General features: G+C 48.0%; 1 protein-coding gene across 6 annotated transcripts; it reads left to right on the top strand.

Moving 5' to 3' along the window:
• Positions 1-3,600: 3,600 nt before the first annotated feature.
• On the top strand, positions 3,601-37,923 carry SLC16A1 (solute carrier family 16 member 1). Of its 6 annotated transcripts, none has more exons than XM_045014775.1 (6): positions 3,630-3,673; positions 11,430-11,485; positions 24,037-24,294; positions 31,706-31,849; positions 32,365-33,237; positions 34,058-37,923. In XM_045014775.1, exons 3-6 carry the CDS (start codon positions 24,078-24,080, stop codon positions 34,351-34,353), a joined length of 1,530 nt encoding a protein of 509 aa, XP_044870710.1. In that variant the 5' UTR covers positions 3,630-3,673; positions 11,430-11,485; positions 24,037-24,077; the 3' UTR covers positions 34,354-37,923. The 6 variants fall into 6 exon arrangements, with proteins under 6 accessions (XP_044870713.1, XP_044870710.1, XP_044870711.1 ...); XM_045014776.1 differs by lacking the exon at positions 3,630-3,673 and adding an exon at positions 8,873-8,941; XM_045014778.1 differs by lacking the exon at positions 11,430-11,485 and having other exon boundaries at positions 3,601-3,673.
• The last annotated feature ends 23,025 nt before the right edge of the window (positions 37,924-60,948 follow it).

Genomic DNA, 60,948 nt, shown 5'->3' with positions numbered 1-60,948 from the left:
ACAAAAGCACTGGACTCCTAAGTGCCTGGATACTACGGTGATACACTGATTAGAAATGCCATGGATTAGCTCAAATTGGGATCCCTAGTAGGGAGGAATGGATCAAAGTCACAGAATTTATATGCAAGCTAACTGGGGCTCTGTTTTAAGGAAGAGTGGTGTGGTGCTTCAGAGTGCCATGCACTTATCCCCTCTTGTTGGGTGGAGACAGAACTTAGTATTAACAGCTATGGCCCCCATCTTGAATGATCAAGAAATTATCAGCTGCTAAGGAAAAACAGAGTGACGTAGAAAAGTTTGAAAATTCTGTTTTTCCAGCACCTCAGAGCAAAAGGTGGGAACAGACTCATACAATACAACACACTGATACAATAAAAGAGCTCAAAGGTACAGCACAACCGAGTCTCTGAAAACGGATGCATAGAGGCAAAGCTTTCTTGCTTTTCAATGTATGTTATATTGGTTTTAGTTTCCTTGTAAATAAAGACAAACCCCAGACAACATGTCTGAGGTGCATTTGGAGCACAATGGGATAATCTAATAACTTGATTATCTAATCTTTCATGTAGAGAAAAAACGGCAGAACAACACGATTGCCTCACTTGTTGCTTATTCATGACATTTTATTTTGTCTCTTTCCCATTTCCCTCAGTTTTTCTAATTAGACAATAAGCAGAGACCTGGTCTTTTGTAGGTAATACACAACTTAAAAAAAATACTCGTATGTTGCATGGAAATTTAACAGACATTTGAAGTGCCTCATGGCTAGCTAAAGTGTCATATGCCAGTAAACACATTAACATTAACACTCATGCCTCATATAACAGGGAATGAGGTATGCTGATTCTGATGAAATAATGGAAGCATTAATCTTCCTTTATTCTAAGTATACAAGCCCGATCTGGTCCATTTCTGTGCATGGGGCAAATCCAAAAAATACATGAAGTGCTTTATTTGCTGACAGGTAATATTTATGCATTCATAAGAGGCTGCTATTAAACTATTAAAATCAAAGAGTCCTTAAAGCCTTTTGTTCAAACAAGCCACTGGCACACTCCCCACTGCTTAGAGTCATCTCTTGAAAGGTGCCTGGTGGCAAATTACCAGATAGGAGTTCATTGCCCCCCAGTAGAAGACCAAACCTGGAAGCCCCCAAATGAGCAATAGAGGCCCTTGTTTGAAGGTGGGAGGATGATTCCATGAAATGTGCTGTAACCAAAGGTTCAAACACCAACAGGGCTGGCTTGGCTCCTCATTCTATCACACAGCTAAAATGATTAGGGCTGGACAGGAACATTTGACTAAAATGTGTTTCCATTAGAAAATGTCAATTTGTTGAAACTGAAACATTTCACAGAAATATATCAGTTTTGACAAAACTTTTGCTGTGAAATGTTTCTAAGGTCCATAATAGAATTCCTGGTCAAAGCAAGAGAGAAGAGAGACCCCTGAATAGTCAATCGCTCAGTGGCTCTGAGACCAGGCAGAACAACTGGGGTCTCCCACATCCCCAGGGTATACCCTAACCCAGTGGCTCTCAATCTTTCCAGTCTGGAGTGTGATTTGTCTTGTGTACCCCAACTTTCACCTCAATGAAAAACTACATGCTTACAAAATCAGACATAAAAATACAAAATCGTCACAGCACACAGTTACTGACAAATTGCTTGTTTTCTCATTTTTACCATGTAATTATAAAATAAATCAATTGGAATATAAATATTGTATTTACATTTCAGTGTATAGTTTCTAGAGCAGTATAAACAAGTCATTGTCTGTATGAAATTTTAGTTTGCTGGTGCTTTTTATGTAGCCTGTTGTAAAACTAGGCAAATATCTTGATGAGTTGATGTACCCCCTGGGAGATCTCTGTGTTCCCCTAGGGCAGGGGTTGGCAACCTTTCACAAGTGGTGTGCCGAGTCTTCATTTATTCACTCTAATTCAGTGGTTCCCAAACTTTAACAACATGTGAACCCCTTTCACTAAAATGTCAAGTCTCGTGAACCCCCTCCTGAAAATGAATATTTCCAGGCGATTTTCTTCTTTACTTGAGTATAAATTATAAAAGTAGTGATCTTGGAAATATAAAATTTGTTTTTATGACATGCTTATTATACACTATTTATTATTAATTATTATTTATCATGACATTTTTAGTACATTGTGAACACGGCAACACTCTTCCAAGATCTCACTTTCATAGCTTGTATCACTTTGAATAAGCCTGTTACAAGACAAGGCTCCTATTTTTCATCAAGGAGTGTCAGATATGAAACAACATGAAGGTATTTAAGAAGCCAACTCAAAGCGTTCCTCCTACATAAGCATTCAGGTCTTGAGCAGTTCAGGCAAACAATGTACTTTAAAACAAAGCTTAAACTTATCATAATTTTTAAAACAATACTAGCTGCCTATTTAATTTTTAAAACAGCAAAAAATTTCCACCTCCCTTTCCATTTCTTATAAGGAGTCTTGAAGTTGAAATCTCCTCAGTGTAATAGATATGCTTGCTTTGATCTGCTTAGCTCTTGGAAGTCCAGGGGCTCCAGGCTGCTGGCCCCGTGCTGCCCGGGGTCCCTAGGAACAGCTCTGTCCACCATTAGGAAATTTTTTTCCCTGAGAACCCCCTGTAACATTTCACGAACCCCCAGTTTGGGAACCACTGCTCTAATTTAAGGTGTCGCGTGCCAGTAATACATTTAAATGTTTTTAGACGGTCTCTTTCTATAAGTCTATAATATATAACTAAACTATTGTTGTATGTAAAGTAAATAAGGTTTTTAAAATGTTTAAGAAGCTTCATTTAAAATTAAATTAAAATGCAGAGCTCCCCAAACCAGTGGTCAGGACCCAGGCAGTGTGAGTGCCACTGAAAATCAGCTCGCGTGCCGCCTTTGGCACACGTGCCATAAGTTGCCTACCCCTGCCCTAAGGGTACACATACCCACACTTGAGACCTGCTGCCCTAATCATAGGGCTGTTAGCGAGCTCCGGTGGGGCTCTTTTGTGTGTGAGGTTGTCTTACAAAAATTGTCAGAAGGTTTCTGTTTTCATGCCACATCAGAATGAAAAACAAATGTCAAAATCTCTAAACTTTTCACCAAACAGAAACGCTGTTTCGCTGCTAGCCCCAGACACGGGCCCTGTGCCCGGCCACGTGGTGCCACTCTCTGTGTCTGGCTCTGAAGAGGCTGCTCTGTAAGAGAGGGGGTCTGCCGGGGGGGTCCTCAGCCATGGCCCCCCCGCATAGCCAGCTGGGGGCCCGGCAGAACCCCTGGCCTACAGGTGTGCGGGCCACAAAGCCAGGGGGACACTTGAACAGCCCCTGAACTCTTCCCGTTGACTTATTCTCGTTGTTGGCCTTTTAAATTATGTTTTTCTGGCGTCTGGACCTTGGCTCTGTCAAGAAATTTGGATCTTGACCAAAAAGGATCGAACCCCCCCCCGCTGTGAGTGGGCAGCTCCCCCTTGGCCCCCTCCCCAGGCCCGACCCCCGAGAGCGCTGCCCCCCCCTGAGGGCAGCCCCAGCTCCGCCCCGCGCCGCGCCGCGCCACCGGGCTGGCCCCGCCTCCCGCAGGGGATCCCGGTCGGGCTCTTAAGGAGCCGGGGCGGGCGCGAGCCGGCTGAGAGCAGATCCGCTGGCGGAGAGCGCGGGCCGCGCGGTGTGCACAGGTAGGGCCGCGGGGTCGCTCCCCACGTGGCGGGCTCGGGACCGGCCTGAGGCCAGGGGGTGGGGGGGAGCGTGAGATGGGTTGGGCGGGCTGGAGACGGGGAGGCGGCAGGACGGGGGTGGGAAGGGGTTATAAGTACTGGGGTTGGGGGCAGGATGGGATGAGGGGGGTTATAGGGGCAGGATGGGATGGGGGGGGTCACAGGGATGGGGGGAGGGGAGCCTGATGGGGGGGTGAGTCACAGGAGACTTAGAGGGGCTGGGTGTGGGGATGGCTGTGGAAGCCTGATGTGGGGCTGGGGAGTGGGGGCTGTGGGTTTCTGGCTAGGTAAGAGCTCACTGGTGGGGCATCCATGCTCAGGCCGGCTGAGGGCCCCTATCTCGGATGCTTGCTTTCTGGGGCCTCAGTTTGCTCTGGTCCCAGGTCAGGGGGCACAGGAGCTCACAGGGCTTGTGGAGTGGGACATGGGGCCCTTAGCTGCTAAGGCATCAGTTGGAAGGGGATTTGGCTGGTGTGGGAGTGAGTTAATAGGAGGCTTTGTTGCCTCCAAAGGTATTGATTCCATTACAGCCCCATGCTGCGGGGACGGGCTGTGTCTGGGAGGAATGGGAGACAGCGGGAAGGTTGCCCTGATGCTTCCCATGCTGTACCTCTTTGCTACATATGGGCAAAACCGGAGGATTTCTATGTAAGGGCTATTAATCTAGTGCACTGTACTATCATCAAAATGTTTTAATATAGATGGCTTAATTGGCAGTGGATGACTCTCTTCTTAACTTTGGCACAGATGTGCTCACTGGAATGAAAAGCATAAAGTACAGTTTCAGCACTTGATACATGACAAAGTTTATAGGAGGCAAACCTCACTTTTCGGGTGCATTGCTGGTGTTCCTCTAGGAAAGAACTTGTGATTCCAAGCTGCAAAGCAATAATAGCTTCAAAATCACCAATCTGGCTCTTTTTAGAACAGGTTTTTGATCCCTGTAAGGGATGTGCTCTGGGTTGAGTCAAATAAAATTTCTCCATTTACTTTTGGAAAGGATTTGTCTAGTGCCTCTTCAGTTCTGTAACTGTCTGAGCCTTGGAGATACTGATATTTCCTGCTTAGACAGCATTCCGCTGAAATCCTATACACTGTGTTGCTTTCTTCAGTAATAAGTGTGGTCCAGCAGTTAATTCATAAAACAGAGTTCTGGGTTCTCCTCTTGGATCGACCACTGACTTGCTGTGGGACTGTAGGCAAGTTGCTTAACCTCTGTTTGCCTCATTTCCCCCCCCCATCAATTTGGGGATACTACTTGCCTATATCACAGAGGTACTAAGGCTTAATTTTCATAAAATCCTTTCAAATCCTCTGAAAACTACTACAGAAGTCAAATGACTTGTCACTTAAACAGGACCCTTGTTCTTTAGGTGCTAGCTTACCCCTGGAGGCCTGAACTCCTAATTCCATCTAGTAAGGATATCCATTTTTTTTAAAGGGGAAGAGAAACAGGAAAAAATGATACATCTGTGGAATCGTCTCTCCCTATGATAGAGCAGTGGATGTTTCGGCTCTTGATTTGTCTACTGTACCCAATTTGCTAATCCTGTTTCTCTCTTAAATTCATTTTTAAATCTGCTGGATATTTTTGGAGGCTCAGCGCACTTACATCCTGAGGCATTTAGCCCTGGTCTACACACAGCCCCGGGGTCGAACTAGGGTACGCGAATTCAGCTACGTGAATAACGTAGCTGAATTCGAACTACCCTAGTTCGAATGACTTACCCGTCCAGACACCGCGGAAGCGAACTCCGCGGCTCCAAGGTCGACTCCGCCAACTCCTCCTGCCGCGGTGGAGTACCGGAGTCGACCGCGGCGCTTCCGGAGTTCGAACTATCGCGTCTAGATCAGACGCGATAGTTCGAACTCCGAGAAGTCGAACTCGCCGCGTCGACCCGCGTGGTAAGTATAAACGTACCCTTAGTGTGTTATGTTTTGCTTGTCCCTGATTTCTTCCCTTCTTTCATACTAAGAAAATCTTTGAAACTTTTAAAAATACAAGGTTTCCTACCTTAATTTTTTTCTGCCATCCTAACTTAGGCCTAAACTTCGGTTGATATAGGTACAATGTTCAAGGGTGTGCACAATTCACACCACTGATTCTGTAGCTATGGAGACCTAACCACTGGTGTAGGTGCACCTACATCAATGGAAGTATGCTTCCACCAACCTAGTTACTGTTTTGGGGACTGGAAGGGAGAAGCCCTTATTATACAAATATCTGCAACAGCAAGAAAGGGGGATAGCTGGCTGGCCACTTCCTGTGAGCAGGAGAGAGAGAGAGAGTGTGTGTGCCCGTGTCCGACCCTGCGTGGTAGTCCTGGTACAGCCTTGGAGTCTATGGTGTGACGGATGTCAATGCTAAAACTTGCCTCACTCTACTACTGATATTGTGCTAGGATCACAAGCTTAGACTGGTTAAATTCATGATCTTTAGTGGTGGCTGTTGGTACATATCATAGTGGGGTCTCTGCTTGTTTCTCTCTGTACTTCCCCTTTCACTCCTACTGATGAGGTGCAGGACTAGTGTCCACCCATCCTTACTACAGTGACAGCCTTGAAACAGGACAAGTGAAGGGACTGCTTGAATGTGTATACTAGAGGGTTCTTAGGAAATGAAGGGAGCGAATGAAACATTTCTAAGAATTTCATTTAGAGGAAGTTAAAGGTGCTGTTGAACTTCTGCAGTTTTTATCAGTAATACCCTGAAATGCAGAGTACATCCTGCTTCTTGATCCCTTGCGTTTAACCATGTGCTTGTATCTGCTCTATTAATATAATACTGCAATATAAGGCAATTACTGTTTTGTTGTCTAGATGGCACAAGACCTTGTTCTGGAAGGGCACTTCAGCTGTTCATGTTCTTGTCAATCTGTGAGTTGTTGGGAGCAATGCTTGACACTGTCCTCTCATGACTGATGCAATCCAGGGACCAGCACTGCAGTCATAAGTAGTAAAATGTGGCATACTTTGCTTAGTGGCTAATGCTGTGTGCCTATCTGTAGGGAGAGTACAGGGACTCAACAGTGCACACATTGCCAATAGCCTCCTTGATTCCCTGTACCAAAAGAAGGAAAATATTGCTGGTTTACCTTTTCTGGGGAATTGCCTTGCTAGCTTAATTTAAACAATCTTACTGAAACTAACATATCACAGCAGCTTTTCTGCTTATGCGAGTCTCTGGTCTGAGAGCTCAATCCCTCCAAATAAAATTCCAACTGGAACCTAAACTGACCAGGCTTGTCAAGTGTGAGGCCTTTTAGTGAGTTGTATCTTAATATCTTGTATACAGAATGAATGGAGCCCTTTTAGTCTACTTGCTGTCACACCAGCAAAAAGTCACTGATGATTGTCCTAACAAATTGCACTCTGTACCTCATTATGTACTGACATGACCTGTGGAGTAGAGTAGAACTTTCTGTTATTACTGTACAGACATAGCATTTAACTGGTTCTTTGGACTCTCACATGCTTCCTGTGCTAAAATGTATGGCCTGATTTTATTTTTTAAATAGTTTCAGAGCTTCAGGATTTTGCTGAATGGCAGGTGCTCAGTAGTCCTGAAATCAGACCATTGTAGCCTAAATAAAGAGTTTGAACCAGATAAGTACTCACTAAGCAGATCTCAGTGTATGTTTTTAACACAACAGGATATCTGATGTGCATGTGCTATTGCATAGGCTGATTGGTAAGAATTTTTTTTATCCAAGCGAATATAGGCCTTCATTTTCTAAGTGTCCAGCCTGTGAGTCTTAAGTTTCTACATATAGTAAAAAGTAAAGAAAGTGGCTTAAAGCAGGGCTAGTCAACAGGCGGACTGTAGGCCAAATCTGGACCACCAGATGCTTTTGAATGGACCCTGAAATCTTTTTATTTACTTATTATCATTGGGGTTTTTTTCCCTCTGGAGTCTAGACCTTGACTATACTTTGACCAAAAAAATTTGGACCTTGACAAAAAATAATTGACAAACCATGCTTAAAGTGACGTTAACGCAAGTTTTAAAACTTCAGACTTTTGTTGGTTACGCTGTAAGAATTAGTCCATTTTTTGGGTATACTTTTAGCTTGGTAACAAAGTACCGGTACTTCAGAGTAATCTGTTTTTTTTATGACTGACAAATTTCAAGTGTTAGCTAAATGGACAAGACTGAATTGTAAAGATCAAGTCAGAGTTAACTGAATTGTCCTATAAAAATATTGAGCTTTACCATTCTGACCTAATTGCACTTGGGTTTTTTCTTTTAATGCCCTTGTGCCATTTTACAGCCTTGACACTGAAATTGCTAAAAAGTAATAAAAGCTTGCATGGGAGAAGAATACAAAGAGTGGAGACCTATCTGTTTGGTTGTTGACTAGTGTATGAACTGGCTGGCTGGCTTCCAATGGATTACAATAACTCAAAGAACTCCTAAGACATATAAGGCCTGCATTTTTAACAGTCAGAGTAATTAAGCAGTGGAGCAGTTTACCAACAGATTTACTGGTTTCTCCATCACTTACAGTCTTTAAAACGAGATTGGATAGCTCTCTGACAGACATGCTCTAGTTCAGCCACACATTGTTGGACTTGATATAAGGATTATTGGGTGGAATTCTGTGGCCTGTGTTCTGCTCCTCTGGTCTGACCTCCTGCACAGTGATTCACTTCTGGCCTTAATCTGCTGTAGATGGCAAACAGTTCATAAACTTGGAAAAATGTAGATGAGGAACCAGATCTAGGAGCCAAGCTTGAAGTGTAACTCTTTGTAAACTGTACAAGTTCTCTTTAGCTGTCCCATTTTTCAATTCATCTGTGTCTCCTAGGACACTCTTGCTGCTGCTGTATTTTTATTTGTATTGCAGTAGTGCTTATGTGTTGCAGTCATGGACCAGGACCCCATTGTGGGGCACTGTACAAACACAACAAAGGCTGTCCCTGCCCCGGAGAGTTTACAGTCTCAGTACAAGACAAGGGATAGCATGTGGATACAGACAGATAGGGAAGCCCAAGGAACTGCTAGTTCTCATTGCTGTATTAAATCAGTGTCGAGATGGTGTTTATGCAGCTTGTCCTTCCCTAGAGGCAGCAAATCTGCTGGATGACCCCATTCAAGTGTGGAGCTGTTCCACTGAGGTCCAATTGCTGTTTAAATGTTTCTACCATCCTTCTATGCCTTCTCAGGTTTGGTGTGACTGTTCATCTCCTGATGCCAGTTCTAGCTGTTAACTCTGAACACTGATCAAGGTACTTCACAGAAGATGGAAAATAGCTGTTTTTTTTATTTTTGATGATGAGATGCCTGAAATCTCATGAAAGTAAAACATGAATTTTACTTTAATTGCTGCCTCTATGTACCTGAACATGTCTTATATAAGTGTAAGAGTCGCCTGCTCATGCTTAATTACACCTTTTATAAACCAACGAATAAGGCAGTTCAAAGCAGAATGTCTGTCTGTATTTTGTACCTTGTTATTGTAAGACACATGGTATGTGAGGCTACCTACTGTCTGGGCATAGTGGGAAGATGGATGGAAGATATGCCAGTGCCTGTTTTGGTTCTGAATGCATGGTACATGTGATGGGGTGTCTGTAATTTAGATCTCTGACAGCATAAAAGAGGAGAATTCTATTTTGTTCTGTCTCATGCTTGAAAACTAAATAACTGGATAATGACTTAAAAATTAAATCTACAGACCAGTTGCATTGGGCAACTGCATTATATGCTCCCCTGTGCTGCCCTGGACATGACCTCGACCTGTCCTGGTCCCTTAGGTACTGGACTTGTTTTGCTTAGGCCTGGTGGATTCCTGATCCTGGTGGTGAAAGAAGCTTGCTTGCTTATGTCCCATCTTCTGAACTTTGATCTTAAATTTGTGCTGGCTTATCTGGCAGCTAAAGTGGAAAATACCTAGAAACATGTGCAGGACTAAAAACCTGCACAACTTAATGCCACATACTCTTATGTGTATTTTTGAAAAGCTGCATGTGGGCTAAGGAGAGATTCCACTGCAAGTTGAATCCAATTAAACATTGTGGCACTGGTTTTATTGTTGCATTTGCAGCTTTTATGACTTTTTTCTCCTCCTGTCATGAAACCAGTTTATATTGAGTAGTTTTACAAGAAAATGTGGGTCTCTTCCCACCATTGTCAGTGTGTCTCATTTATGAGAGGTACCATTTAGAAGCTGGCGGAGTACAATTATGTAATATTCAGAGATGTTGCGTGCAGGGTTATATTTAACACTTGGAGCTGCTTCTGATCAAACGTTCTCGCATAAGAGACTTTAAAACACTCCCTGATAGTCTAAAGCCTCATCTATGCTACAAGGTTGGGTGAATGGTAAGTCAGCTGGGGTCAACCTATTTGTGCATGTGTCTGCACTAAAATTTGTCTCCCGTTGGTGTAAGTGCCCCGTTACAGCCACACAGTAAAACCATCTCCCTGAGTGGCATGGAGCCACCTACTGAGCTCGAAATGGTGTGAGCGTCGATACTAACAATTTTCCAGCAGTTGCCCTACAATGCCCATTCTCTTACAGTGACCACACTGGTCACTACTGTGAGCTCCACTGCCCAGGGGACAGAGTCTGGAAGCCACCTCCATCCCCTTGAAATTGCCTGTGTATTTTTGAAAGGCCTTTTCCTGGCTGCCCAGCTCGGCAAGCACAGCTAGCGGTACTCCCTTGTTATGTGCAGCTGCCCAATTGACCATGCTGTCTCCGTGCACTAGACATGCTGCTGTCTGGAGTAGGCAGGGGGTGCTAGGTCTCCTTCCCACAGGCCCAGAAGAGGCTGACAAGCACAGCTATGGACCAGCCATAGAAATGTGGATATCTGAGATCAGCCCCAGTGCAGCATGGAAGTGAAGGAACTGCACTAGGCATACTATGAGGCCAGGAGCAAAACAATCTGCTTTTGATTATTTCTGCCCTGCAGAGGTCTGGCTTCATGCTTGTTAAATACAGTAATTAAACAGAAGGCTTCATATAGTTACTTTAGCAAGCTCTGCAGTGTGGACTGGAGACATTCCCCTAATAGTGATATGTGTATGTGTATATATAATTTTTTAGTGGCATGTGTTTAAATCTTGAAGATACTTAACACCTTTTGTCATGTGATTTGATTCCTGTTACTGGCTTGGACAGACTTTAAAGATCATTTAATAGGAAACTTTTTTTCTCTGCAGTTTAACCTTCTAGGGTCTCATGTGACATCTCTGCTATTAGCCCCTCACTTTTTTTTTCCTCTGCTACTTCACCTGCAATATCGTCTACAACCACTAAACTTTTCTATTCGGTGAGCCTGGGTAACCTCAGAGTATGGTCTAATCCACTCCAGTCCCAATTTAGTTAGAAGGCAAATTGGCAATAGGTGACTTCAGGAAAATGCTTGTTAACAGGAAGCATTTTGGCCAAGGAAGTGTTTCCTCTCAATCTTCTGGTTCTCTTAAAATTCTGTTGCAAACCTGCTCTTTTTTCACTCCTCATCAGAAGGTGAAATATTCAAGAACTAGGTAGCTAGAGCGAATGGGATCAACTCTTCACTTGTCTGGAATGAGAGATTGGCAGTTATGGTTCATGTTGATAGTGTTGGTTGTATTTGCTGAGTCACCAAACACTTGACACAGAAAGGGTGCTCATTAGCCATGTCATAGAGTCCTAGGTTTAGAAGGGACCACAGGGGTAATCCAGTCTAACCTACTCCCCTTTTTTTCCCCCCTTTTCCCTACCAGGAGGAGCTGAGTCCATCTCCCTGGTCTGTGAGAATCTTCTGAATCCGCATCACAAGGTGTGTGAGCCAAGGAGTGTTTCCACAGGCAGCAGATGTTCAAATATAAAAAAAGACTCATGTTTTTTGTGATCTGTCTGAGTCACTCCCTGTGCCTCTTACAGTCCCATCACAGGTGGGAATCTATGGCATTCATCTCTGACCCAGAGATTCACTCTCCTCTCACTAGGGCCTGGGGTAGAGTCTGCTCCCACGTTTGACTCATGAGTTCTAGCGTGTTTCCCTAGGACGTCCTTAAGAATTTTATTCCAAGCTTAAACATCCTGCCCTCAACTGTGATTGGAGAGATTTTGCTTTAGCCAACACCCATAGGCTGTTTTAGTAAGGGATGGTATAATGTAGGCAACAGATCAGTAAGGGAATCTGTGCCAATCTAACAGCTGGCACTGCATAAGGATGTGAGGGTGAGTGGGCAGCTCCAGTACTTTCATACAGTTTCGCTCCGATAAGAGTATCTCAGCTTCTGGAGGCTGCTTTTTTGGACTGCAGATAAGAACAGCTGCTATCTGGCCTGCTTTAGGAGTATTGGGTGCTGCCTTTGGGCATTTATCAGTCTATCACCCTGTGGTTTGTGGATTGGAGTGCGTCTCAAGAGATGCTGGCCATTCTTAATACGACTGCCGGCCTGGCTGGGGGTGTGTGTGTGTGTGTCATGGTACTGCCATTTACTTGTGGGACAAACTAAACTGATAGCATGAAACAATGAGCGTTGTCTGCAGCTCTTTCTGTCGGCTGATGTCCTTAAGTTCCCTGAATGCCTGTTGCTGACCTTATCTCATCCCTTGCACAAATACTGTGGCTGGGTAGGTCCTCAATTGCCCATTGTGTAGTGCAGAGCCCTCGTGAGTCTCATATCCCACGTGCGGCTGGGTTAAACCCCCAGCTAGGGGTACGGAGTGGACTTTTGTCCCCCAACCTAATTCTCTAAATCAGCTTAAAACCAGCAAAATTGGTGTCTTATTAGCTTGCAGTGAGCCCTAATTCAGCTCCTTCCTGCCCAGGCAAAGGCTGTTGCATTTGAAGTGATAAACCGCTCCCAACTGGAGGAAAGGCCTGTGACCCGCTCAGGAGCACACCGTCTTGTTGCAAACCAGTAAGGATATATGCTTTCTTAGGGTTCTTCCAGACTAAGCTAATGGCTGGGGGCAGAATTCCCACCTGAATTTGCACTGTGAAACACTACCCCTTGCTCTGTACTGGCTGGCGGATAGGCAGCTATGTAAACTGACCTTGTGATGCAGAAGTGATGTGGGGGCAAGTGCTTTGCATTCTGCTAGAATTGGGGGGGATGTTGTATAATGGATACATTGATTACCAAATCCGGTATTTAACAAGTTACCACAGAGTAGCACTTCCTGTAGCTCACTTATTTCTTGTCTGATCTCAGATGTCACTGTTTTGTAATGGTTGCTATTAGCAGTTACACAATCAGACTTCCCTGAGCAGACGGATAGTAACTCCATTATATTTCACAGCAGTAAGACTTGGCTTTGGTTCTTTAGTAGGCCTCCGTTTCCATTCTCATAGGAGATTCTCTAGCCCTGGGAATGAGTTTGGGTTGCTTTAAATAGGATATCTCCATTAATTTATTTATCTCCTAGAACTGGAAGGGACCTTGAAAGGTCATTGAATCCAGTCCCCTGCCTTCACTAGCAGGACCAAGTACTGATTTTGCCCCAAATCCCTAAGTGGCCCCCTCAAGGATTGAATTCACAACCCTAAGTTTAGCAGGCCAATGCTCAAACCACTCCCTTTGTAAGCCCTGTAACAGAGGAATACATCTGATTGGGTTCTAGCGTGTGGCCTGTAAATTAAGGTGAGAGAGCATTCTGACACTTGTAGTCTCTCTAGGCTACAAGATGAGGTGATTGTAACTGATTCCTTTTATTCAATATGGGGGAATGTGCTATGGGTGCAGGTTTTTCTTGTGTGGGGGGAAAGGGCAGGCTTGGGAGGAGCTGGCATGGTAGAGACTAGCTGTTTATGGATACAGGGAGGGAAACTATCAGATGGGACAGACAACCTCTCCTGCCCTCTCACTGGGGGAGGGCAGCAGAGTGTGTGTGGTGGGGAGGGAGCCTGGGCTGGATCTGGCAGAGGCTGGGTGCACGTGGCTCAAGTTGACATTCTGTGAGAAACTGAAGTGTGATTGAAAAGGAAGGGTAAGGTTTTCAGAAGTGCCCATGTTTCTAATCTGGACATGTTAGAGATGCCTGCTGGCTCCTTTGGAAGAACAGGGGTGCTTTTAAAATGCTGCTCGGGGAGCAGGCAAGAAGCAGATTAAACCAGTTGCATTTTCCATGTGCTCCTCTTCCAAAAGAGGGACTCTTCCTGTCCAGCTCCTGGTGCTGTTCTTAAGGAGCAATTAACACTACACTTTGCTTCTTAGTACAGGGGCAAGGCTCTGATTGGAAAGCAGAGCTAGGCTTGCTGAGATGGCCATGCCTCTGCTAATGCCCATATTTACTGGTGTATTGTACAGCTAACACCTGGCTCTGAAGCGCTAGATGCCATGTGGCTATTGCACAGATTAAGTTAAACTGGAGGCAGCTGGATTGGCTTCTGCAGTAGCAGGAAGAAGCAAAATATTTCCCAAATGCATGAGGACATAATCAGTGGGAAGATAGACAAACATAAATAAAGCCTGATAAAAGCTTCGTACTCAGGAATGTATTTTAGAACGCTGACCATGGCTTTGGTAACAGGTCAATGGCATGCCAGATCTTATGGCCCTGGGGGAAAAATGAACACCACATTTGGCTTTAGTAGGAATAGTAGGTAATCCTTGTTCTAGTGGCTGTGGCTTTTTTCTAGTTTCCTCTGAAGTGTAGACAGTCAGAATTGGGTTATACTTTGCAGTTAGTGCTACAGGAGCCAAGGGGAAACTTTCTAAAACAGCAACAGGAATAATTCCTGACTGCCAGCACCCTCTGACAACTTGAGCCAGTTGCTTCACCTCTCTGTCCCTTCCCTGTCTTGAGCTAGCCTGTGGGTTTAGATTATAATCACTTTGGGGCAGGGACTCTCTTGCTATGTGTTTAGACAGCACCCAGCACACTGAGGCCTTTCTGTTGGCTGGGACCTTCTTGTGCTACTGTACTACCAAAAAACCCCAAACACTTGTGTCCAAACAGTGTAAAGCATGTGAAATTGATGTGAATCTCTACCAGGGAATTCTAGGGAGGGAAATTCCCGTTGATGGGAGCTTTAGTGGAGAAAAAGGCCTGGCAGCTTCTAGCAAGGTGCTACTTTGTGTTAAGCCTTGCTCCAAGCAGTCTTGGCCTCTGTTTCTGAAATGGGGCTGAATGTGGTTTGTCTGAATATGAAGCAGATTGGTGCTCAGAACCAGTTCAGCTGCATACTTATTGTCAGTGACAGGTCACGGGTTAGTCAGACAGCTCAGAGCAGGATAGGGAGTCATGGTAGTAAATCCCTGTCTTGTCTACACTAGGGCTTGTGATGAACTCTGGGAACAAAGTTTTGGGTCCTGCCCACTTGAGGCTCTTTGTTTTGTTTGCAAGTCAGAATGGTGGAAGGCTAGCCCCTCCCCTGCAGCTACACCGCCGTGTGGGCAGTGCTCTGGGTGGTGGGGTTGTGCGCTCCTGCAGAGCAGCACGGCAGCGTGCATTGGATAAGGGGCAGAGGGTAGTCAAGAGATGGGGAAGGAGGGGGTTGGATAAACGTGGGAGTCCCGGGGGGCCTGTTGGGGGCAGGGGTGTGGATAGGGGGCAGGGGATGGGGAACAGGGGGCGTTGGATAAGTGTGAGGTCCCAGGGGGGTGTATCAGGGGGTGGGGGGTGTGGATGAGGGTCTGGGGTGGCGGTCACTGGGTGGGGAATGGGACGGTTAGATAGGGAGTGGGGTGGGAGGTCTTGGGAGGGGGCAGGGGTGTTAGGGATCAGGGGACAGGGAGTGGGAGGGGGTTGGATAAGGGTGGGGGGGTCCTGGGAGGGGGCAGTCAGGGGACAAGGAGCAGGGGGGTTTGGATGGGATGGGAGTTCTGAGGGGGGGCAGTCGGAGGAGCAGATAGGGGGTGGGGGCCAGGCTATTTGGGGAGGCACAGCCTTCCCTACCTGACCCTTCATCCAGTTTTGCAACCCCATTGTGGCCCTCAAGACAAAAGGTTTGCCCACCCTTGCTCTATGGTGATGGCTTCTAATAGTTCAGCAGATGGGGAAGATGAGAGATGCCTGCTTGCAGGATTCTGTATAATCTTATACAGGAAAATTAACAACAACAAACACCCGCCCTGAGCACTCCCTCCTGGTCCTACCTGTGAGAAGGCTACTACTGTGACCTTCATAAAGGGGCATTGTAAGGAGATTTTGCAAAGGGCTTGCTGCAGAAATATTTCATTGCATTTTGCAGTGGTTTCTAAATGAGAGCTTCTGTTTTTGGCTGTGGAATTCTGCCAAGCTGGGCTTTTCAGTATACTGTAATTTACCGCGTGGTAGCAATACACATCCTGGATATTCTGCTTTTATACCTCTAAATAAAACAAAAGGGGTGACTATAGCAGTCGAAGGACCTGGTGCTAGCTACATGAGGGGACTAGATTCCTGCTTGCTTCCAGAGTCCGCAGCCCTGCATGCCAAAAAGGAATTCAGTCTGGCTTATACCAGTATTTGCTACAGGGGAAGGTGGAGTGCAGGGAGGAGAGGTTGCCTGAGGCTAGTCATTCCTGGGATTTGTAAAAGAGTTTACAACAAATACATAGATTCGACACTTGCAGTCGTTACTTGGTCTCATCAGCTGTAATTACTTCAAATGTGGCTACTTTAATGCCTAAACAGAGCAAACTGTAGCTGACTGCTTTGCAGCTGTGAATTTGAGTTCTAAACACGTCTGACACGTAGCAGCTCTTCCCAAACGGAACTGGAAGTGTCATAACTATTACTCGGGTTTGGGGGAAATGTTTCATGTTGAATCAACTCCTAGTTTTAGGTGTGTTTTCCTTTGGCTGAAATTTCTTCCATATGAGGGTAGGAAAGAAAATAGGAAAGATAAAACCTGAAACACAGTTGAGAGAAACCTTTAAAACTGGTCTTCTCAGGGGCTTTTAACGCTTGAGGGGAAAGGTTGTAGCATGCAGAATTGGTAATGTAAATCAGCCCTAATGGTCTTGTCTGGCTCTGTTCTCTAATTTTGCTTGGTGATTTCAGATCTAGTGGAACTCCTACCTCAGTCTAGTGTTAGCAGTGAATGCAATTTGTAATTCTTTTTGCTTAGATTTAAATTGGGGGGGGGGGGGGAGTGGAGAAGAAATAACCTACCGACAAGATCTGTTGCTCATCAAATGTTGCAACTTTAGTCTGTGCTGTGAAGGGGAGAGGGTTTCTGGGGAAGGGCAAACAAATGAATCCAAGTCTGAGTAAGATCAGTCAGCTTAGTAATTTTCCAGACTGGGTGAAAGATTGATCTCTCAGTAGCCTCATTCTCAAACGTTGCACTGGACTAGTCAGAGTCTTGGTATAACAGCAGCTGAAAGGGGAGTTCAGTGAACCTTATGAACGCTCAGTATGACTCTGAAAATAAGAGATGGTTAGAAACTAGTCCATGCAATCTCTGCTGGAAAGTGACATTGTTTAAAAAAAAAATCATACATTTGTTTAGATGCTACTGAAAGTTAAATTTTACAGAAAAAGGTAACAATCCTTATGGACTATCTGCTTTTGGTATTGAGTGTGAAAATGGCCCAAAATGTTGTGATTTTTATGTGGTTGGGACGTTTGTGGTTTACCCTGCACAGGGCCTTCTCTAACGCTCCGGTTGTAAGCGTGTCTTGTCAGCCACGTGCGTGTTCAGTCTGAATAGCACTTGTGTCTGTTGCTAGCCAGTGTGTAGCATCTCATTTTGCTGGAGAAGCAGGCTGCAAATCTGTAAATCCTGAGCTCTTTCCTGAATGTTTGTGTGCTTTAATCTGCATTAAAGCCCCAATTTATGTGACTTTCCCTCTCTATTGAGTGAGCTCAATGGAAGCTGCAGTCACCTGACATACAATGAGAAGAAACACTCCTTTTGGGCTTGGGAGCATAGTTCAACTAATGGGGTTTATTTAGGGGGAATACCTTGTAAATGATTCTTTTGTCAGAACTACAACGTGACTTGGTTCTGCTCGTGACGGTCATGTGGGGTTGGCCAAAAAGCTGTCCAAATATGTTTCTAGCAAAAAAAGAAACGAGTGGTGGCTGTGTCAAACCGACTAAACAAGTCTTAAAGGTTTAATTAAAACAGTCTCCAATGCTTTGTTTCCTCTTGCTGCTGCTGTATGCTGGTTCAAGGCACAAATGCCTGAAAATGAACTAGTATTAGGTGACTTCTGAAAACCTTACCTCCAGTTTTGATCCAGATTACGCTTCCCGTGAGATCACCATTCATGGTACTTGGCGTGATAAGCAGAAGTTTTCTTGATCTTCAGGAGTCCTGGCTAGTGTCCCCAAGGCACCTCTCAGCTGGGGTGAGTAGACCCAAGGTCCCTTGTAATCTACAGGTGGATGGAGCTAAATTCTGCAACTGGGTTGTATGCTTCAGGCTGCAAATTCTGCATCGGCTTCATTTAGATTAAATAAAGGTTTTTTAATTGATCAGGTATGAAAATGAACAATATGTTCTGTATAGTAGACTAAATTTCACCTAAAGATAGAAGAGACCATGTTGCATTGTCCCTGCACTTGCAGTTCTTAATATGCATCATATTGACGTTGTAGGAGCTGCTGGAGGTTTTGGCCACTGTGGGAAAGGAAGTTGAGACTTTTGGCACTCTGGTGGGTATCAAGGCAGTCTAAGACAGTGGAATAAGCACACTAGCTGGATGCTCATACTAACTGAGCGCAGGCCCAGACTGCAGGGGGAAGTCTGTCTAAGCTACACAATTTGGGTTACGTTGGTAGCGCAACTCAAGTTGATGTAGCTTAGATCTACTTACTGCAGGGTTCACATTATGCTGTGTTGACGGGAGACACTTTTCCATTGACTCTCCTTATTCTCATTCTTGTGGAATACTGGAGTTGACAGGAGAGCGATCTTCATTCGATTTAGTGGGTCTTCACTAGACCTGCTAAATCAACCCCCAGTGGATTGATCACGGCAGCCTCAATCCACCCATAAGTGGAGAAAAGCCCATAGTCATATGTGAATTAATCTTCACAGTTACCATTGAATGAATGCATTGCTACAAATAGGGCCGTTTACCCCTCTTGGAGCCATTGTTTCAGGCTGCCCACAGGTTTAGGAAGACAATGCTATGTCTGTTTACATCCAGTCAGCCTTGAAAAATATCTCTGTAACCACAGACTAGAAAGTCTTTCCATCTTTTCATTTAACATATAGATTGTGGAGCACAACTGCTCAGCAAGGGGTAGAGTCTGTGCCAAATTCTGCAGTAGCAGAATGCCTGGAACCCTCTCCTCACAAAGTTAATACAAGGTGCAGTTTGCCAGAGTAGGATTAATCTCTATGTGCTATCCTGCCAAGGCATGCTTATGGGGTCCTGGAAGAGCTTCCCAGGCCTGAGATGCCTTCTTTGCAGAGCATTCAGTTATCACTCATATAGTTGTTCTGTGTTTTGGGTTTGCAGTAGCACAGGTGCAGTGACTGCTGACACACATGGGCCAACTGACAATTTACAGTTGAACCCTGTTATGTCGCCGGCCTAGGGGTTTGCCAAAAATAGTCCAGATAACCGATGATCGAGATAAACCCCTATCCACCCCCCCCACCCCTGAACTCCCCTGCCCTCTCTCCAACACCCCCTCCCTGCCCCCTTACCGCGGTGCCTGCACGTGGCTGGATCCGGCGAAGCGGGACGGGGAAGCGGGGCCGGGTGGCCGTGGACGGGGACCCGGAGCCGGGCAGCCAAAGAAGCGGGACCCGGTAAGCGGGCCGGGCGGCAGGCGAAGCGGGACCGGGTAAGCGGGGCGGGCGGCAGGCGAAGCGGGGACCGGGGAAGCGGAGCCGGGCGGACGGGCGGGCGGCGAAACGGGGACTGGGTATGCGGGGCCGGGCGGACGGCGAAACGGGGACTGGGTATGCGGGGCCGGGCGGGCGGCGAAGCGGGGACCGGCGAAGCGGGGGCCGGGCGGGCGGCGAAGCGGGGGCCGGGCGGGCGGCGTTGCGGGGACCGGCGTAGCGGGGACCGGGCGGGCGGCGAAGCGGGGGCCGGGCGGGCGGCGACGCGGGGGCCGGGGCGGGCGGCGAAGCGGGGACCGGCGAAGCGGGGACCGGGGCGGGCGGCGAAGCGGGGACCGGCGAAGCGGGGCCGGGCGGGCGGCGAAGCGGGGGCCGGGCGGGCGGGCGGCGAAGCGGGGACCGGCGAAGCGGGCGGGGCCGGGCGGACGGGTGGGCGTGGGCGGCGAAGCGGGGACCGGCGAAGCGGAGCCGGGCGGGGGGGGCGGCAGGCGAAGCGGGGACCAGGTATGCGGGGACGGGCGGGGACGGGCAGGGACCGGGTATGCAGGGCCGGGCGGGCGGGCGGCGAAGCGGGGACCGGCGAAGCGGGGGCCGGGCGGGCGGGGACGGGCGGGGACTGGGTATGCGGGCCGGGCGGCGGGCGGGGACGGGCAGGGACCGGGTATGCGGGGGCGGGCGGCGAAGCGGAGCCGGGCGGGCGGCAGGCGAAGCGGGGACGGGCTGGCGGGGACGGGCAGGGACCGGGTATGCGGGGACGGACGGGCAGGGACCGGGCGGACGGGCGGGCGGCGAAGCGGGGACCAGGTATGCGGGGCCGGGCGGGGCCGGGCAGGGACCGGGTATGCGGGGCCGGGCGGCTGGGGACACGGTGGGTCGGGGACGCGGGGAGCCGGGCGGCTGGGGACACGGTGGGTCGGGGACGCGGGGAGCCGGGCGGCTGGGGACGCGGGGAGCGGGCGGCTGGGGAACTGCGCGGCTGGAGAGCCGGGGAGCGGGCGGCTGGGGACACGGTGGGTCGGGGACGCGGGGAGCCGGGCTTGAGATATTAGGGTTCGGGGAATCGACATAAGGGATGAGAAACCCATAAGACAAAGAGGGAGTTTGGCGCTTCCACTTGTAAAACGTCGACTTAATAGGGTTGGCAAGTTAACCGAGGTCGAGATAAATGGGTTCGACTGTATCTGTTTTGTTTTTAAAGGATGCTTCTATTTCCTGCTCAAAGATGTGCATGCCTCTGAATTTCCTCCATGGTGACTTTCAAGAGCCTGTCTTCCTGTGGGGTGGGGAGATAAGTGCTCACAAGATTACACTGTAAATCCCTAGCAGGTCCCATGTGCATGTAGGAATGTAGCAACGCTGATATTTGAAGGGGTGGGCTGGTTAGTTTGTGGTTCCTGTCTGGGGTGCTCTAATTGTCTTGCTCTGTATCCTGGGTCTGAAGGCATTGGGTGCTGTTCCGAACTGTCAGTATAACTGGAGCTCAGCACGTCAATAGCTTTATAGCATGTACCCAAAAAAAGGCACTGGCAAAGGTATAAACAAACAGCATTTCCCCTCAGCGCATCTGCGCCTTTCAAGTTCTTCCATCCTCTCCCTGCATTGTTGCTGTCAGCACAAATATTCAGCTCTCTCTCAAATTGTGCGTGATCTTTGTTTCAGCTGCTGCTTGTGGTGAGAGGCATTCAGTCAAAACAAGGCCATCATATGAAATGGCGATGTCCATCCAGCAGCATGGAGCTCTACCTTCCGCATGACATCCTCCCTGCAGTCTGTTACTTGTGAGCAGCTCTTCCTCCTTTAGCAAAACTTGCCATGACAAAAGACCAAGGGAAAAACTTTAGGGATCTTCAGTCTAGGGACACAAAAATGTGTCCAATACTAATTTCCTTTGACTTTCTTGGGCTCATAATGGAAACTATCTTACAACTACACATTGTAGGGTTGTTATGGCTCCACAATGAAGTCACACGTCAGTTCAGTTTGAGATAACAATTAAGGCTGGTATGGGTGTAATTTTACTCAGTATGGCCAAACCATGACTCTGGCCCCAAAATATCATGAGACTATTTTTTAGAAAAAAAAATACATTCTACCCTCTATTTGTCTGCTGGTTTCTGAGCCTTTGGCATGAATTTGTTTCATGCATTTGAGCTTTTCTCTGCAACCAGGATGACTAGAAACTTACTACTTTAAAAATGAAAGTTTATATACTCTTGTAACTACATGGTTCTAGGAGCTGGGGCTTTACCAAAACCAACGAATAGCATGAGATTTGTGATTAAAATCCTGAGCACAGAAAGCACCGCTTTCCACCCCAGGGCGTTCACTCCCTCCTGCCCAATAGAGAGGGTGATGGAGTAGCAGAATTGTATTTAAGAAGTGAGCCAGAGAAGAGAGACTGGGAAGGATGAACCAAATGCCTAGAAACTGCCAAAGACTAACTGGAAAATCTTGCAGGAAATCCTTGGTTGTTTTAGCCTGTTATTTGAAGGGGTGTTTTAGCCTGTGAAATTAGACTTTAAAGCACCCTGAATTATATGTAATGGGATGGCCTGATAGTGAACCTGCAACATGAGCTGCATCAAAGCAGACAAGAATTCAAACCCTCTGAATTTTGTGGAGAGCGTGTAGGCACCTATTGAAACGTTCCATTGTTATCTGTCATTGCTAAGTTTAGCTGCATTTAGTGACCTTCAGAGGTTGCTTTGCGCACAAGCAGAATAGAAACATTGACATGGTACCTGGCTGAAGGAGAGATGTTTGTTTCTTCTCTGAGGGGCACATTTCAATAATCTGATGATATATTTCCTGTCTCTTCCCACTTCCACCCATCATCCCTCCCCTTTTGATAGCATTAAAATCCAACTCTCTTTGGATATAAGAGGAGAGTCCAGGACTAACTTCTACAGCAATCTCCTTAGGAAAGGCTCTAGGGGTTGTTGATAAATTGTAGAGTCAGTTGCTTGACTGGTTATTTGTATATATTTCATAACAATATAACACCACCAAGTACAATGTCAGTCGGGTTTATTAATGTGGTACAGGAAGAAGGTTCTATATGATACCAGTTTCCAAAGAGCAAGTCCTGTGCCATGATGGTGTTCACCTTACGCAGAAAGTGTGCTCTCCAAAGTTACTTCTCTAAAGCCATCCTTGTATACCCTACTTGTTTACCAGTAAAAGGAACTGCATACGTCATTTGAGACTGGATTGAATTAATCAACGACCTATCTTGTTTGGTTCTGGTACCGTGGTGTACCCCCTTTATCTTTTGTTCTAAACCCATGCATTTCAGGTCATGATGCTCCCTTATTTTTGTTTTGAACACATGTCGTGGTACTAAGGGGCATGAAGGCACCTCTTAGATTTGCATGGGTAACTCCTTTCCTGTTGCTATGAAGACATCTGTCAGGAAAACTCAGTATCAGATCTACTCAAGTCAAGACTTACTTTAAGTAATGCAAAGTGTTATGGGATACTTAACATAAGTGTATAGGATTATAACAAAAGTACAGGGCAATGTGAGCTATATAACTGCTATACTAATTCTTCAAATGCTTAGAACATATATTGCAGGTAGTACTATCAGCATAATATGTGTGTTCTAGCCAGCATATATTAGTCAGCAGTGTGCACTTAACTTCCTATAGAAAACAAAACCAACTTCCCAAATTATTTCACACTCCGGTCACTTTCTAATTTGCCCTGACCACTACTCTAACACTGTCCTCCTCTGTGGTAAGATTGGCGCCTCCCAAGGCTAGTAGTCTGCATTTCCTGTGCTGCCCTACTTCTGCAGTAATATATCTGGTCTTTTCCCCCCACTGTGATAGATAGTGAACTTATAATGGCTATGTGAATGTTAAAGCTTAGAAGAGGAAATGGATACTAACCAGATTGGAGGCCCAAAAAAGACTGAATTTGCAAAAATCCACATATGGTCTTTTAAAAAATAAATGACCGTGCATGATTGTGTTTTTACAGCACTGTTCCTTGCCAAATGCCCTGGCTCTACCATAACTGCATGGGCAACCCCTGCACTTTCCAGAAGCAAGACTTTCAGTGCTCCCAATAACTCAGCACTGCTGCCCAACCCTACAATAAACCTGTGTGACTGATCTGTAGTTGGCAAGGAAGCTGCCTTCCATTTTCAGCTTTCAAAGACTTATCTATGCTTTTAATTCACTGCTTATAAATATCTTATGGCAAAGCCCTTTTGAGTGACTGTCTTGAGAGACCTTTCAGGAGCCTGAGTTTCTGAATGTGCTGGGCACCCACCCTCTAAAAATCTGCTCTGTTCAAGGTGTCAGGTTGAGAATCTAAAAAGCAAGGCACCTGGAATCTTTAGTCATTCTTGAAAATATTTGCCTTTTATTATTTTAAATGGGTGGTGGTCTTGATTCTTGTTGAATCCCTCAGGTAACCTCCTTGTCCCCATTCTAACTCCCTTAAACAACTTCTGGGTTTCACATGAGTGTTGCATCTAATTCTGATCCATCACTGATGGGGAGTCCTTCTGTGTGTTGGAGGAAGCCAAGAAGGGTGACAGTTGGACAGCTCCAGGGACCTGCTTCCTCCTAAGGACTCTAGAGTAAAATGCTGTTGTATTCTTTACTAAGTGCTGACATCTGTGTTCTCTGCAGATCTTCGAAACCCAGCGTAATCACCACCAACTTCACTCAAGATGCCGCCAGCAATTGGAGGCCCTCAGGGATACACCCCACCAGAAGGAGGATGGGGATGGGCTGTGGTCGTCGGAGCCTTCATCTCCATTGGCTTCTCCTATGCATTTCCCAAATCAATTACTGTGTTTTTCAAAGAGATTGAAGCCATCTTCGATGCATCGAGCAGCAAAGTCTCCTGGATCTCCTCCATCATGCTGGCTGTTATGTACGCAGGAGGTAAGCAAGCAGACTAGAGACAACAGGGAGGTGATTGTTAGTTCTGTGTCTGATTTAATGGACTCTTATTGTATTGCCTTTCTTCAAAACACTAATAGGAACTGACTTTGTTTCCCATTTGGGTGAAATTTTCTAAACGGGTTTGTTTGGAGAAGTTTATACTAAACTTTATTTAATGCCCAAAGTGTGAAAATGAGGTTAATCTGTCCTGCTCCTCTGCAAAGCTATAAGTAAAATCTTTCCAAGGAATTAGGACTTGCATCATTCTGCACTTACAGCTACATTCTAATGAGGGCAACATTTTGTCTGCTTCTAACATCTACCGGAAGACCAGCGTATGATGCTACGGTGAATGCAGGAGTCCCTACAGAAAGTTGTCGTAGATGAAAGAAATTGCAGCTTGCAGAGCTGATTCTAAACACAGCAAATCAATAGAAGTACACACTGTGGTGTGTCCAAAGGTAAAGTGATAGATGTAGGAACAAAGAATGCAGACAAGGATTTTGGGGGTCATGGTGGATAATAGCAGAACATCAGTTCCCAGGGCGCCACTGTGGCCGAAAGAGCTAATGTGATCCTGGGATGTATAAATGGGAATCTTGAGTACAAGTAGGGAGGTTCTTTTACCTCTTTATTTGGCACTGGTGTGACCCCTACAGGAATAGTCTGTCCAGTTCTCATGTTCACCGTACAAGAAGGATTGTAGATGTGCGGACTCACCCCTGCGGTGCCTCCTACAGGTCTCTCAGGGAATTAGCTCTTTTTCCAGCCAGGAGCGCCCTCTGCAGGCCAGTGATCCGCCTGTCCTCTTGGTCCCCGTGTCCCTCCCTGGACACTGGTGCCCTTTTAACTGGGATGCTGCCCCCAGGCAGTATCCCACCAATCTGGGTCTCCCCTCCCTGGGGAACCCCCAACCCACTACCCCCACTTTGCCTCAGTTTTGGCTACTGCCCAGTCTCCATCTAGCCCCCATTCACTGGGGCAGACTGCAGTATCGGCCACTCATCCTAGGCAAAGGGGTTTGGACCTGCTGCCTTTGCCTACCCCTTGGGCTGCCCCCTGCAACTCCCAGTACTTGGCCTTATGCTAGGCCGCAGCTCCCCAGTGCCTCTGCCTTTCCCCAGCCCTGCTCCACTCAGGTACCCTGTGTCTAGCTCCCTGCAGCCAGGCCCTTCTCCCTCTACAAACAGAGTGTTTGCTCCTGGCTTCCCTGGCCTTTTTAGACAGGCCAGCTGTGGCCTGATTAGGGTGTGGCCCAGTGCGGCTGCTTCCCCAATCAGCCCAGCTTTTAGAGCTGCAGCTTTCAAGCCCTCCCAGGCCACTTTTTAAACCCCTCAGGGCAGGAGCGGGTAACTAACATCCTGGAAACCCAATAGATACAAGGATATTTGTTAACTGAACAGGGTTCAGAGAAGGGGCATGAGAATGATTAAAAGATTGGAAAACCTGCCTTATGGTGATAAAATCGATTGAGCTCCTAGAATCTAACTTAACAAAGGGTTAAGGATGGACTTGCTCAGTCTGTAAGTACCTACGTGAGGAACAGAGATTTGATAATGGTCTCTTCAGTCTAGCAGACAATGGTATAACAAGATCCAATGGCCAGAAGCCAAAGCTAGGCAAATTCAGATATTTAATAATTAGGGTAGTAACCATTGGAACAATTTACCAAGGGTTGTAGTCTATTGACAACTTTTAAATCAAGATTCCAAGGGAGGGACTCTAGTTCAAACAAGAATTTGGGGAGGTTCTATGGCCTGTGCTCCACAGGAGGTCAGACTAGACCAGGGGTAGGCAACCTATGGCACGGGTGCTGAAGGCGGCACATGAGCTGATTTTCAGTGGCACTCACACTGCCCGGGTCCTGGCCACCAGTCCAGGGGGCTCTGCATTTTAATTAAATTTTTAATGAAACTGCTAAACATTTTGAAACCTTATTTACTTTACATACAACAATAGTTATATATTATAGACTTCTAGAAAGAGACCTTCTAAAAACGTTAAAATGTGTTACTGGCACACGAAACCGTAAATTAGAGTGAATAAATGAAGACTCGGCACAGCACTTCTGAAAGGTTGCCGACCCCGGACTAGACGATCAGTGTTCCCTTTTGGACTTATCCATGAATTTGTACCAGCTGAGGATCTAGCCTGAACACGAACACAACTGCTCTTCCTGTAACTCTTCTCTTCAGTCTGTTTCTTACTTCTAGTGCTGAGAAATCTGACCAGGTCAAAGTGAGTCCTAGTTGCCTGGGCTAACTTTAGCAAGGGCATTTTGCAACCTACCGAAAATGATTGTCTCAAAGTCTCCTTTTAACAGCAGAAAGATGGCAGCAGGGATCAAAATTATAGGAAACAATTGGACAAGGCAAATAGTTACTTTTTTTTTTTTTAAATGCTGGTGAAGGCCCCCTCTGCACATCTTGGGGGTTTGGACAGATGGGGGCAAGACTCCAAACCACCTCCAATCTTACATTGCTTTCCTTAAATACGTAACTTCTGATCACATGGGGGAGGTGGGTTCTTACCCCCGTCCTCGCTTCCTCAGTATTCTGTAGCAGCCTGTGAATGTGCAAGGTAAACTCTGGCTAAAAGAAGCTCCCACTGTGACAGCCATAGTGTCCACCCCAGAGGCAGCTCTGAATATTGGTGATTGTCGTGCTGCCGCTATCCCAAACTGGCAAACTGCCTGACTCACATTTGCATTTGTGCATCAAAAGCAGCTGACCGCAGGAGCTGGGCATGAGGCTTTTCCTTGAGGGAACAGTCCCTGCTTTGTCCTAGCTCAGCTAGTGAGGCAACCGGCACATTTCCCTGCCTCCATGTTATAACAAGCTTGTAAATTGTAACTGATTTAATGAGACCTGATCTAGGCCATTCCCTGTCTCTCTGGTGGTCCTAAGAATGTGTTCTCTCGAACGCTCTTGGGAGCCGATATGCAGAAGGATCAGTAATGGCTAAAAGACATGGCAAGGTGGAACCAGTCACCTGCTCTTGAAACAAAATGCTGCTTAATTTTTTTTTTTTTCTAAAGTGATTTGCCTCTCTCCCTCAATTGCCAGGCCTTAGGGTTGCTCCTTCACAATGATGGCTGCAAAGGTCTTAAAATCCCAAGAGCTCACCAGTGCTTGGTCCTGCAAACTGGTTTGTTAATGTGTATGTGACCCAAGTGCTGTTTTGCACTATGGCCCGAGTTTGAAACTGTCTATAACTTTCCAGAGCAGGAATGCTCCTCTGTAATAGCTTTGGTGTTTGACTTAGGGGTGGTACAAGTACACACAGCCACTGCATTACTGCTTTCAGGCTTTCCACAGCTCTTACAGTATGGACCAAGAGCTTGTAAAGAGAGAGTTAAGTAAATAATAAACTGTGTGTGGCTTAGTGTTAAGCATTAGTCACCAGATGTGACATCAGTCCCACCCCATTTCCCCAAATAACTCTTTTCTTGTAACTTTAGGATGTCTGACTAACTCTCTCATTCCAGGAAGTAGGGGTGCTTTGCATACAAAATCTACTTCTTAGTACCTCTTTGGAGGAAGTTCCGGGGGTGTGTGTGAGACATTTGCAAGGGCAGCTCCTCCCCCCACCCCCACCCCAACCCCAACCAGACTGTACTACTGCTCTGCCTGCTTTTTCACAAATCTGCAGAGAACCAGCAAGAATACTAAACTCTGCTTGGCTGAGCCTTTGTTGAACAGCTACAATGCATGGTCTGTTCCTCCCAGACTCATTTGGATCTTGAAAAGCACATTCTTGAAGGAACTCAATTTTCTTCGTAATGTCTAAAGGATGCTTTATTCTGGTGAAAGCTGCCAGATTGACCAAGGGACACAGGGAATTGGTCTCTCTTTCCCCAGAATAAGAGGTGAACGGGCAGCAGCAAAGCAAGGCCTAATTCTGAACTCTTGCTAGTTTGACACGGTTGTGACTCAGCTGAAGTCCATGGTCGGAGGATAATTGGGCCTATCCTGTGGAGGGCACTTGGGGTCAGATACTGGTTTGTATTCGTTGCTTTGATTTTGGTCCAAGTGAGTTAAAGGGACACAAGTTAATCATTTGAAATGTCCTTGTCTCAGTTACTAATAAAACAAGGAAAACACATTTTAATTTCACTTTTTGCTCTCTTTTCTCAACACTGACAATAAAAATAGACTAGTCGGTATTTTGTTAATAAAGTTTCTGTCCAGTTTTAAAGGTGTGTGCTACAGCGCTGCCACAATCTTTGAGCTTTTGTTTAATCAAACCCCCAAATCCCCTTCCCATTGGAATGGGGAAGGGTACTTGAGGATACTTAAGCACGGCCGAGTGTCACATCCAGCACAGAGCACTTTGGATCTGGCTCTTGCCCTGAGCAGTTTTGGGTTTATGAAGCCTAAATTTTGGGCCTAACTTGACTTGCTTTTTGCCACAGTAAGAGCTGACCTCATGAAGCCAAGCTTAACATACTGCTCCCTGACAATATATCAGCAGGCCTTCAGTCCTACTGTTCCCTGGTATGTAATTAGGGGGCAGGGTAGTTTGCAGTGCTGTCCTCAGGATCTGCTCCAGGGACATCAGGGGGTGGTTTCACATTCAATGTGCAAATCTTTCAAACTTTGCTAAGCTCCTGGTGTGTCCTGCACGTTGGGTGCGGGAGGGAGGGAGTGTCGCAGCCTCTGGATGCCGTGCCGCAGATGTGAAAAGGAAGAGTCAGTCCTTATGGATTCGGACTGGGCCTTGGCTCAGTTGTTGATCAACTCCAATTGCAGAGGTTACTTACAGAGACTGTTCAGCGCTCTGTGCATGCTGGGAAGTATCTGCATGGGCGCTGCATGTGATGGAGGATGAAGGCCAGTTGGAATCCTGCTGGGATTTCGGAGTGCCTTGGCTCCATGTAGGAAGCCAGGTTGCTGACACCACCACTGGATCCTCTTCAAACATTTTCTAGGTTCTGCTTAACTAGAGGTGAAGAGGACAAGCCACATCTGAGTAGCCGGCAATAACATGTTGGCCTTGGTGTCTGTTAATGGTGAAACCAGATCTGTTAATGTTCAGTGGGTGCTCATTCAGTTTATTTAAATACATTTTAGTGTCTGTAGAGCATGCACTACTGTATCTGATCACTGTTTACTTTGGATTAGGATTTCTTGTAACGAAGCATTTTAAACTGTGGGTGCACACAGCAATCTGACTTCTCAAACATTGGCGGAGTAATTAAAATAACAAATGAACAAATTCCTCCCCTGCATGGAAACGTTTCTGCTGGAGGGGCTTTGGAGCTGTGGCTACTCCCTGGCTGTGCATTCAGCACCCAGCTAGTGTGTGCTAAACATCCTGTTACTTTTGTTACCCTGTCTATGCTATCCCATTTGCTCCTGTGTTTCCTCCACGTTACTCTTGATCTGTAAGCCCTTTGGGGGCAGGGATGCTTGCTTACCATGTATTTCACAGTTCCTGGCATAGTAGGGCCCGGATCTGGCTGCCTCCTTTAGGTGTCCCCATAATGTAAATGATTGATCACCTTTTGGATGGTTGCAAACAGGATAGACCCACATATCCCAGTTTGGAAAACTGCAGTCTGATCTTCAGGACAGAAATATCCCCAAAGAGTGGACAGCATCACATGCAGCACAAATAAACACAAGCTCTCTTGTTTCCAAGTAGCTGTGGGAAAGTTTCTTTACAACTGCTCTCCATCCCCACTCCCCCTGCCCCTTGCTGCTTTTCATGAGTAGCTATAATGAAAGTTCATGTTACTGTTTTCTTTGGGTATAAAGGGGGAGGAGGGGGAGATTTTTTTTTTCTTGTCCTGCCCTCCAAGCCAGAGGAGTCGGGTATGTACAAGTTTAAAAGGTTTCTCCTGGGATATAAAGGAGCACATGTCACAGTGCTGTAGAGGAAGACAGTACTCTGAGTTAGTGTGACTAGCTAGTGCAGGAGATGAAGCATGCTGATGTTTCAGAAGCTGTGCTGGTCTGGTGGAGGCTGTCACACGTAGCATCACAGACTGATTCAGATGTCAGTTGGTTGAAGGCTTTAAAGAGCAATTGATTACTCTTGGAAAAAACCCACTTAGTTTAGGGACCATCCTGCTTTTTCCTTTCTCTAGATTGGTAACATGCATGCAGACAAGATTTCCATGTGACTGTGGCTTTTTATATATAGAACTCCAGTGGAAAGTAAGGAGCAGGATCTAACTAAAACAGATCATGGTTTCACAGTGGTGGGATGGCTTGACTCAAACGTTCAGGTTTCCATCAAGCTTCTGTAGCTGAAGCAAAGTGAAACTTTAAAAACGACAAAAAAACCCAGAACCAACATTGACTCAGTTTAAACTCCAGACTTACTTGAGCACTGTTCTTCTTTCTGTTCTGACTCACTAAAGCATTTTACAAAATCCCTTCTGCCCCCATGTGCACTTGATAATTTGGAACCAACCACATCTAAAAGTTCTTACTAGAGAATCTTGCCCAACATGCAGGCTTTTGAAAATATCTGTTCTGTATACCATGACCCCCTCCTGGGGGGAAGAGGAATGACCAGCTTGTTGCACACAGCATATTCAGGGGTGTTCATGGGTTGGGAGACGTGTGGTGGGTTGTTTGAGCCACTCCCAGAACAGCTAGTTTGCATTAGGGTTCAGAGAATAATAAAAATAACTAGCTCCTATATAGCTTTGCATCATGAGTGCTCAGTGCTTTCCCAAGGAGTCAGCATAGTACCATCCCTGTTTTATAGATGGGGAGCCAGAGGCCCAGGAAGGGGAAGTGACTCATCCAAGGTCACCCAGCTGGCCAGAGGCAGGAATAGATCCCAGGAGTTCGGAGTCCCAGTGTAATACCTTATCCACTAGGCCGCACTGCCTTGGAAGGGATGGGTGGGGCCAGATCTTGTGTGTCTGAGCTATTGGGACAAATTAATTTGCAGTATAACACCACTGAATTCCCTGGAGTTACACCAGGGCTTAATCTGCCCCCTTGTGTCTCTATAAACATGGGGAGGCAGAACTGCATCAGTCATATTTGTGAGGCTCTCTGCAACCCTATGGACTTACAAACTTCCTCAAACTCTGCAAAGAGCAGAGTGGACAGGCTCTTGCAGGGGAGCCAGTGCAGTGTTCCACTGTGAACTGTTTCAATCTGGTTTCAAAACCGCCTGGAACATCGTGCTCTGGAGGGAGATGTCCGAGCACTTAACCCAACGTGGCCTTATGTCATCCACCTCGCTCTCCTGTGCTTCTATACTGCCCCTCCCTCCTCTTGACATAAGAGCAATGGCTAATGCTCATCTTAATCATCCATGCCCAGCTTTCACTGACTCCTGAAGCTAAACCTCTATGCAGTCCTATTAGTGTCCATCTGCTTTGTAATGCATGCATACCAGCCAAAGATGTCTCCCCTTTGGGTAACTCTCCTTTGATCTCTTCTAGGTCCCATCAGCAGCATCCTGGTGAACAAGTATGGCAGTCGGCCAGTAATGATGGCTGGGGGCTGTCTATCCGGGTGTGGCTTGATTGCAGCCTCTTTTTGTAACACTGTGGAAGAGCTCTACTTCTGTGTTGGGGTTGTGGGAGGTGAGTGGTCTCTTCATGACTCATGTTTAGGGTTAGAATCATAAAAATTCAGCTTAGCCTTGTCCTAAGTCAGTATATAAATTGCTATATATCTATACACATGCTGAATTGGAAATCCTCCTCAGCGAAGGATGTGTGTATCAAAGGAGATAATGTTCTGGTACTTAGACATCCCCATCCTATCTCAAATCAGACTTATTTCACACTAGTAAACTTCATTATCTCTTGTATCCTGGAACTATTTCAATTCTGGCTCTAAAAAAATAAAATAAAATAAAACCCAATAGTTTGCTTGCTAGCAAAATTGGCACCTTCTTCCTAGATCACTGAGAATCTGCAATAACTGGCTAAATCCTGCCGTTAGTTACCCCCTACATAACTTCTGAGGTCAGTGCAAGTTAAATTTAGTATAATGTGAGAAGAACTCAGCCCAGTATCCAATCCATTAATCCCAGAATCTACAGATGTGTAGATCTTTCATTTTTAAACTCACATGTATTCTCTTATTTTTCCAGGTCTTGGGCTTGCATTTAACTTGAACCCAGCCTTGACCATGATTGGCAAGTACTTCTATAAGAAACGTCCATTGGCCAATGGATTAGCTATGGCAGGTAGCCCTGTATTCTTGTCTACACTGGCCCCCCTGAACCAGTTTTTCTTCAGTATATTTGGCTGGAGGGGGAGTTTTTTAATTCTTGGTGGCCTTTTGCTGAACTGCTGTGTAGCTGGATCTCTGATGCGACCTATAGGCCCCAAGCCAGATCAGCCGAAGAAAGAAGTCACAAAAGAAGTATTGCAGGAAGCAGGGAAGTCAGCTATGAAAGCGGATGAAGGAGCTGGTGATGCCAGTGTGGACCTTATTGCTGGAAAGACAAAGAAGCAGAAGCTCACAGTTTACCAGACGATTAACAAGTTCTTGGATTTGTCCCTGTTTACGCACCGAGGCTTCTTGCTCTATCTGTCCGGCAATGTTGTTATGTTCTTTGGACTGTTCACTCCCTTAGTCTTCCTCAGCAATTATGGCAAGAGTAAAGAGTTTGGTAATGAGCGGGCTGCCTTTCTGCTTTCCATTCTGGCCTTTGTAGACATGGTGGCTAGGCCTTCCATGGGACTGGTGGCAAACACCAAGTGGGTCAGACCGAGGATCCAATATTTCTTTGCTGTCTCTGTGGTGTATAATGGAGTGTGCCATCTCCTGGCACCCTTTTCCACTACCTATGCTGGGTTTTGCATCTACGCTGGGTTCTTTGGATTTGCCTTTGGCTGGCTCAGCTCTGTCTTGTTTGAAACATTGATGGATTTGGTTGGCACTCAGAGGTTCTCCAGTGCCGTCGGGCTGGTGACAATTGTGGAATGTTGCCCTGTGCTCCTAGGACCACCTCTCCTAGGTAGAGTATGTTTATGTACCTCCTGGGGTGCCTGTGTACTGTGAGAATACCAAGGGGGGAGGGAACAACTGCTGCTCCTTCCCAAAGGACACTTGCTGGGAAGGCTGAGAATTGAAGGCACAAAAGTGCGGAAAGGCATGAGGGAAGCCAGAGCACACATGGGAGGGCTCTTCCCAACAGGAATGGCCAGTGGTTATAGACATACTAGAGTGTGTGGGGATTATATCCCAGTGCAGGGAGGGTCTTCCTGCAAGGAGAGTGTCAACACTCTTTCTACATGAAATTTCAGGGTCCATGGGAAGTTTCTCAGAGTTTTTCCCCTAGCGCAAAGCAAACTTTGGTTTTTAACCTTAGGGAGATGGGACTAGAGTGACAGCTTGGGTACCCTGGTTGAAAAATGTCACCCGAAAAGCAGGTTTTCTAGGAAATTCTGGGGGACTCCTAGGCAGTTTTTGGAAAATAGCTGGATTTTCTGGTCTACCCGAACCATAAAGACTGCTACTAACCAAAAAAGGGGCTCTTACGTGAACTGCCTCTTCCTAGTGGGTTTGCTTTTAAAACGTAAGCTGACATTGATCAGAGCTTAGTGCCATGTGCATTGCCATTTTACCAGCACTGCATTTGATCAACACTTAGATAAGGCTTTAAAAAAACCTACGTTTTTAAGCAGAGATTGTTCTTATGGCCGGATGCATGTACATGCACACACATTACGAGTTAGACATCTGGGGAGAGCTTATGCATGCTAGCTTAGAGTGATTCCCGCTGTATAATGGGAGATGGTCAGCCACATAATGTGTTGTCCTCTCTGGTCCATCAGGTAAACTCAATGACATGTATGGTGACTACAAATACACATACTGGTCATGTGGAATCATCTTGATCGTCTCTGGGATCTACCTGTTTGTGGGAATGGGCATCAACTACCGGCTGCTGGAGAAAGAACAAAAGGCAGAGGACAAGCTGAGAAACGAAGCGAGAGAGGAGGAAACAAATATCGATGAGGCCGAGAAACAAAAAGAGGCCGAGAAACAAAAAGAGGCAAACAACGATGTGGCCAACGTGTCGCAGAAAAACACAGAAGATGGCATAAAAGAGGAGGAGAGTCGCATGTGAGGGACTGAGTTTAATCCTGGAGGGTTGGAGGAAGTGCTGTTCCTCTAAAACAGTGTCTGGGGAAAATGCTGTGCTGGTAGTGAGCAGTCATCAGAAGTTTATAAACCAGGTGTTCATTTTTAAACAAAGCTCGCTGTTGTTTTTCCATCTGGATTCAACAGCGGTAACAGCTACATGTGCCATATCCTCTTACTTGGGTGGGAAACTTTTTTATATTCTGGCTTTTTTTTAACAGTAACATGAATGTACTAATAGGTGCCTTAAAGTTTCCATCTCTAGACTACTCTGGAAGAGCCTTAACGTGACTCTGTAAACCATGTTTTAGATAGTTTTGTGATCTGCTTAGGGTATGTCTGTTTTTTAAAGCCATAAAAAAGGATACTGGTTATTTTGAGGCTCAGCTGGCTTCATTGCTGAGTCTAAAATGAATACTGCTTCACATACTTCTTAACTGCCAGACTCTTAGTGGAAGTTGGGATATTTTTGGGGTGGGTTAGTGGGAGGGGCGGTCTTAAAATAAAACAAGACAAAATCCAAACTCCTTTGGATGCCAGACACCACCTGGCTCTATTTGTAGGCTTTTCTAGCACCTCTTGAAGACATTTTTTATCTACTGTAGTTTTTTAAACATCCCCCTTCAGTTAAATTTTGATGGAACACTTGGGTTGGAGTTGATGACTGAAATTAATAACTATCTTCACTCCACTTCTTTTGGGGTGGAGCCTCATTTTATTGTGATCATCCCATTTTCATAAATGACACTTGCTGATGCAGGAAGGATTCAGGTTTAGATCATCCCACTTTTCCTAGGCAAAGAAATTTCCAAACTCTGTCTTTGTGATGCCTCTCTTTAAAGTAACACTATGAAACCAAATGGGTACAAATGCAGAAGGTTGAGTTGTTTAGTTAGGAACCTGCTTTAGTCATAACTAAAGGAATCAATGCTGGTATGTATTGGGTCTGTGCATCCGTCTTTCCAATCCTATCACTGGGTGTGGCTTTGGAATTGGAAGTCTTCTGCTGCTGCTTCATCAGCATCTCTACCAGTGTGTGCCAGTACTACTATGTCCCTTCTTCTTCCCCTAGCCCTGACCCTGAGCTTCCTAAGAGGTGGCGTTTCTGTCCTGAAGCTTCCTTTAGACTGTGCACCCCCTCAGTAAAATGAGCATTTCTACTCTTCACAGAGCTCTGTTCCAAACAAGATGTTGCAAAAGGCTTGCTGGCCTTCTAGGATGGATCCCATTCCTTCCGAAGTCAACAGCAGAACTTCCAAACGCTTCAGTGGGAGTGGAGTTGGCTTTTAGCAAGGGGGTGTCAGTTCTGTTACATATTCTCAGAGCCTCTACTGTGTTCAGAGCATGGCTGACTCCCTTACTGGTATGGATCTGGTCTTGAGTATGTGGCATATTGTCCTGTGCTCTGAGGCCTAATATTTTGCACACTAAATGGGGCCAGATACAGTCATACTCTTATACGCCCATGAGATAAAATAGCTAAAGCTGCGTAACTGCCCCTTAAAAAAAACTCTACTTGCTCCTGTTTAAGTGAGAATTTAAAGCAATTTCTAACTACTCAGATCAAAGACTCTTAAGGGGGAAGGGGAGGATATCTTCTGTTTGTACATATTTATTTTTTTAGCACTGGTAAATACCACAACTTGCATGAAGAGGGTTAAGCAGATGGCCCATGACCTGTAGGCTCCTGGTGCTTGTGTTTTAGTGGATGTTAAACAGATATCCTGTAAGACTGAAGTTTTTGGGTTTTTTCTAATAAACTTTTGTATAATTCACCCACCAAATGTTGATATTTTTTCTTTTCCTAGTCAAATATTTTAGTATGTTTCATAGCCACATTCTAGAGATGTACCAGTTGGTGTGTATTTGGTAGGTTTTTAGGGGGAGAAGCATGTGGGATATTTGAAGTTACAGATTCTTCAGGTTGGCCTCTAAGAGGTGGTGGTGTAATGCAGTTCACCTAATCCATGAGCACTGGAAGGCTGTGGCAAGAGAATAAGCAACAAAAATAGAACTTCAGTCCTTCCCTTTGAAGGCGGAAGAAGTGTTTTTGTTCGTAATGTGGTTGGTACAGTAAGTGAACTGCATTTCTTGCTCAAATCTCTTTAAAATGACAAGTTAACTTTAAACTCTTACCGGTGTGAGACAAAACTTCTTAATTTCACAGAGAAGCATGTTGGGGATCATCTGAGCTGCATTTCTTGTGAGATTAAGTCAAAGAAGAACAAAAACAGAACAAAAACAAAGACTTGTAGTTCTCTGTGTGTCTGGAGAATACAACACACCCTGATGCAAACTCAGTTTAAAATTAGACCCACAAAGCTCATTGGAAAGTAAAAACACTAAAGGGAGTGTTCCATTCCAGATACTGACTGCTATAGCTCCGGTGAGGGCTGAGCGTGTTCACACACCTTATACTTTTTTTTTAAGAGGTTTACTCAACTGCAGAAAGGTTTTTGTATGTGGGTAGATTGTAGCCCCAGATGGTCAGTGACTCTGCACACAGTGATGCCACTGCTTTACTTGGTTTTAGAGATGATTTTTAGGGCTTGTCTACACTTACTGGGGGATCGATGAGCGCGTGGTTGATTTAGCAGGTGTAGTGAAGATCCTCTAAATCAACTGCAGATCGCTCTCCCATCAACTCCTGTACTCCACTGGATCGAGAAGAGTAGGGGGAGTTGATGGGAGAGCGTCTCCCATTGACAGAGTAGTGTGGACCCAGCGATAAGTAGATCTAAGCTATGTTGACTTGAGTTACGCAATTTGAATTACGTGAATAGCATAGCTTAGATCAACTTTTCCCTGTAGTGTAGACAAGGCCTTAGAAGCTGTTCATGTTGTCTTGGCTTTTAAAAATATATAATTTTGTTTTAAGAAAAAGCCTAAGTATCTGAATTTCTTAACAAAAACCCTGAATGTTAAATCAGCTGAAGGATAGGGGGTTTTGATGAAACAAAACCTCATCTGGTTTCATAATCTATCCTGGGAAATCTTCCATAATTCTAGTAAAGCTTCCTCTCTCCATTGTCCTCCTAGGTTTTACCTGGTCAATTTTCATATTCCAGAAACTTTTTAAACTATAACTTTGCTGAAGAACTGAGTTTGCACAACATAAGATGCCAGACAAACAGCAGTGAGGGTAGTTCATACAGATCTAGGGCTAGAAGGTATAAAGTTGAAACTAATTTTTTTTTTTTGAGACTTTTTACATATGTACAACATACAGCAGGTGGCCTTAGCTTTGCCACTTGGCGCCCCGGACAGTATTACATAATGAACTGTGATGTCCTCTGCCCTGTTTCCTTGGCTGCTGATTTAGTGAGTTGTTTGTGTTTTTGTTTGTTTGGTTTTTTTTTAATTGCAGTCTATTCTAAACCTACAAAAGGAACAGGTCCTACTCTAGAATAATGTTATAAAGCCAATAGAGTATTTTGTATAAACAGATTTTATTGTACTGTATTGAGCTGTGACCTTGTAAAACCAAGATACTGTATGTGTATAAATTCCATATGTCTGTCATAGTTCACACTGCAATAAACTAACCTTAAAAAGCTGCAGGTGTGGTTGCTGTTCTTGTATATACGAGGAGACAAATTACCAGCTGCTACATATTCTTGCACTTGGTTTGTTCTTCCATTTACTGCACAATGGAGTCTTGCCAGGTAAATTGGAAACACTAAAAATTTCACACCAGTGAGGTACCAGATTGACCCCTGGAGATGAGGTTCTGTCCCCAGCTTGACAGTCTTCCCCACCAGTGAGTCTCAGCCATGACCTAGAGGGACTAGTTCTATGGGGAATTGCCTGCCAAGGCCCTTTCAGTCCCTGGCCCTTTCCACAAGGTTGCCACTCATGGTGATGTGAAAACCTAGAACTGGATCACTAGCCAGTCACTAACCAAGAGTGACAACTCTTGGTTGCTACCTCGGACTGGAAACTGGTGCTGGGCTTGTTGTGGTTTCACTGCTTTTCTCTTGGTTGGAGGAGCTATGAAATGGTTGCCCTGTGCCCTCTTGCAGTCTTGGCCAAAGCAGTGTGCTTTCCATATCTTTAATCTTATACAGTGCCACGAGTATTAGAGCCTCTTAGGTGGTGTCTTAGCTGCCAAAAAGCTTGGAGGTGGAGGTTGTGGGGGTTTTTAACAAGATAATGCAGGTTAGCAACCCCGCTGTAGAATCCTAGTGGACATGACTCACTGTAGTTCTTTCCATGAGGTGACTTGGTGAGGTCAGCACTGCATTGCACCACCCACTGCTTGAGGTGGAGCTTGCGTAGGTTTACCCAGTGGTAAAACTACAGTGCCTTGCATCCACTAGGACTGCATGGTGGGGTAGCGAACGTGCACAGTTAGCACAGGGAAAACATACTTCTAGCAGGAAAGAGAGCCCATGATTTTTATGGCACTCTTGGCAAATGAGGGTGAAGAGCCTCTTACAGTAACTTACTGTTCAGACGTCAGCAAATCTAATATTTAGCTAAAGATTGGGCTCTTGGACTTCCTTGTGGGATAAGGCCTCACTGCTACCTCTGCTCCCATTTCCCAGCACTGGCGTCTGCTCCCTGTGTTCTCATTCTCCCAGGCTTTTTTCCACCGAGAGGTCGGTAACTGCATAAGGGCCTAGTCAGGCAAAGCATTTGTGCACATGCATGGTCCTGTGCATGACCAGCAGTCCCTTTAAAGTGCATAGGGCTACTCATGCTTAGGGGCTTTGCTGTATCAGGGCCTAAAACATTTTTGGCCTAGAAACTGAAGATGGAATGTGTGTAGATGCATGTAGACTCAAGGAGCTGAGTCTATTTTGCTTCACAAAGAGAAGGTTAAGAGGTGACTCGATTACAGTCTACAAGTATCTACATGGGGAACAAATAGTTGATGGGCTCTTCAGTCTAGCGGAGAAAAGGATAACGTGATCCAGGGCTGCAAGCTGAAGCTGGACAAATTCAGAGGGGGAAATAAGGTGTAAATTTTTAACCAAGTGAGTAATTAACCATTGGAACAACTTGCCAAGCGTGGTGGTGGATTTCTCCATCACTGACCATTTGAAAAGGGAGATAAGCCATTACTCTAAAAGCTCTGCTCTCCATGGCCTAGGCTATACAGGAGGTCAGACTAGAATATCACAATCGAGGCTTCCAGTCTTGGGATCTCTGGAGGTCTAATGCTCAGTGCTGTGGGTTCACTGCCCTGTTATCAGGCAGTAACATTCAACAAGGAAGTTGTCCCCTTCTGGGAAAATGTGCAAATGCGGTCATGTGCCTATAAAGGCAGACTGCCCCCTTTCATCTGAGGACCATCCACACACACCACTGGCTTGACCCATTAGAAAACTACACTGAACGTAGCATCGTGCTGGCATGGGATGAGGGAGATGGACTGAGACCCATTGGGTACCTGCCTCTCTCACCTCTGATGTGTTGAGCCAGGGAGGTTTAGTAAAGTCAAAAGCTGCCATTGCCCACAAGTATCACCCATTTGCATGTGTGGTGTGCAGTGGAGTTATGCTGGGCAGAATACTCACTGGCTGCTATTAATAAAATCAAAGTTGATGATGAATAGTCTCCACGCTCTAGCCCTCCTGGCTGAAGAGGCTGGACTTCTAGCAAGTCTTTGCCTGTGCAGTTTCTTTAATGCCAGTGCTCATCCCTACGGTGTTTTTAGCAGCCGCATTAGAGCTTGGAACAGGAGCATTGCTGGCAGCCTCACCCTGACCTTCGGCTAAGTAAGCACAAATGCCTCAACCTCCAGTAGCTTAGCCACCAACCTGGTGCTCATACAGTGGATGCCAGTGGGTTACTCTCTGATGGCTTGTGTTGGGTATTGGTGCATTGCCAGTGGTGCTGCACCCATCCTCAGCAGCAGGCCCATGTTGCAGTGAGTCCTATGCATATGGTCCTAATCAGCGGTAGTGATCAGTGACTCGAACTGTAGGAAGCTGAGAAATGGCCGTGGCACATTTCTGCAACATGCCAAGGAAAAGCCCTGCCAGTGTCCTCTAAGCCCTTTGGGAGGGTTTATTTGGTTTAAGATTTCCCAGGACTTAATTTTTTTACAGTTTTCTTGAATAAGTATGAGGTTAAACTTGGGTGATGGGAGGTTGAAGAGGTAGAGGCAGCAAAGGTCACATCTTTTCATGTTGCCTCCACCTTGTCTGCTTGCAGGCCTGGTTGGCTGGAGAAATGGCAGCTCTCTCCTGCCAGAGCAGGGAGCTGGGGCCCTCTGCACCAGTTGTTTTTAGGACTCCTGCAGTGAGGTATGCAGATGGGGGAGGGGTGGGTGGGTGTGTCTTCCACTAGGCTGCTTTACTTTAACAGAGAGCCTTGCGCTTACACTTCGGCTAGGTCTGGAAGGTGCGATTCCCACGCACAATAAAAATGGTGCTGGGGTAGCACAGGCTAGCCACACGAGTACGAATGCAGGGGGCCGGATGGGTACGTAGTCAGGTGGCTAGTCCAAGCTGCACTGCTATTTTTAGCATGTGAGCTGGAGCAGAGCTGGGGTGGGTGTGCCTGCGCAGGCTGAGAATCGCTCCTCCGAGCTCAAAGGCAAAACAGAACCTCGGACTAATTTACTATTAACAGAAACACCTGGATGGAATCAGAAACATGGGGCTGGAAGGGACCTTGAGAGGCTCCCAGCCCCCTGCACAGAGGCGGGACCAAGTAACTAGACCAGTCCTGACAGCTGTTTGTGCAGCCTGTTCTTAAGGTTGCAGTGAGGGGATACCACAGCCTCCCTTGGAAGCCTGTTCCAGAGCTGAACTACTCTGAGTTAGAAAGTTTTTTCCTAATTAATATCTAACCTACATCTCCCTTGCTGTGGGTTAAGCCCATTACTACTTGTCCTATATTTACTGGGCATGGAGAACAATTGATCCCTGTCCTCTTCATAACAGGCCATAACATATTTGAAGACTTATCAGGTTCCCCCCCTGGAGTCTCCTTTTCCTAAGACTAAACATGCTTAGTTTTTTAATCTCTCCGCACAGGTCAGGTTTTCTAAACCTTTGATCATTGTTGCTCTCCTCTGGACTCTTTTTTTCCTTAAGTCTGGCACCTAGAACTGGACACAGGACCCCAGCTGGGGCCCCACCAGGGCCGAGTAGAGCAAGGCAACAACCCCCCATGTCTTACACACAACACGCCTGTTAATACACCCCAGAATATTAGCCCGTTTTGTGCCTGCATCACATTGTTGACTCTCATTCAATTTGTGATCCACTGTAACCACCACATCCTTTTCACAGTACTGCCACCTCGGCGGTTATCCCCCCATTGTGTAGCTGTGCGTTTGATTTTACCTGCTTAAGTGAAGTACTTTGCAGTTGTCTTTGTTGAATGTCGCCTTGTTGAATTCAGGCCAGTTCTCTGACTTGTCATTAATTTGTATGTTAATTTAATGCACTGGATTTTAACCTAATCAGTATTCTCCTATGCTTGAGGGGTGTGACATTGGGGAGAATTTTTTTTTTAAACTTTTGTAACACCGCGGATTGAAGAACCTTGATTATCCTACATGTTTGGGAGCTGTCCAAAGAGTACTTTCAGCTAGTTAGACCAAGCAGTTAGCTGCTGCCACTGGAGGCAAGCATGTACGAGTTTTCACTAGCCAGATGCATCCAGCCCCCATTTGGCATGCCCTACCAGCCCAGAGGAAGAAGCCCCTGCAGGATGTTAGAGATTTTCTTTGAAGGCTTTGTCAGGCTTTCCCCCTCCTCCTTCCCTTGCGGTAGCTAACAAACAAACAAAAATTCTCTTCATAGCAGGCACAATTGCAGAAATAGTTGGAAATTAACTCCCGCGTCGTTTGTTTTTCCAATCTTCTTCCAGGCTGTCTGCCAGAAATGCTTTCACAATGGTTCTATGCATGGCAGTTCAAAGTGTTCTTAAGCAACAGCCCACATACCAGTGCTGTCTGGGTGCAGGCAGGATGTGCCAGTGCCTGGCTAAGTCAGGTCATACGAACGGATACAATAGCCCAAAAGGGTAACCAGGCCAGAGTGAGGTTGAATCTGCACGCATCTGGCGTTGGAGGCGTGGGGACAGCTGAGCTGCCCAGACAAAGTATTCATAGCTCCAGGCTAAGACTGACACTATAAAATTATTTGTCTTAATAAACTTAGCACAGGTGAAGGGTGTTAGTGTAACAGCATGGGAGAACAAACCTCTCCTGCTGCAGCTCAGAGTGAGTTAGTCAAACATGCATGTTCCCATGCTGCCTCTTCCCTGCATGTGTCACACATTGGCCTGAGATTAGCCCAGTCACTGAGCATGTTCAAGATTCAGGGTGTCACCTGACAGCCACCACAGAGGTAAACGTGAAAGAGAAGCACAATCTTGAGGAAGTGGACAGGGCCCTATTTCACTTCCCACAAGCTGCCACTGTGTCTGGCTGAATGTAATGTTAATGCATGCTCTCTGGTGCAGAGTGCATGCTGTCTTCACAGGAATAAATGGTCCCTTTTTTAAAGCATCAGAGCCCTGTTCCATAGCACTGAGAAGGTCCTGACTATATTTAGCTTTAACAACTGAGCAGTGAGAAAGAAAATGTGTCTAAAGCAAGGAATTCCAAAGCTTGTCGGCTTGCTGTCAGTGTGTGGCTAGATGGAAACTAGGCCTTGGTTGGACAAACATTCTCTGTGCGCGCGAGAGAGAGACACACAGTCAGATTGTTCCTGGCTAGTTTAATGGCATTGATAAATAGTCCCAGCTAAATTCTCTCTGTGCATGGGAAAGAATTTTGGGGATTAAATCTGAATATCCCAGGCCAGTTCCCACCAGAGTCACTGGACAGGACTGATGTGTGGCTGCTGGGGGTGCAAGCATGGGGAATGCTCCTTCTCTCAGCTCTCTCACACCTGAAGGCAATGTGCTCGAACACGTGATGGAGCTGCAGCAATGGATAATGCATGTTAACTCACTTCAGCGGTGAGGGCAGCCGAGTCAAAAGTAACCCTCCCCACTTGTTAACCTTGAACGTTTTTAATTTTACAAGCAGCAGTTTTACTTTACACCACTAGATTTTTAACCTGACTTTTTATTTATGTAATAAAATGAGCTGGAAACGGATGGCTCCTCTATAAAACAAATGGCCTTGCAGCTTGCTGTTCTTGCAAAGAGCAGTGAGGAGTCACGCGAGTGCCCAGAGGAATTGCAGATGCTAGGCAGGTGGCTTTGTTCCTATAGCCCTTATCTAAGTTACCCTGAGACACCTGGTAACAGGACTGGGCACATGGTCATGCTTCAGTTTTGCCCTACTTTCAGGTCACTTTTTTCCTACTTTCTATTTTAAGCAAGCAGCAAAGAATCCTGTGGCACCTTATAGACTAACAGATGTTTTTGCAGCATGAGCTTTCGTGGGTGAATACCCACTTCTTCGGATGCAAGTCAGTGTGTGGCTAGATGGACTTGCATCCGAAGAAGTGGGTATTCACCCACGAAAGCTCATGCTGCAAAAACATCTGTTAGTCTATAAGGTGCCACAGGATTCTTTGCTGCTTCTACAGAACCAGACGGCTACCCCTCTGATATTTTAAGCAAGTTACCATCAGTGTGGACAGAGCAATTTTCTATTGTAACTGCCATAGCGAGGCTGGTACAGTGAATCTGCCTTAGTGATAAAATGACACAGAGCTGCAAAAGTCAAGAGAGGTGAAAGCTGCTTTCCCTCTCTCTGCTGCGAAGCGCAGCGCAGATTAGGCTAGCGTGACAGAGAAGGGGGCCACAGAAAGGCAACAGAAATGGTAAGGAGCCTGCAGGAGATTGAAAGGAGGGACTGCTGCCTTAGAGGGGACATGCTAAAAGTGAGTGGTCGAGAGCAGGGTGACTAGAGGTTGCAGGGTAAGGCACCTCTTCCCTTGTGCCAGTTCTGTTCTTCTCCCACAATCCCTGGAGCTCACCCACACAGAGTCATTCAAGCCACCGTCAAGCAGCTAAACCCTTCCATAGCGCACGCAATCCACGTCCGAGACGGAAAGGTTCAGCCCAAGTCACGGCGGCAGAGCTCATTCACGTGGTGGGCTGGAGGAGGGGAGCTGCGTCCCTGCCCGCTGCTCCACAGCTCCAAGTTCAGGGCAGTTTGTTCAGATTTTCCACGGAAATCGGAGCTCTGCCGTCTCTGCGGCTTTTGCTGAACAGCCGGGGCTGCTGCTCTGCAGACACTTGTTTCTATTCCAAATGCCTCTGTGGAGATGCCAGAGTGAGTTCCACGGAGGAGCCCAAGGGCACAGAGGGTGAAAGCACGGCTTAGTCAGAGCTCAGTGACTTGGAAAAACAAGAAAACGGAGAGACATGCTGAAACCCAGCCTCCGTGGCTAAGCTCCCGGCTCAGCCGGCCTGTAACTACACCAGCCCCACAGCCATGTCCCCCTCAGCCCAGTGCAGCACAGCTGTTCAGGGCAGGGGAATGTGCTGTGGCCCTGCGGCTCTTGCGAGGAACCGCAGGGCCCTGCAGACAGCTGGAGGGCATGGGGCAGAGGTCACTCCTTGGGGTAGCTGAGCCAAGGCAGCTTGGAATGGGCAGGTGGGCATTTGGGGCCGGGGAAACCTGTGGGGTTGCCCTGGCTGTATTCTAACCTAAAACAATGGCAGGCCATGAGGGTCCCAGGCAGGAGCGGCGCCAGAGTTTCTGGCACCCTAGGCAGAATTCGGGGGGCTGCATTTTGTGCGCTCCCCACGGGGCGCGCGGGAGCTTCCAGTTCCACTCCCATTGCGCCGCCGAAGAAGGACCCTCCGCCGAAATGCCGCAGGCGACAGCCTCAGTCACTGAGCTGCTCAATTGCCTGCCGCTGTTTTCCGCGGCACGTCGGCAGAAGGTCCTTCTTCGGCGGCGCGACGGGAGTGGAACCGGAAGCTCCCGCGCGCCCCGTGGGGAGCGCACAAAATGCCGCCCCCCGAATTCTGGCACCCTAGGCGACCACCTAAGGTCGCCTAATCGAAGTGCCGGCCCTGGTCCCGGGGCAGCGGATGACAACCAGATGGCTATTCAGTCAGAGTACCAGGAACCCAAGTGATTCTTGTGTCCTGACCTGGGACACAGCAGCTTTTCCCTTGGGATGCATGTTACAGTAAAAACATCTATAGGAAGAGAGAGACGGCCCTGGTCCTGGTCTGACACTGATATTCCACTGAGTGTCCATGCTGAGGAAGGGCTTGGTCTTTCCTGGGCGACTCTCCACCCCCTGTCCTTTCCCTGCAAACTCCTCCCTGCCACATCGAGCAGTGAGGGCATCATCTTGTGCACATGACATCAGAGTCTATTGCCATGGAAATAACTGACTTCACAGTGCTGATTTCCCTGCAGGATCCAACGCAAAGCTCTCCATGAAAGGCCTTTTTCTATGGCTATAAACAGGCTTCTCCTCCCACCTGTTAACTTCTTGATGCTGTCAACAGAGTCTGATTGAAAATCGCATAGTCATGCCCTGCACGGGAATGCCTGTCACAGCAGGAAGTGAGGCAAGTGCCGTTTCCCTCCAGGGATGATGCACGCAGACCTCACCCTGTCCCCAACAATGTTCCCCAGGAAGTGAAGCTGCAAACTGCCAGACTGAGACCTCAGACAGGGTCATTGAAGCCCGTTTCCTAGTGCCTCTGTGCCAAAAGCAATATTTAAAGCAAGCTGCATGGAAACCTGGCACCGATTCTCTGCTCGTGCTGAATCCAGACAGGCAGAGAAAGTGACGCCAGCCAGCGCAGAATTCTAAGCAGACAGCTGTTTGCTTGCTCCTGGCTGGTTAGAAGCTGTGTGGAGAGAGGCTTATTATCTTCTATAATATATTAACAACACAGTGTCACCAAGGACAGATAATTGCTGCAAAATGGCCATCAATGATTCTCACTGCACATTATATTCTATTAATGAGCACTTGCATTCCTGTCCCTCGTCCATTACGAGCGGTAGACAGATGCTGCGTGCTTCGTGCCGGGCAAGGAATGGCAATTCCACCCATCACCACTTGCTTCCCCCTGTTCTGGACAAACGGGTTCTGGTTCAGGGCAAGCAGCGCTTGGTGCCTCAGCAGGGGGGATGAGGGAGGGTGTGTGCGTGGGTGCCAGAAAGGTCTTTGTTCTTGCTGCTTAGCCCTGTGGCTTCATTGTGCTCCCTGGGCAGAACTTGTAACCCTGCAGCAGAAGGCCTGTTTCCATGGCCTGAAGCCCCTCCGGCAGTGCAGCATGAGGGTTGGTAGCCAGCTGCCACTCTGGGCTGGCATCTGCAGGCAGTGTAAGCACAGTGGTGCCCATTATAACACAGCGCAGAGGCCAAGCCTCGGGGGAAGCCCTATCCCTTCATCTCCATCTCCGGCAGGAGAGCAGTCACGTGTCAGTGGACGGTTGCGCCAGGCTGGGTGCAGACATGTTCTGAGCAGCTCCAGGCCCAAGGAGCCAGCGTAGGTGTACGTGAGTAAGGCTGGCCTGAGGCTCTGCTGGGCGCAGGCATGTCCCGCATGGCGCCTTTGCTTGTGTACCCTGGAGGGTGCATGTAACTCGCTGCTCAGCTGCTCTGTATTTCAGTGCCAGGAGCAGACCGTTCACGATACTGTCTGGTTCTGGGCTCTCACAGCCAGAACCTTCGCATTCGAGGCATTTTGCTGGAGAACTGGGCTGCGGGACGTAGCTCCTCCGGAGGCAGCGGGGGCCTTACCCAGCTCCGCGTCTCTCTGGTGAGTGACAGCAGTGAGCAGTGCGTTCTCCTCGCAGAGCCAGTCGATTGCAAAGCTCTGCATGGAAGGGGAACTAGGGAGCAGCAATTCAGTGTGAGATCCAGCACCCCCCCCTCATCTGCAGTCTGGGGAACACCCCATTCCCCCCAGATCTGCTGATGCCCATTGGCCATGGGACCTGACACAGCTCTGCCCATCTCCCCCCACCTTCATCGACAACAGCATGATCAAGTGCTTGCAGCTGCGGTTAATATTGGCACACATCCTGCGTGTGGCTGAAGCAGAGACTTCTCCCGCTCCTCCCCTTGAACTCAGCCAGCTCTGCTGCAGCTGGTGTGGCCGAAGCGCCTGAGTGCCCTGAGGCCGTGCCTTCTGCTGACATGTATGCCCATCCCTCGGGGGGACAACGCTGAGTTATAGCACGTAGCATGTTCGAAATGCTGTATTGCGACCAGTTCATCCTCATGTCCGCTGGGGAGGAGGGGCAGCAGCCCCATTTGATGGGTGAAGAAACTGAGGCACAAAGACTCACGCTGACACTCAGGAGCGAAGCTGGAAATAGAAGCCAGGCCCTGCTGATTCCCACCTCTGCTCAGTCCCTCCCGGCAGGTGGTAATGGGAGAGCCACAAGGCCGGCTGATGGGCCCCTCACCCTAGGTGAAGAGCACATGGGATTCATATAGCAATGTGACTCCGGGACGGGGACCCCCTGCTAACGCCAGGTGTCTACATGGATTGTCTGATTAGTGTATTAGACACAAATGAATGCTGTGCAAATGCGCATGCCCCTCGTTTCCCCATGCCCTGCACATTCACCGAGGACGGGCTGCGCTCAGCCAGCCCTCTGCCCTGCGAGCATCAGCAGCTGCATCCCAGACTCTTGTGCACCTTGTGTTTCACTCACTTTTTTCAACAAGATCCGAGATCCAGACTCTGCTGGGGGAAGCTGCTCATTCACAGACCAAGTTCAGCCACTGCCTGGTGCCTGGGCGTTACTGCCGGCCTGCCCCCATTGGCACAGAGCACAGCTGGCTTGGTGTGTGCTCTATTGCACGGCGGGAGCCTGCCAGGCCTAGCCCCCTCATCCGCCTCGGGGGCTGTTTGATGCTACAGCAGCTTGGCCTGAAGACAAACGTGCCACGATGTGCGATGGGAAACGAGGCCTCTCCCCTATGCAGCCCAGGGATCCCTCTGGAAGAGCCCGTACTGTGTGGGACACCAGCAGCTCCCTTCCAGCCCCCGTGGGCCTGCAGAGAGTCGCTCTCTCCTGGGGAGGAGGGGAGCTGTGGCTTGGCTCGTTCTGGGCATATGTAGATCGCCCCGCCATCATGGGGATGACTTAACTTGCCATAAATTCACCCAGCCATGCAGGGAGCTTTCCCCATCTGCGGCCCGCACACGGAGAGTCCCCATTCATCTTCCGCTGTCAGCCTCTGACCAGCAGCTTTCTCGCCAGGCTGCCCCGTTACATGTCTCTTGCTATTTGATATGAATTTAATGATTACTATTAATCATGGGAAATGGTGCCAAGCCGGTGACTGCAGAGCCAGCCACTGGGCTTTCTAGCCAGAGTAGCTGGGCGCTGTTAGAATGAAGACGAGGGGAAGGTGTCCGGGACCTACCGCCCCTGCCCCCCCTCTCACCCTGGCACGGGCTGACCCTCCAGAGCAACTGGCTAGTCAAGCAAGGAAGGTTCCTATCCTGGGGGTGGGAATGAGGGGGGCAGGGACTGGGAGGGGAATGAACTGCGGGGATGTTCTGGCACTGGGGTGGGGGTGGGGGGGGCAGAATGGGACGTTTGCTGCACCAGAGGCAGCAGGGTGGCCCTCTAGGGAATGTCGTTGCACTGGGGGGGAGACGCCTGGGGGATGGGCCATGTGAGCTTGTCCAGCCCCGAATGGGAATGCCCTTACACAGGCCCTTTGGTGCATCTGAGCCTTTCACCCCAGAAAGACCACCGCGGGGCTCACTGGCCCTGCAGCTGCTGAGTGAGAAGGCTGGGATGCCCCTGCCTCAGCCCCAGGGCAGCCGCGGCAGCAGGGCAAGGTCTCTGCACATCACAAGAAGCCCCAGTGCTGCTCCCAGACCTGCAGCTGTGCCAGAGCCCGCGAGCCACCCCTGCTGGGATGGACACTCCAGCCACCCACAGATGTCATCCTGTGAGTCAAGCTGAGTACGGGGCCTGCTGAGCCATTGAGTACTGTGTGCTTTCCTGGAAGCAGGGAGGGCACAGGCTGGGCTGTGACACAACTTGAAGCTAACTCGTGCTCCTAACTCAACCAAACTGGCTTGCACTCAGCCAGGTTTATCAGCATGGGCTGCAGCTCCCAGCATAAAAGGCCCCGCCTGCAGTGTCTCAGGGCGTGGTCATTAGTCAGCTCGCTCCGAAAAGTCCCTGAACCTCATTGTAGGGCCCGGCTTTGGAGCCCGAGGGAAAGGCTAATGAATTGAGAGGCTCTGGTGGGCGGTGTAACTCGGCACTGGGTGAACCCTGAGAAACGCTCCTCGGCAATAGTCGTGGGATTTAGTAAGTGAATTTGCCTCATTCATGTTCAACCCGCTTTCTTTTTCCACAACGTGACCAAGTTTCATTGGCACAAATGTTCATGGAAACTCTTTGTGAAGTCAGCTCACCCAGGTATTCCGAGGGGACACGCCTGTGTAATCCATTGATCCAGCATGTCACATGCTCGCCTCTCGTGCCTGGGTCACACTGAGGACAACAGCCTACAACTGCTACAGCCTAACGGAGTTATTCATTCAGCTCCAGGGCTTGACGCTCAGGCTGCTAGTGGTGACGCGCGCAGCATTCACACACCCCTATGGCCCTCAGGGGTGTCCGTCCATTTGAGGAACAGAACAAAACACCATGTGAGCGAGCATTTCAAATGCTTTATGGGAGACTCTCAACAGTCCAAATGTGAACGGTGTTGCTTAGTTGCGATTGGCTGGATATTTGCTGAGTGGATTTGACGCTATTATTCCAGCAGGAAAAGGTAAAATTCACTGAACTAATGATGCGAGTTGAATTATCCCCTCTGCTTTCGAAGGGGACTGGCTCCCTTGCCAGCCCCAGGCATCTCTCCTATGAGGAAAAGAGAAGCAGGTGGTTCGGGGACCTATTCTTGTCTGTGGCACTGAAGACCACACAGCACTCAGGCCCTGTTGGCTGGTCTGGCTGGTCAGGGGTGTAGGGGACAGGCAGCCACATCAGACTTCCCCCACTTCGCGCTTGCATTGGAAAAATGGGAGGAATTTGGCTTTGGAAGTAAGGCAGATTCTGCTCCAGGATCTCCTTGCCCCGGGAGATGGACTGCCATCAGCTGCCAGAGGTCTGAGCACACAAAGGGCCATGCCCTGAGTCCTGGGGGAGCTGCAGGGAGCCCAGCCGACTACACCCCAGAGGTTACTTTCCCCAAGCATGATGGCTTGGTACAATCCAGCAGTTTGAGGCGCCCTCTAGTGGCAAATGGCTTCAACTTCACCTCCCAACATCTGACTAGTGCTGCAAGCTCAGGGGCAGGGATGTTGCCTCAGCTCTCTCCTGCAGCTGTCCTGGCAGTAACATTCTGCACGATTTGCTTATTGCAGAGCTGGCACATGGACCAGGCTCTACCCAGGCGCCTGTGGGTCTTTCCACGAGCATAGCAGTGTGTGTGAGGCTGGGAATGAAGCCAGGAGAAATAGCAAGTCCCTGCCTGGAGGTGTCCCAGGCAGAAGGGCCCCATAACAGACACAGAGCACTGTGTGCCCCCTATAGCTCACACAGACCCGGGACATTTGGAGCCTTCACTGCTCCCAGCATTGGGGGCAGCATGAACCTAGGACAAATTCCATCGCCCCTCCCAGTCCAAACCTGGGACTGCTGGGTCTCCTCAGGGGCTGTGCAGGAAACGGCCTCAGGCCCAGTTAGCATCGGGCAGGGTGACTCTCCGTCCTGGGCTGGGCAGGTCTCCATTTCTTGCTCTGCCACCTTGTTTTTCTGATCGCGCGGGAGGGTGGGCGGAATGTGCAGAAAGAGGAATCTGAACACCAGAATGCTAACGCACGGCTTAGCTTGGAAGGACTGTTGCTGCATATAGTTAAGGGATAACCACAGATGCCTTCAGGAGGGGGCAGAATAAATGGCTTCCTGGCCCCCAGCCTCTTTGCCTGTGGGTTTGTGCAGGAGAATGGCAGTGGCTGATTTCCTCCGAGGCATTTTACAGAGTTGTTCTTCCAGGGGCGTGGGAGATGTTTGCTTTGATTTGCAAGCTGGATAAATAAAGATCCAACAGGATATTCCCAAGGATGTGAAGGGAGGTCTGCTGCCCAGGGCCTGGGTCGCTGCACCAGAGCCCTGTGTGTGTGAGTCCTTAGCTCACTAGCTTCTAGTCGTCACATTGCATAATAAAATGTGGTGATTAACTGAAGTCCTGCAGCGTTTGGAGACAGGAACTTCCCTGTCTGGAGGAGCAAGGCTGAGGGGCATCGGTGAAGAGCCCAGGATGGAATAGTGGGAGGGGCGGGAAATCAGATCAGCGCTGAGGGCGTCAGCATAGCTGTGTCTGTGTGGGAAGCCCTGGAGGGAATAATGGAGGGGAGAGGGGCAGCCTGGGTCAGGACTGAGGGGCATTGCTGGGCCCTTCGCAGCTATGAATTTTCTTACTTTGTAGGTGGGCAAGGGCCTGTAGTGATGGGACTCTGGGGGGTTCAGGGCATCCGAGCGTCTCAGAAGCCAGAGCCCAACAGAACAGCAGCATGATGACTGAGCTCTGGAGAGCTGATTGCCGGAGGCAGGCACACCGTGGGGGCAGGGGGAGCTCTTTTTGTCCCCACATGGCTAGAGGCTCTTCCAGCAGCAAGTTGGCCTCAGTTCTCTGGCTTCTGCCCCATTTGGAAATGGAGATTTAGAGAGAATTGTGGCAGGACAGGTGGCCTATGGGCTCTTCTGAGAGGAACAGAGCGCTGGCTTGTTTATGGGTCCTCCCCCACAAGGGCCAGTGTGGGATTGTCCCTGCCTGCAGGTAGTGGGTTCCCCAAGGCTTTGGTGTGAGGTGAACTCCCGCCCCATGAGTCGAATGCTTCCAGGGTAACACTCCTGTCCTGGAGAATCAGCCGCCACCAAAAAGTCACTTCCTGAGAGCTGGAGACTAACTGTATTAGAAAAAAATAACACTATGTAAATCGAAACAGTATGATACTGGTCATAATTAACAACGTATTAATTAATGACTTACTTGCAGAAAAGAAAGTTAATTACTTTTTACAGAAAATTAAGGGGAGGAGAGAAAATGAAACATGTGTTTAAAATTTAATTAGCACTGGCATGCTGTGCATGAGAATGAGCCTGTTTCCTGGGAATGTAATTGTTTGCAATTAAAGATCAGTGTCTCATTTTCATCTCCTCCCTGTCAGGCAATTAGCTGCATCCCTTTTCGCACGGCTCTGTACACGCTCTCCTTTTGGCTGGCAATGAAGCAGAGCACACAGCGACTGATGAGTATCGAGCAGTGGAGCAGGTGAAGGGGAACGCTGCCAGCTCTCACTGGACTCAGTGCTTGGCAAATGTTATTGCTGTGTAATGTCATCACCTTTCTATTCATAAAAGGGCTTATCATAGGTGCATAAACAAACCAGCCGGACAGGAGTCTCTAAGAAAAGCAGCAGATTCACTGGACTAACCAGCATGGCTGGGAATGTGCTAGTCTCTTGGGAGATGGTTACAGGTGAGCCATTACCGAGAAAAAGCTGGAGCCAGGGCAAGGGTTCCTGTGTCAAAGCAGCTGCAGCACTTCCCCCAGGTGTCAAGTTTCAGAGGGGTCGCCATGTTAGTCTGGATCTGCGACCAAGAGTCCTGTGGCACCTATAGTCTAACAGATGTATTGGAGCATGAGCTTTTGTGGGTGAATACCCACTTCAGCAGATGCAGACCCATGCGTCTGACGAAGTGGGTATTCACCCACGAAAGCTCATGCTTCAATACGTCTGTTAGTCTATAAGGTGCCACAGGACTCTTGGTCGCTTCCCCCAGGTGATGAAGGTTCTATTGTTCTGCTTGTTAATTACCCAGACCCTGCCCTTCCACCTCTGACCCTGGGCAACTGGCTGTTATCTGTCTGTGGGATCTCAGAGGCCTTGCTCTCATGGACCGAGAGAATCCCAGCCAGCCAGTGATAATGGCATCTGGCTGCCCATTTCACCTCAATGCCCTGCTCTTCGCGGTTTTATCAAACAACCTTCACGATTTCTCCTTCCACTCCATGAGGCCATCTCTGCTCCCCCTGCAGGGAGATGGCCCCTGTTCTGCTCCACTGCTGCCGAACGGAGTGGAGGGGAGTCTCCGTTCACATGAACAGGGTCCAGGGCCGCCCAGAGGGGGGGGGGCAATTTGCCCCAGGCCCCGAGCCCCACAGGGGCCCCCACCAGAGTTTTTCGGGGCCCCCGGAGCGGGGTCCTTCACTCCCTCCGGGGGGCCTGGAAAACTCTTGCGGGGCAGGGGCCCCCCGGAGCTTCTTCGCTCCCGGTCTTCACCGGCGGCGGGTCCTTCCGCTCCGGGGCGGAAGGACCCCCCGCTGGCGAATTATCACCGAAGATGGAGCAGGACCTGCCGCCGAGTTCAGCCCGGTCTTCGGCGGTAATTCGGCGGCGGGGGGCCCTTCCCTTCCGGGACCCGCCGCCGAAATGCCCCGAAGACCCGCGGCGGGGGCCCCCCGCCACCGAATTACCGCCGAAGACTGGGCTGCACTTCGGCGGCGGGTCCCGCTTTGGCAGTAATTCGGCGGCGGGGGGGTCCCCGCCGCGGGTCTTCAGGGCACTTCGGCGGCGGGTCCCGGAACGGAAGGGCCCCCCGCCGCCGAAGACCCCGGGCCCCCAGAATCCTCTGGGCGGCCCTGACAGGGTCCGGGTAGTTTAAGGGGCATTTCTCAAGCTGCAGGAGGTGGGCAGCGGGGAGGTGCGGGAGGCCAGAAGCACCAGTCAGACCCTGCGCTCGCTGAAGGATGGAGGCAGGAGGGGAAGGGTCAGTGGTGCTTTGTCATCCCCGGGAGAGGTGCACTCTTCCCATGTCAGTTTTACCCAGGGTGCTCGGCTGTCCCTGCAGCCTCATTGAATTGAATTTTGGGGCAGTATTTTAACCAGATTTCTGCAGGCTGCAAAGGGCGAACTTGTTCAGGGTGATGAGGCATGTCTGACGCAGGGCCCCCTTCCCACTCCCAATGGAGACCGTGGCACCTCCCCCCACAGCCGGACAACACTGAGTACACGTGGGGGAGGGGAGAGAGGCGCAGATAGAGATCAAGGAGATAGGAAATTCCCACACTGCTTGCCACAACTCCTCCAAAGTCTGTGTATCACAAAACTAACAAGACAGCACCGATTCAAACACCCTCTCCTGCCTCCAAGTTAACAATAAGAACTTGTAAGACTTATGCAAGCAGCCAACCAACATCACCAGACAGGCACTGCGGTGGAACCCCCAAGGCAAGTGGAAAAGAGGCCGTCCAAGAAATACCTGGCGACACGACCTTCAGGCTGATAGCAAAAAAAAAATGGGCTATACCTGGAACCAGCTAGAGCGAATGGCCCAGGATAGAGGACTCTGGAGATCTGTGGTTGGCGGCCTATACCCCGACTGAGGTGACGGGCATGAGTGTGAGTGAGTGCGTGTGTAAGACTATGTGTAACAGTGCCATCTAGTGAAACCCCCCAAAACCCTACCTTTGGGAAGCATTAACTAATATTCAGACTGAATTTACCTTTGATTGATTTCACCCCATTACATTTAGGATGAAGATTAAGCATTGAGGGTAAATGGTTCAGCATAGGATGAATCTTATTCCCTCTGTGCTTAACTATGTTCCATACAGAGATCAGCTATTGAATGAAGCATAAAAAGCAACATGCTGCACACCACTGTGAGATAATTACCTTGCAACTAGATGTCGCTCTTACATAATGGTTTAACATCAGGCTGGCGAAACTCATTCAAAACAAGCTGGCATTTTGACACAGAAAACAATCCTATTAAATCTTAGCTGAGTTCTTTTTCCAGAAACTCTACGTGTGAGCCCACAGCCCTCTAGCCGTGCCCAAACAGACTAATAATCAATGGGGAGGAAATTAGCCAAGCAACCTCAAGGATCTAGTCTGATGGAGCAGGAATTAAGGGAAGATGTTTTAGAGAAATATTTCAATTTACTCTCAAGACAAGGGGCCTCATTTGGGCCTCAGTTCAATTTTCCTTTAAAGTTGTCTTAATTGCATGGGTGGGGAAAAGCTGCTTTTTCGCTTTGTTACACAGAGCTATCGTTGTCAGTACCATTTTCTTACAATTTCTCTCCTCTCCTGTGCTTTTAGGGGACTCTCTGAAAAGCTGTATTGCCGTTCAATGGCTTTGAATGATGATAAGTCCCTCACACTCTGCTTTGGTGTGAACAAAGCTGAGGACCTCAGTCTTAGCCCCCTGTGCCTGTGGTCTGTACCCCAGGAGAAAAGGTCCAGGAAACAAGTACCTAACACAGCTTGCATTTGCATCTTCTAGGGGGACTGGCGCTAATAAATAATAATAATAATACTTTACGACCCTCAGATGCAGGGTGCTGTAGAAGTGCAAAGTGTTTATGCTCAGATACTGCCAGCTTTAGAGGCAAGTGGCCCCCTGCTGAGATCAATGGGTAACTGGGATCGCTCACAGCAGCAGGTAACATGGAATAGGCATCAAGGTGGTAAAAACAGCCCTGTAGTGTTTTAGGGAGGGTGACCAGATGTCCCATTTTTAAAGGGACAGTCCCGTTTTTTGGGACTTTTTCTTATATTGGCGCCTATTACCCCCCCACCCTCGTCCCGTTTTTTCACAGTTGCTACCTGGTAACCCTAGTTTTAAAGACATTCATTTGTTTAACCTCACAAGGGGACACGTTCATTCCTGGTATCTGCCTGTTAGCATAAGTGAAGAGGATGAACATGATTCAACAGCCCTGTCAAGTATGTAAATAGTATACCTGTTTTCCAGATGCCTAAACTGAGGAACAGACAGTCTAATTGGCTTAAGCAAGGTTACGTCATGGCAATGGCTGGAATAGAGCTCAGCTGTCCTGATATCCACCTAGCCACTGAACCACACTCCTTCCCAGAGTAAGGACTAGAGCCCAGCAGTCCTGACTCCCAGCCTCCTTGCTCTAACCAGTTGGCTACTATCTAGCCTGACTTTTAGATGATAGATGTTTTAGTGCTTTGCTGAAATGGCACCTATATGACTCTGGTAATTAGAGTAACCTAGATAAGGGTTGTGTCTACTTGGAAACAGACCCAAACTAGCTGCTCCGTTCCTTTGGCTGACTAACGGTGGAAAAGTGAAGGTGCTGAGAGTGGCCGTGCCCGGCTGTTCTGGTGGCCTTTTTACAATGCAGTTTGTTTACAGCAATTGTTTGCTGCGTTATTATGCTGCCTGGTGCAGCTCCCATTAGACGCTGGGCTCCAGCGTGCAGAAAAAATCCATATGTTCTCCGTGTTCTGCTGAGCTACCGGCTCATCCACTCAGAGCAACAGAGAAGCAGCCCCGGTTCCGTTAGAATGCATGTCCTTAGCTGTGTCTGTTTGATTCTGGGGAGATTACATTTTATTGATTTTATTTTTCCAGTAGAAGGCAAATTCTGATATTGACCAAATTGTGAGCAGTTACTTTCAAAATAGGAATTCTAGTGAAGGCATATAGAGCTTCAGAACAGCACACCCTTCCTGCAGGCCAGTAGGGTTTTCTGTGGCAAGCCTACCAAAAGGGATTTCTTGGGTCTTATTGCAGCTAAGCTGGGGCACACAGGAAGTCTGAGGAATACAATGAGTTCTGTGCTAAGGTGACATTTACCAGCTGTGCTCTGGAGTGGAACATTATACATAGGGGTTTTGCAACCAAAAAATGTCGGACTTATTTTGATAAGCACCTGTGAAAGCAGAGCAGTCACATGAAAGCCAGGAAGGGCTGGCTAACTCTGGGATTTAGGCTTTGCCTACACTACCACTTTTGTCAGTAAAACTTGTGTGGGTCGGGGTGTGATAAACACCCCCCCCCCGATCAACTTCAGTTTCACTGACAGAAGTACTGGTGTGGACAGCGCTATGCCGGCAGGAGAGCGGCTACACATGAGACCTTTCAGCAGCACAGCAGTGGCAGTACATCTGTGCTGCTATAAGGTCCATAGCCTTAATCTAGTTGGGAAATCAGTGTGGTCCTGGGCTGCAGCTGGCTCGGTGCACCCTCTGCAGACTCTGGGGCCTTGCAGATCAGTTTCCTGTTGCAGGAGAAATCAGTGGGTTTTTTTTAGTGTAACTGGCTTATTCACACTAGTCCTGGAACAGAGGTGGTCATAAACAGCATGGAGGGAAACCCCACCCCTCAGGAATCTCAGCCCAGCAGCAATGCCAGGCTCCAGAAGCAACTCCACGCGCAACACTGACTAGGTTAGGGAGATTGGGAGAGAGAACAAACCCCCTTGCTTCTTGTAACAGCTCCTGTAAAGAAACCACATCACAAAACTAACATCACAGCATTTCTTCTCACATGGTAATGAAAGAGTGTAACAGCCCATCTGGTGACTTCCTCCGTAACAATGTTACACTCTCTCTGTGTACTCCCCACCACCCAACCCCTCACAAATGGATGGGTTAAGCCTCCTCTACTGTCTGGCCCCAGCTGACAGGCACAGAAAGGAACACAATGCTGGAGCTGCCCTTTGCACACGAGCAGGGACAGCTGCTTGGGGAGTGACTGTCTAATACACATACTCATATTCAGCTGGGAAATGAGGGCCACCCTGGACTGCTGTTTTATTTAGCTCCTAAGATTTTAAGTGTATCTCAGCTCTGGTGAACAGGGCTGGACTGAGAGCCAGATTCAACTCTCAGCTACACTGGTGCAGCCGTACTGAAGTCAGGGGATTACAAAAGTGTAAGAGCTCAGAATTTGGAGTCTCAGGGTCTCCTTAGCCACAGACCAGTCCCTTGGTCTGTGAATCTCTCCGGGTTCGACTATTGCACCTTCAGGCTCACTCTCAGGGTCCCTCCAGGCTAAGGAGGAAGGACCTTGCTGCTGCCTGTGCCACACCTGTTCTGACTTAACGGAGGGATGCTGAGACCACCAGCTCTCTGAACCTGTCTAGCTCTGGCTGGCTGGGAAAAGAAAATGCATTTCTCCTTAAAGTGAGACTCTGTTTTTACACAGATCGCCTCCACTCTCTGTTCTGAGCTCTCGAGTCCTTCCTCAGGCGCGTGCCGGCGGTGGTGAATCGTCCCCCTGGCCTGACATTAACAAGCCATCTTCTTTACAGACTATTTCCTTCCAAATGTTCTCACTGAAAGACTTCTTGTCTTACATCTTAATGAACGAAGTGCTCCCGCTTTCCTGGTGCTAATGCTGCTGGTGAGTGCTTGGCTGACCCCTCTAATACTCCTCTTTCTTTGATGTCTGTCTAAGGAGAGCACGGCACCCGCAGAAAATGAAATGCTAAAGCCAACCAAGCTTTGAACTACAATAAAGTGTGTGAAAATGGAATCGATTCGGCAGCCTGATGACTCAGTAATGAAGAGTCAAGTCCCACACAGCAGCGTGTCACCTGTCTGATATCTTCATCGCTTTTATCTGCATGGAGGGAGTGGATTTCCCCCTCCGTCATAAGGCCCGGTGAATAGTCTCTTCCCACAGAAGACCTGAAGGTTAAGCCCTTGATCGACCTCCACATGTCCCAGCTGTGCAAGTTAAGCTCATCCATGCAGCACTAGCTTCTCTGTGGTAGCCAGAACTGGTGCCCATTTGTACGTCTGGGGCTCTAGACACATTTATACAGGGAGCCACTGGGCAGCTACGGGTGGAGAAGGGGGGAATGTCCTGCCCAGGGAGGAAAGGCCGGGGAGGAAAATTAGACTTTTAAACGTATCCCTTATTTTATTGCCAGCTCTGGTGGAAAATAATGTCTAAGTGACAGGGAGTCAAAAGCCAGCGTCTGGATACCACAGTCACTAAGAGAGGCCCCTGGTGAAGTGTGGAAGCCATCCCGACTGCCCTGCTGTACAGCAGGGTCGTGTCAACGTTCATTCTTGTGAGCCACGCCTTGTCCCAGGCAACGCGCAGGCAGAGGGGAATGAAATAATCAAGGGAGCACATGTGCCTCCTGTAAACTTCCCACGGCATTCTGGAGCAGTTTCCCCTAGCTTATTTGTCATCCGAGCATATTTACTGCTCTCTATTCCGGCTTCTGCTCTCACTAGACAAGTCACAGCCTCTCGTTTCCCACTCAGCCTCAGCAGAATATGTTCAGCAGACCCTGACCCGACCAAAACAAAATGTTCAGTCTTTATCCCTGCTGATTGCTGAGCCCAGCCCCCGTGCTGTCTCAGCAGCTGAGGACAAGAGTCTGTTGCCAGACCGGCAGTGTTTGGTGGCATCTCTGCGTTTCTTGTCACAGTTTCTAGAAGGAAAGCTCTATAATGGAGCATGTTTTGTCCCAGCTTCACACGGTCATTGTGGTCTCTGGAAGAGTTATTAGCAGAGGTCTGAATGGAAAATCATCAGACTTGGGAATAATAAATCCCTGAAGATGTACCAGGGAATTGTGCTGGCTCAGTTACTCAGGGCGACGGGGACCTTTCTAATCTCAGGGTGGGCTCACATCTTGCTAACTCCCAAGGAGGAGGAGAATCTGGGTCATTTGAAAGCTACTTAGGAGCCCTAATCACGAATAATAATGGCTTCAGTGCTCTTTGATTCTGTGGAAATTAAGGGTGAATCTCACCCCCATGCAGAGGTTTGTGCACCACTCAGGTCATACTGTTAGGGCTTAATTGGTGCATAAATCTCTGCAGAGAGGTAATTTCACCTTAGAGAGGGCTCCCGGGATGGGCAACCCAGCCATGCCCAGTCCAACAAGCCAAACTGGAATCCAAAGCGGTTGAAGTTCCATTAATTTATGGTGCGGTTTCACACAGCTGCCTGCAGACCTGGCATATCCACATGCAGCCAAACAACAGAGTGAATGGCAAAATTACAGCTTTCCTTGCTGCTGCCAGTTAAACAGCAGCCTAAGAGAATTAGTGTGTGTGTGTGTGTGTGTGTGTGTGTGTGTGTGTGTGTGTGTGTGAGAGAGAGAGAGAGAGTGTGTGTTTCGGGGGCCACTTGGACAGGCCTTCTGGTTGTTTGAAAGATGGTGATGGTGTAGGGTGACTGCTGAGAAAAGATGCAAAGAAGCAGTCGCTGGACCCAGCACAAGGGTAACTGAGTGGAACAGAACGGCCTGTGTCAGATGATCTCTGGCGTTTAAGCTCTATGAATCTAGGACAGAATAGCTTTGGCAGGTCTGAGTCTTGCTTTTTGGGGTGCAAATTCGCCTGGGCATCAGTAATATTGACATTCTAGTTTTTGGTCCTTGGAGCGCCTCTCTGCCAGGTGGGATGAGGGCTCTACGAGTAGGGGATGATGAAAACAAACATTAACACTCTAGATGAGATCTTGCTCTGTGGATGATTCATCTTTAGAAGTGACGGGGAGTCAGAGTGCCAGTGCTGTGACTATGTGCAATTTCCCACAGACGAATGCAGAGGAAGAAAAAAATCCTTTGCACTGAAAATCCTCTTCCCTCTCCGCTCGTGCCCGGGAATGATTGACAGTGATAGAGGTGGGAGATGATGTAATGTTCCAGTGCCACCATCCTTGACCCCAGACTGTACGCTAACAGCAAAACCTTTGGGAGGGGAGAGAAACCCTTATGTCAACTGAGGGATGAGCGGGGGTGGGGTGGGGCAGACTACCCCACACCAGCCCCCTGCAGATTTCTTGCATCTTCCTCTGATGCTTCTGGGGCTGGCCACTGCTGGAGGCAGATACCGGACTAGACAGACCTGCGTTCCAATTAATAATTATTAATTTTTGGATTACGGTGACAGGGCCCCGC

Source organism: Mauremys mutica, chromosome 4 (assembly GCF_020497125.1).
Source record: "Mauremys mutica isolate MM-2020 ecotype Southern chromosome 4, ASM2049712v1, whole genome shotgun sequence".
NCBI classification, from domain to species: domain Eukaryota; kingdom Metazoa; phylum Chordata; order Testudines; family Geoemydidae; genus Mauremys; species Mauremys mutica.
The sequence above is the reverse complement of the archived record's forward strand: the minus strand, read 5'-3'. Positions and strand labels throughout refer to the sequence as shown.

Coding starts and splice junctions, on each gene's coding strand:
- SLC16A1 (XM_045014778.1), top strand. CDS start 24,078: ATGCCGCCAGCAATTGGAGGCCCTCAGGGATACACCCCACCAGAAGGA. Junction 24,295..31,705: donor GGCTGTTATGTACGCAGGAG/GTAAGCAAGCAG, acceptor GATCTCTTCTAG/GTCCCATCAGCAGCATCCTG. Junction 33,238..34,057: donor CCTAGGACCACCTCTCCTAG/GTAGAGTATGTT, acceptor CTGGTCCATCAG/GTAAACTCAATGACATGTAT.